Genomic DNA, 72,089 nt, shown 5'->3' on the forward strand with positions numbered 1-72,089 from the left:
TGCGACCGGCAATATTCACAATTAACGGAAGTACACCTTTGGTGTGGGATTTGTCGCCGACAAAACTACTCATGGTGATTCCTGACGGAATAAGCTCGTCATTTGAACGGCGTAAGGCCTTCATGATGTTCAGAGGCATGATATTGACGGTAGCTCCACAATCAACAAAAACTTTAGAAACTGGATACCCCTCGATGTGGGCCGTCACATACAATGGCTTGAAATGGTGAAGCTTGGTCGACGATGAACGAGGGAACAATTCGGCCAAAGCGGCCTTTAGACTATCATCTTTTGTTGTTGACTCGCCTTCAGCAATCGATACAAAATCAACATGGCCGGGTTCCTCGGCAACTACATCTCCATCGAGGAAATTTGGTTGAGCCGTGCTTGATTGAAAATCGGCAGGTAACACATGGACCATACTGATTTCCATATTATCCAGGACTGACGGGCCCATCTGGTCAAGACCCTCCTCATTCGGTTGGTTGGCGACTACGGATTCAGTTGTCGTCAAAGTCGGACAACGAGACTCTTCTGTCCCTTCTTCAATGACGTCAACCGGCGGAGCTGCTTCGGCGACAGGTTGGTTCTGCGTGACCGCCTCAGGTAAGGTTGAGATTGACAATGTACTTGGGATCAGGACCTGAACCTGCTCCTGGTAGTGTAGCCGAGCATCCCTAGTGTCGAGATAAGCATCCAGACGGGCAATACGTGCGATTTCATCGGTCGTAAGGCCGAAGAGAGAAACCGCTGAAAATACTTCAAAGTGATATCGTAAATATTGAAGGTCCTCCAGCGAGAAAGGAAGGTCGGCTGCATTGATATCGGTGTACGGGTCGACTTCAAATCCAAGGACACGAGCTTCTCGGATGTGCTGGAACCTTGCTTTCAATCCTGGATCTGAGGTCTTCTGGATGATCCGCTCAACATCCGGACAAGTCAGGACCAGATCAATGGTGTCCTGGCATGCCTTCGGCAAACCATACAGATTGTTGGCCGAATGTTTTTTATGAAATTCTCGCATATACTCCAAAGACTCCCCAAGGAACGGGGGATGCAAATTCCGTCGAATTTTGACCAAAGGTTCTTGTATAGCCGGCGGGTATAATTTGCTTTCGGCCTCTTGCCTGAAATGTTCAAGACGTGCCTTTATCTCCCCTGGTCGAATGAGAAGTTTGATCCGTTTATCAGCTTCTTCAAACATGGTCTCGACATCTTGATCGACCAGCCGTTTCCCCTGAGCCAACTCTGTCATAATTGCTGGAGGTGGTCGCTTATCATTAGTGGCAGCTGTGTCCTTCGGCCGCCACTTAGGGGCCGAAGTTTCCTGGGCTGCTCGTCGGCGAGCCATGCAATCTATCCGTTGATGCCGGCGTTTCTGAGATTTGGACAACGCGGTGTAGACGCCCTTCGAAGAATGGTATGTATACCAACGTTGATCTCTAGGCTCGGGAGGCTTGAAGGTCTTTTGGCTCCGCGATGATTCTGAACTGCTAGAATTACGCTTATAGTAATCATCGTCATAGAATGAAGCATCAAAATCGAGGCGCCGCCTGACCGGGGGTGTCTCTTCCATCCGTACTTTAGGACCGAGCCTCTCAAAAACCCCGTGATGTTGGCCTTCATTGGCTACCTTTGGCCGAGTTGTGGCCACAAGTTGCGAATAGGGCTTCTCCTCTGGTTCACTGTCGACCTTCGCTCTACATTTCCCGCACAAAACCGCCGCCCCACTATCTTCATCGGTGCTATAATCCATCATAGGTTTGACAATAGCAGGCCCCGTTAAAGCCGTAGGTGGCTTGTTTGAACGAAAATCGGCCATGAACCGTGGCCGACAATTCTGACTCCGCGGGCGTTGCGTCTCAACCACTTCGGCCTTGCCTTTCCCTTTGTCCTTGGGTAGGTACGCGTCGACCATATTTACTGTTGCCGTGGGGAACGGATCAGTATCAACACTCATCCTCTTCTCGGGAAACTTCAGTTTGCCATTATCAATCCAGCTTTGGACGTTATCGCGAAATACAACGCAATTGTTTGTCGTATGTTTGCTCGAATTGTGGTATTTGCAATACACCTTTCCTTTAAGTTCTTCGGCCTTAGGAATGTTATGACCAGGCCGAAGCTTGATGATTCTTGCTGATAACAGTTGGTCAAAAATTGCGTCAGCCTTGGTAATATCAAAAGTATAAACCTTTGACGGTTTCAATGTTCCTTCAGTGGTCGAGCGACTTTTGGCTTCTCTAGAATCAACCTGAGTCAATGCCTTGCAAACGTATGGCTTATCTATCACTATCTCAGCCGCATCCACACTAACGCATTCATCCTCGGTTGATGCATAATTGACAGTAGGGTTCTTGTAAATCGTTCCCCGAGTTGGAGTCTTCGAAGTCTTTTCCTCGCGGAGCAAATAATCATACTGCTCGACATGTTGGGCTAATTCGTACATATCCCGAAAATTTGACCCCAAGAATTTCTTTTTGTATTCGACGTCGAGGCCGTTCAAAGCAAGCCTGACAAATTCGACTTCGGGTAAAGGCACTCGGCACCACTTCCTAGCTGATTTAAACCTAGTAAGATAATCCATTGGTGACTCATCAGATGCCTGAGCCATCCGTGCCAATGAAGAGACTGACATCTCCATCCCCGGCCGATAAAACTGCTCGTGGAACTTCTCGACCAACTCCTCCCAGTTTTGGACGGAATTAAGAGGGAGATTGATGTACCAGGCAAATGCCGAGCCGGTCAATGAAAAATTGAACAGCCGTAACTTGTGGAAATCACTATTAACATCTCCGCATTGCGCGGTGAAACGAGCCACGTGCTCCAACGAAGACAGGGACGATTCACCGGCAAAAAGACTAAAATCTGGGATCTTGAAACCCTTCGGGTATCCAAACGTTTCCACGTAAGCTGGGTACGGATGAATAAACTTGGGAAACTTCGGCCCTTTCTTCATGGCCGAGTCGATCATCCGCTGAACTTCGGTCATATCAACAGGTGTTGCTTCGATCCTCTGGTCGGTTCCGTCTGACCTACTACTCGACCCTCCTCCTTTTTCCAAGTTAATTGGTTTGAGCGGAGCAGGAATAGGCTCTGCCGGTACAATCGGTACCGGGTTGTTTCCTGGTGGACAATGTTGGAGAAGCTCGAAAGGCCTGCTGCCACCAACTTTACTAACCAGCATTTCGAGCAACCTGGTTTGCCGATCATTGGAACTGAGTATCACGTCATGCAGCTTGTCAATGCCTCGACTGAACGTCTGCTCGACTGACCGAGATTGCTCGTCTAGTCGCTTTCGGAGAAACGACCTCGTTGGTGGGTCAGATCCTTCACCACCATCCTCGTCACACTCTTCTACTATCCCTTCATTGAGAACGCATGTGTTTCTGTTAGGGATCTCTGAACCACGGAGTTGACCGCCGAGATTAACTTCTCTCTCTCGACGAGTCGCGCTCGTGAACTCAGGCGTACCAGCGCTAAGGGGATTCTGCGCCTGTGGCACACTCTGTCCTATGCTCTGACTCGGCAAATCGGCTGTCGACTTTCCCATAGCTGTTTTCTTTTTTACCGATCGTGTTTCAATTGGCATGAACTTCGTAGTTTAGCACTGGGTCCCACTGGGCGTGCCAAAATGTTAACCCTAAAAACTACCAAGCCTACGTGGCGCGCAGGCCGAGTAATCTATAAGCTAACTACGTCCTTCGGTGATTGCGGGGCGTGCCAACTCGTCGGCCGAGCTCGGTCGAGGAGTAAATTTGTTGATGTTGCGTTAGGTCGCGCTACTGACTTCTGCGTCTTGCGATTGCGGCCGAGAAAGGAACACGTCTTGGCCTCTTGGGCTCTCGAACCTGAAGACAAGGTTACTATTCTTACGAAGTTCAATATCAAATTCGGCTTTCAATGTGCCGAATGTAATAACTGTAACACCTCACTTTGCCGAGAAGGCTAATGAGATGACCTCGACCAATAAGGGTTCAGAGACCCTTCTCGACCGAGACTTGGATAGGTAATCAACCGTTCTCGCCGCAGTGCTGTTGATGCCAACGGAAGATACTGCGAGACCGATTGATTCTACGGTGACAGAGCTATCTATGCCGACTTAAGATATCACCGGTTGCTTCCACAGTGCTGTTGATGCCAACGGAAAATGTGTCAGCGAAAAAGGAAAAAGAAAATCTCAAAGTTGTTGAGAGAGTTTGCGCAGGGCAGTTTTGTATTGATTTGCAGAGGCCTGGGATGATGTGCAACCTCTTCTATTTATAGCAATGGCTCCCCCCAAGGTCGAGTTAAAAACCTACTCGGACTAGGTTTCCTTTCCCTGATCAGCATCAACTCGACCAGTCCTACCTTCACTAGGACTGTGAACCTAGTCCTTTACCTGAGCCGGATTCGCTTCCGGGTCCTGCCGAGACTCCTTATTGCACTAGGATTCGACCTCTTGCGTTATGACCTAGCCGACCTAGGTTTGGAGGCCCACGTACTGAACGATCCGTGGTATTCTTGTCGCAAGGCCTCCCGGGCCGAGAATGACCCTACACTCGGCCCAAACTGTTATTTTGGGCCCAAACAGAAATACAAGGCCAAAGAGGTTTAAAACTACATATATTTTGCAGAAACAGAAACAGATTGACTTGTGTTCTTTATTTATTGATATAAATGTCCATAGAAACTGTCCAACAGAAGCAAACAGATTCTCATATGCATTATAAGCAGATCAAACTTGGACGAAATCGAAAACAGAACATCAAAGATGAAGCCTTTTCAGTTTTCATTCCTCCATGTGGATTATGCAACGAAGACCTTCCCCTTTAAGCATGTACTCAAATGCCTTGTTGATTTCTGAGAACGGGACTTTGTGGGTGATGAATTTCTCTAGCTCCAGTTCCTGCACCATTAATTTAATTTAATTGTTGAGTGTTCACCAAATTAAAATTTGGGAAAACATGGAAGCAAAACATGAATCAAAATTAGCCTTTTACCTTGTTCATGTACTTCTCCACGACAGAGGGAATGTCCGTTCGAGTCTTGTAGTTTCCGAAGAATGTACCCTTGAGAGTCCTCTCATTCAGAAAGTTAACCGGATGCGTCTTGAAGACGGCATCTTTGTGTGGTACTCCCACAAGAACAGCAACAACCCAACCCTGAAATAGCAGTTTAATTATGTGTTTACTTGTTAATAAATAATATCCCGTTGAAATTTGAAAGAGAGATTTTTTTTGAAAATGGAGGCAGAGAAGAAGCTATAGTATTACATCATGGACACATTCAAATGCAGATATCATGAATTCAACGCTTCCTGTACATTCAATGCTTCTGTCCACTCCTCCATTCGTCAACTCAGCAATCACCTCTTGAACTGGTTTTTTGTGCTCTCTTGGGTTCACGAATTCTGTCACGCCAAACTTTTTTGCTGCAAACAACCAAGTTAAAATTAAGAGAAGTCTCGAGAATATTTGTCAACTCAAAAAAATGATTAATGAACTGAAGAAAAACATATTCCTCCCCATTGTTCTATTTTTGAGAGATTATAGGAATTGTGTTTGTTACCTTCTTCAAATCTGCCCGAATGCAAATCAACACCGATAATTCTTGAAGCGCCAGACAACCTGGCTCCTTCAGCAGCCTAAAAAAAGAAGGATCGACTTAGACACACATTTTTCATCATACATAGACAAGTGAGCAAGCAAGTGAAAGTGACTAAAAGACTCACTGCAAGGCCTACAGCTCCCAATCCGAAAACAGCCACGGTTGATCCCTTTTTCGGTTTTGCAACATTTAGAGTAGCTCCGAGACCTAAACAATACACATTCAAAAAACTAAATAAGAAAATGATATCAATTACACAACTTGTATCCTTGAACAATTTGGCTCTACAGTAATAAACAATTTACCTGTGGAGATTCCACAACTGAGGAGACAGACTTTGTCTAGAGGCGCCGAGGGATTGATCTTGGCAAGGCAGCCAACGTGAACAACAGTGTACTCGCTGAAGGTGGAAGTTCCAACAAAATGGTAGATAGGCTTGCCTTTGATTGAAAATCTTGATTTTCCATCACTGAGCATCACTCCCCTGTCAGTGTTTATCCTGAGGAGGTCACACATGTTGCTCTCTTCTGATTTGCAGTGAGCGCAGTCCTTGCATTCCCCTGTGAACACCGGCAGGACATGATTGCCGGCTTTCAGATCCGTCACGCCCTCACCAACACTCTCCACAATCCTAAAAGTATTAACCAGCAATCCGCATAAGTTATAATTCATGATCAATGATTCAATTGTGCATAGTCTGCCTATGTGTTTTATTAATTTGGTAACAAGATTATAGAAATGTACATACCCTCCTGCCTCATGACCATAAATTCTAGGAAATAAAGGGTTTTGTCCCTGCAATATAGAAAACCCATTTTAGATTTGGTGTTGTAAATATGCGAATCTTGAATCAATAAAATGAAATATGCTTGGGAGTAAAATGAAAAGCAATGATCATTTTTCAAATCCAAATTACGTAAATCATCGGTTATGTCATCGATAGTCGACCGCACTATATCATTAATATTTGATTTTGATTAGTTCTTAATCGAAATTCAAAAATGGTCATTCCCGCGAATTTCTCAAAACAATGTCATACCTTGGCTTCCCAGAAGTAGACATCAGTGTGGCACAAAGAGGTAAAAAGGATCTTTATGCGAACTTCATTTGCTTGTGGTGGTGCCACCTCAACTTCTTCAATCACCAGTGGCTTCCCTGCTTCCCAAGCTACAGCAGCTACACAAACCAGAAATAATAATAGAATTAATAAACCAAAAATTAAATAAGAAACCCTTCAATTAATAAATAATCTCAGAAACAAAAAGGAAATTTACCTCTGCAGCGTATGACCTGACCAGCAGTATTAGACATTCTTGCTTTGAATCCAATAAAAAACTTGATGAAATTGAAATCTTAAAGGCTTTTTGTAGAAATAAAGGCACCTTGTGTGGGTATTTATATATGCATAAGGGCAAGTGGAGGCCGAATTACTTTATTAAATAACTGTTGATTGTCCCAGATTGGACTTTTTAATTTGCAACTATATTATATGATATACCAGACGCAAAACCAAAACCATTCCCTGGTTTTACGTGCTGCAGCTTGATACTAGGAAGGAATGAGCAACGGTTATGACGGACGGGTAATCACGATTATTTACCCATAACCGTTTATGTTTATACCCACATAACTGTTTACCCGTTGGGTAATTGCCTAAATACGGTTATACTCATACCAATAACCATTTATAAACGGTTAACCATACCCATAACCGCATACCCATTTAACTGTAACCGTTTAATACCCATTTACCCTTTTTAACCCGTTTATCTTTTTTTTTTTTTTACCATTATGCATTTTTCACTTGTCTACATGTTTTTTAACAACTTGAAAATTAAAAAAAATTTGCCATAATTTTCTTTTTTATGACATTTAAACATCGTTATAGGTACATTCATCATACATTTCCGTATTTTAATTTTTTAAGTCCTTATACCATTCCAATAATTGAAATAATAGTTTGCGGACGATATTTTTATCTGTTACCAATGAAGGTAATATAATATTTGCTAAGTATTCTTGGGTTACGAAAACTGTTTAGAAGACAATATTCTTGGGTTATTTAACCCATAATGTAAAGTATTAATATAATATATATAATGAGCTACATTATATTATAATTAACTATATAAACCATGCACTATAGTCAATAGCATTGATCTAAGTTTTGTCCGATAGAGAATATGGTTTGTGTTAATTTTACATATATAAAACAAATGGGTAAACGGTTACTCGTTTATAACTGCGGTTAATACCTATAATCACCCATTTAAATTTCACGAATAAATGGTTATATCTATAACCATTTATTTATCTAAACGGTTACCCATAACCATAACTGTGAAGTTTAAATGGGCGGGTAACCGTGGTTACCCATAACCGCAGATATTTTGCCCATCCCTGATACTAGGTACTGTTGGCCAATACTTGGTACAAGACTATACTTCCCTGGCCAATACTTGGTACAAGACTATACTTCCCTGGCCAATACTTGGTATAAGACTATACTCCCCAATTAATTCATTTTCTTTAATTCTTTGGTTAAATATATAATTACTATAGCTTCATGATAACTGCTAATGTTAAGAAGAAACACTTTAAAATCAAATTACAAAAACAATAAAACAGAAGCTAGTGTATTAGCAATGTTAATAATAATTTGATCAATGAGTTTTTTTTTTTGCTTTGAAGCTCAAATTAATATATCAAGTATTATTATTTTCTTTCCACATACATGTTTCAATATTCTAAACACTCATGTTTCTTCTTTTGGTTCTCTCGTAATCTTTCTTAATCAAAAGAGAAGATATAAAGAAAAAATTTCCATTAATACAAGAGGTGGACTGGTGGCATTTGTCATCATTCTTTATTAATAAAATAACTTTGAAACATAGTTACCGACTAAAAACCAGGAAGATTAGTGGTATTGGACCACAATCCCGGGTTTGGCAGGAAATATCAAGAGAAATTAAACAACCAATAAAAAGGAAGATTATACTCCAATGCTCGTAGCATGATATGGATTCACAAAACTCCAAGAGAAAAATAATCCAATTAAATTAGGTCAGTCGTATCATGGAAGAATTTTCCCGAAAAATGCTTAATTATGATTCTAGCTAACTCCAACTTGGCTTCACTTGTATGTGTTTCTCTCCTGAGCGTGACCCCATGCGCATGGTTTTTTCAAATGAATATCGGCCTTTCAGTTTTTATTTTTTTATTTTTTTATTTTTTTAATATAAATGAAAACGAGTGGTTATGATGAATTTTCAGAAAAATAGCTGCAGCAAAGAATGAAGCAACCAAAAGGAAATGAAAAAAAGATGTATGATTTGAGGATTTTGCTACAAGGTCTGCTTGCGTTCTTCATGGCCAGGTGTCAATAACAGGCACAAGAGAATAAAGCTTTTGGATTATCTGCTATCTGGGAGCACAGAAAGAATGAAGAAGAAGAAGAATGGAACAATCACACGCAGAGAACGTAACTCTGCTAGATTCTCAGATCCCGGTGAGAAATCGATGGGATTTTTATGTATCTCACCGTTCGCCGGTGATATGGCGCCGCTGGCGTGGGGCGAAGAGATCGAGGGATACAGGATGCCAAGTAACGTCGTTTATGTGGGTTAACAAGAAATCAGTTTGCATTTGTGCAGTTTCAAAAGTTTAATTCTTATTTTAATCACTGATTTTTATCGTGCTTTAACAAGAAATCAATTATGAAAATGTGCTTTGTGATTTTTCGTAATTGGTTGATTTTAAAAAATCATTACATTTCAGTCATTCTGCATGATCGCGTTAGTATCTTGCGAAGTTCGAGGAGATATTGATGTTAGGAGTATTAAGATCATATGGCTGTGAATTAGACATGTGTCAAGAGATTAAAGAGTTAGTTAAAGTTTGCTATAGTGTAGCTTAGAGTGTAAGCTACCAATGCAAACTATATAAACTTTGTAACTATCATTTGTAACTAACAAGAAAGATAATACATTTATGAAATTCTCTTCTCTCTCTAAACTCCCAATCTTCTCTTCTCCTTCTTCTCTCTTTCTGCATAACTATCTTCATCAACATTCTTCAATAGTTTACATGGTATCATTCGCCTAAAGCATAGCAGCTTGGCGGTCTTTCGATCTTGGTTTCATTCGCTTCCGCTTCTACTATCTTCTCTTTGTGATCTTGTCTGGATTTGTGATCTTTTCTGATAAATTGGGGTATTTCATCTGTATCCCTTCGTCTGGTTTCGTCTTCTCAAAAGTGTGCCCACCAAGTGTTTGTGGTTAGTTCTCTGTCAAGATTCCTATGTAATTGGCAACAATGGTGACCGCTACTCAGTTACAGATTCTACAATCTCCGATTGCGTCTTTGATTTCATCAGTCTCAAACTTGGTAAATGTGAAATTGGATGAAACAAATTACTTGGCTTGGCATTTCTTGATGGAGTTGCTTCTTGAAGGACATAGCATAATTGGTTTTGTTGATGGTTCGATGCCTTGTCCTGCACAGTTTTGTCATGAATCTTCTGGTGATTCTGCTACAAGGGTTCAATCTGATGACTACAAGGTGTGGAAAATGCATGATAAAGCGTTAATGCAATTGATCACTGCAACATTGTCTTCGGCTGCGATTTCTTGTGCCATTGGGAGTACTAGCTCCAAAGAACTGTGGAGTCGCCTTAGAGAACAATTCTCTACAGTCACAAGAACAAATATATTTCAACTTAAATCCGAGCTGCAAACCATAAAAAAAGGTAATGATTCTATCACTGTGTATTGGCAAAAAATTAAAGAAGCATGGGATTTGTTATCTGCTGCTGGTGTATTTTTTGATGATGATGATATAGTGATTCTTACACTAAATGGTCTGCCTACTGAGTTCAACACCATAAGTTCTGTGATTAGGGGCCGTGAAACTGTGATATCATTGAAAGATCTTCGGTCTCAATTGCTTGCTGAAGAAACTCTGGTTGAAACTATTCCTCCATCACCGGTGTTATCTGCACTAATGGCACAAACCAATGGCTTGCCATCCAAGAATCAATCTTTTTCTGGTTCTAGTGGAAATTATGCTAGTTCTAATTCCAATGCATATAAGTCCTTTAATCAAAATGGTAAAGGCCAAAATTGGTTTGGAAACAACTTCAATCCAAAATATGGTACTGGAAAGAATTTTCATTCAAGTCCGGCACCTGGCATTCTTGGTACATCACCACCACAAACACAGAACTATGGCTTTCAGGCTCAAATTTGTCAATTTGTGGGAAAAATAATCATTTGGCATCTACATGTCAATTCAGAAATACCAATGTCTCCCAAGGTTGTCAAATTTGTGGCAAGCATAATCATCTTGCTGACACCTGCAGATATCGAAATACAAGTAGTGCATCAGGCTGTCATGTATGTGGGAATCCATATCATAGTGCAGAAACATGTTTTCAGAAGAATGCAACGTCTCAAATGAGTGCTATGCATGCTTCAATAACCAATGGTACTTACTCTCCATTCTTAGTGTCATCAGCACCATCTCAGCAACAAGTTTGGCTTACTGATTCTGGTGCAAATAATCATATGACATATGAACTGGGAAATCTCTCATTGTCAACTCCATATCCTTCAAATGAGATCATTCAAACAACTAATGATGAATGTTTAGCTATCTCATATATTGGTTCTAGTCTTCTCAGAACTCCAATGCAGCCTATTAGGCTTCATTCTATTCTATATGTGCCAAAACTGTCTCAAAATTTATTATTTGTGCATAAGATCTGTTTGGATAATAACTGTTGGTTGATTTTCGATGTTTTTTCATTTTGGATTCAAGACAAAACCACAGGGAGGATACTCTACAAAGGGTTGTGTCATAATGGATTGTATCCTATCATCTCACCACGGTTTCATCCAGCTATCGATAAAGGAAACATTGCCGCTTTTCTAGGAAAAACAAGTTATAGTCAGTATTTGGCATAAGAGACTAGGTCATCCCTTTAATTCCGTTGTCTCTCAAGTTTTAACTTCCTCTCATGTTCCTTGTGTTGCTGATCAAGATCCTTCTGTGTGTCAAACATGTTTAGAGGGCAAATTTAGTAAACTGCCATTTTCTTCTTCAGGAGACAAATTTGTAAAACCCTTTGACATTGTCCACAGTGATGTATGGGGTCCTGCTCCTTGTGTTTCTCTAGAAGGATTCAAATATTATGTCACATTCATTGATCATTGTACAAAATATTGCTAGATTTTTCCCATATGCAATAAAAGTGATGTTTCCGGTATATTTGTTTCCTTTTACAATTTTATCTTCAATCAGTTTCAAACTTCCATTAAAACTCTCCACAGTGATGGTGGTTGTGAATATATAGGTAAAGCATTTCAAAAGTTTCAATCTGATAAAGGAATAAAGCATCAATTGTCCTACCTTCACACACCAGAACAGAATGGGATAACAAAAAGAAAACACAGACATATCATTGAAACATCCATCACTTTATTACAATCTGCTTCCTTACCATCTTTGTTTTGGTCTTTTGCTTGTCAAACCTCAGTATATTTGATTAATAGGAAGCCATATCCTGTATTGGGAAATAAGTCTCCATTTCAATTGTTGTACAACTCTATACCTGCAATACAACACCTGAAAGTGTTTGGGTGTTCTTGTTACCCTTGGTTGAGGCCATACACTAGTATCAAATTAGATCCCAGAACAACAAATTTTGTATTTTTGGGGTATGCATCCAAGTATAAAGGTTTTCTCTGTTATGATGTTTCTAAAAACAAAATGTATGTTTCTAGACATGTCTTATTTGATGAGACAGAGTTTCCTTATCATTCTCTGGTGTCTAAATCTTACCCTAGTTCTTTTTCACCACTACCATCACATATATCAATCCCAAATCTAGTTCCAAATCAAAGTAATGTTCTTGTGTTTCCACAGTCACCTCAACACTGGACTTTCAGTTCATCATTAGGTTCTATACCATTAGATTCAGATTCTATACCTAGTGTCATGCCAAATACTAGACTACATCAATCTTCAGCAAATCATCCTACAGTCCCAATTGCAGTTTCAAGTTCCAGTACAGACTGTTCTTTTACTGGTCAATTCATTGGTACATCAACAACACAGCCCTTATCCTCTACATTCCATGTGGTACTGAATTCCAACCTGACCAACTGCAAGTGGTTCTCTCTATTCCTCAATTAATTTACATCCAATGCAGACACGATCAAAGAGTGGGATTGTTAAGAAAATTGCTCTACTTGCTGCTATTCATGAAAATAGAGGTGTTGATTTGACTCAAGTGGAACCTGCAACATATAAATTTGCATTGAAATCTCCAGTTTGGTATGATGCTATGAAAGATGAGATCTCAGCTTTCCATAATCAAGGAACATGGTCCTTGGTTCCATTGCCCAAACACAAGAACTTAGTTGGGTGTAAATGGGTGTATAAGATAAAAAAGAAGGCTGATGGTTCAATTGGGAGATATAAGGCACGACTGGTGGCAAAATGATATAGTCAAGAAGAGGGCATCGATTATGGAGAGACCTTTAGTCCTGTTGTTAAATCAACAACAGTCAGACTAATCCTGGCTTTATCAGCACATTTTGGCTGTACTTTGAGACAATTGGATGTGAAAATGCCTTCCTCCATGGAATATTGAAAGAAGAGGTCTATATGACACAACCACCTGGGTTTGTTGATCCAAAGTATGAAGATTATGTTTGCAGGTTACATAAATCACTATATGGTTTAAAACAGACACCACGGGCCTGGAATGAAAGGTTCAGTACTTTTTTACCATCTTTGGGGTTCAAGTCTACATATGCAGATTCATCATTAATTGTGAAAACTATTGATAATTCTGTGGTGATCTTGCTTTTATATGTTGATGACATAATCATCACAGGGAGTGCTACACAAACTATCACTGAAGTTATTCAATCCCTTGCTAAGGAGTTTGAAATAAAAGATTTGGGACCACTTCACTACTTTCTGAGGATTCAAATTGTGCAGAATAAGGATGGCTTGTTTCTTTCCCAAGATAAGTATGTTACTGATCTCTTAACTAAGTCTGATATGCTATTATCCAAACCTTGTGTTACTTCATGTTTGCCATACAATAGACTGCTCATAAATGATGGAAAGCCGTACAATAATCCTTCATTGTACAAGAGCTTGGTTGGTGCCCTACAATACTTGACATTTACTAGACCATACATTGCTTTTGCAGTGCATCAAGTCTGTCGATTTATGCAAAGACTAATGGAATCACTTTTTGTGGCTGTAAAAAGGATCCTCCGGTACTTAAAGGCTACTCGAGGATGTGGTATTCAATATGTCAGAGGCCTTCTTGATATAACTGCATATAGTGATGCAGATTAGGTTGGAGACCCTAATGATCGAAGGTCAACTACTGGAATGGTGGTGTTCTTGGGTTCTAATCCTATTTCATGGATGTCCAAGAAACAAAACACCATATCTAGATCATCAACGGAGGCTGAATATCGGGCATTATCTACTACAGCTGCTGAACTGGATTGGATCAAGTCTCTGCTGCATTTTCTACATATTCCAATTATTGAGAAACCCCTTCTTTTTTGTGACAATCTGTCTGCGATAGCCTTGACTTGCAATCCCATTCAACATTAACGAACAAAACACATTGAGGTTGATGTCCATTTTGTTTGAGAACGGGTAGCAACACAGCAACTACAGGTGCACTTTGTGTCTTCAACTGAGCAGTTTGCAGATATACTTACCAAAGGGCTTTCTGAACCTATTTTCCGGACTCATTGTGCCAATCTTAGGCTCAATTTCTCTGCTCCTGAGCTTGAGGGGGGATGTTAGGAGTATTAAGATCCTATGGCTGTGAATTAGACATGTGTCAAGAGATTAAAGAGTTAGTTAAAGTTTGTTATAGTGTAGCTTAGAGTGTAAGCTACCAATGCAAACTATGTAAACTTTGTAACTATCATTTGTAACTAACAAGAAGGATAATACATTTATGAAATTCTCTTCTCTCTCTAAACTCTCGATCTTCTCTTCTCATTCTTCTCTCTTTCTGCATAACTATCTTCATCAACATTCTTCAATAGTTTACAATTGATTGGCGATCACGTTAGTGTCGTGCCACTTCCACTCGAAGGCTAAAGATAGATCGAGTAGCAAAGGCGCGGAGACAAAATTGCCTTCTAGTTGAGTGTCTAGCAAGATAAGTTTTGTAAGTCCTTTTTGTATTTATTTCTCTTAGTGTTTGTCCTGGCTTGAAAGCTCGAGGATTTTCCCAATTGTGGATTTTGCCTCGTTAAATCCTACATCATGTGTGCACATTTTATTTAATGTTTTAACTGCATATGTGTAAGATAATTTGATATGTGTTGTGAATGTGGAAATTAAATTAAATTTGAATTGGATTTTTTTTTAAGTTGGAACCTGTTCACCCCTGTCTAGGTTTAACTAGTACCCATCCTAGAACTTTCACCCCTCTCTATCCCACATGCATTGGGTGATTACTTTCTCTTTGAAAATGACTTGTTTTTCTCCTTTTAGATTCCACCATCTAGTCCTTGGGCACTTCAAAGTCTTGTTCTTTTTTCTCTCTTGTGATATGTACATCCATCACCAACAAGCGATGTTGATTAGCCAAGCTCTCTTCCGGTATAACTTTGCAATCCTTACAAGTCAAGAACACAGAACATCAAAAGATGAAGTTTTTTCAGTTTTCATTCCTCCATGTGGTTTAGGCAACGTAGACTTTCCCCTTTAAGCATGTACTCAAAAGCCTTGTTGATTTCTGAGAACGGGACTTCGTGGGTGATGGATTTCTCTAGCTCCAGTTCCTGCAACATTATTTAATTATTGAGTGTTCACTTAAAATTTGGGAAAACAGGAATCGAAATCAGCCTTTTACCTTGTTCATGTACTTCTCCACAACAGAGGGAATGTCCGTTCGAGGCTTGTAGTTTCCGTAGAATGTACCCTTGAGAGTCCTCTCAGTTAGAAAGTTAACCAGATGCATCTTGAAGACGGCTTCTTTGTGTGGGACTCCCACAAGAACAGCAACACCCCAACCCTGAAATTAATAGCAGTTTAATTATGTGATTACTTGTTAATAATAAGAGTTAATATCAGTTTACTGAGTTTCATGGTTTTCAACATTTAGTACATAAAGTTTTTTTTCATCCCAAAGTGGTACCTAAAGTTATAATCTTGGGACACTTTCATACATCCGTTAAGGTTGCTGTTAAATCAACCGTTAACTGATGATGTGGCACCCACGTAGACAATGACCGGGAGCCACGTGGATATTTAAAATAATAATAATAATAATAAAATATTTATTAAAAAAAAATCCTAAAAGATACCGATACCTCTCTCTCTCTCTCCCTCCCGTCCGTAATGCCTAGAACCTTAACCCTCGCCTGCTTCAAAGCCCTCCTGTTAGGGTTGAGGTGGTTTTAGAAAAAGCTAGTATGAAAAAAAGTTGGGAGAGTTTTTGGTGTTTGGTAAACACCTCAAACCAACTTTTTTTTCAAAGTTTCTTAGTAGACAAAAGTAGGGCAAATGATAAGAGATGTAGGGGAGGGAACAATTGAAAAAAGATACTTGGCTTCTCAAGGGTATTGTTCAAATACCCTTTATTCATCCATGTCAGATTCTCAATTTAACAGCCTTAATTTGCTTAGATTGCAGACTTATGATTTGGGTGAATCTAAAATTCCTTGTTGGTTACTGAGTTGGTTACTTCTTGCAATAATCTGGAATTTGGAACATTATGCTCCATGTGATTTCAATCACAGGTTTATTTGATTAGTTGCGTTATGGCCAAGCATGAGGTGGCTCCATGTGTACTGTGTATGCTTCCATGTACTACGTATGCTCATTCCTGCTTTCGTGTACATAATGCTTTGATTAGTTATTTCTTGGTTATATTACAATATTATTTGTTCTTGTTTTAATAGATATATATATATATATATATATACAAATCACTAGTTGGTATCGATGACAAAGAATGGGGCATCTTCGTCAAATCCTACAGCTACATGGAATGCCCACAATATATCTATATTTTGTGATGTATGCATCAAGGAGGTTGAGGCCGGACATCGTCTGAGCACTCACTTTAACAAAGATGGATAGGCAAATATTAGAGCTAACTTCAAGGCAGAGACAGGGGTATGCCTAATTACCCGATCAATAAGCAAGTGAAGCTTGTCATTGCTACAATGACTCTTCATAACTACATACAGAGGTATTCTGAATAAGGGTGGGCATGGGCCGGGCCGAGCCCAATTTTGAAGGGACCAGATCAGACCTGGGTTCAAAGGAAACGGGCCGGGGATTACATTTTCTAATATAGGAACCGGACCTTACCCAGCCCAGTTGAAACGGGCCGGTTCGAGCAGGGTCCACTGGTCCCTTTTTTTTTTTTATAATAATAAAATTTGCACAGATTGCAAACTGCACAGATTTGCACAGATTGCAACTGCACAGAGTCACATAGTGCATTTATGCATATTTTGCACAAATTCACCATTATTCACATCCAATCTAAATTCAAAGTCCAACATCCAAGTTCATAAATTAACAATACATCAAAAATAACAATATTACATCGTCCAAGAGAGAAACGAGTTCATAGATTAACAATACATCCAAAATAACAATATTACATCATCCAAAATAACAAGTTCATAGATTAACATCATCCAAAATTCACCATTATGCACAGACTGCATTTATCCAGACAACTGCAAGACAAAAACGATAAAAATGTATGAGTTACTCTTGACCATTTGGGAAATTTACAATAAAACTGTATGATAAATGCTATTTAGGAAATCGAGGTATTATTAATGAGAATAATATCTTTCCTTTATGTAGACAAACTTCTGGAACCACATTAACCCCAAAAACTACAAACTATATCTTTATCAATATCCCTATTTTTCAAAACATTACATAAGCATGTTAAAGTTTATACTTCATAGGTGAAACTGTGAAAGTGTTTCCCGAGAGCAAAAACACGGTTTCCAATCCATAGTTTTCATTTCTTCAGTAGTGGTCACACAGTCTGAACATTACAGCCTGAGCTCGTTTTTGTGTTTGATTTTTTTTAGCTCTGCTTTTATAGGATCATGAACCCTAGATCGATATTGATCACTGTCTTTGCCACTAAGCCTAGCATACAGAATAATAATAATAATAATAATAATAATAATAATAATAATAATAATAATAATAATAATAATAATAATATGAAATTAAAAGGGGAAAAAATCGCAAATATGAATAAATATCTATAAATATTGTCAAACTCAGAGTGGGGCTCCAAAGCTCCATGAAAAATGATTGTGATGCTGATGTAGGCCAAGATTTTGACTAGTTTTTGCATCCAACTCAACTCAAAAGGAATAAGAAATGTATAGACTCACACTATCTAGTATTTAATTTCCTTAAGAACTTAGAAGTTAGAAGGCATCAAAGCTTGCCAAATTGCTGCAAAATTATCAATTCAATCAGCAATCTATTGCAAAGTTAACTATAGTAACCTAGTTCGAAAACCCTAAAATCCCAAATTCCAATTTTAAAACCCTTAAATCCCTATACCCGAAATTCAAATCAATAACAAAACCCTAATTCAAAATTACCTAAATTTTAGAGGAATGATGGTTGGTACCAGTGTCCTCAACGACGGTGATGGATGGGGTGATGGCAGTCGCGACGGCGGGGGTTGCTGTCAAAGAGGAGAGAATCGAAGGCGGGGGTGATGGCCTGAGTTCTCTGGGATGTTATCGAGGAGGATAATGGGTGGTGTCGTTGTGTTCGCTGAGGAAAATCAACGGTTGGTGAGCACTGTGAGGAGGATGACGATTGGAGTCGAGGGAAGAGAGTCGAGTTGTTGAGGGACTGAGAGTCTAAGAGTGAGAGTGAGAGTCGAGACGAGAGAGATAGATAACCTAGGGTAAAAATAAAACTAACGGTTCATATTAGAGATAGTAGCTTATTCATCAATCTGGTCCGTCCATTTCAATTACAAACGGGCCGGTCTGGGTACCCGCGGTTTTTATGCTCCAGGAACCGGCCCGAATCGAAAATCTCAAAAGCTCGCCTCGTTTCTCTTTTTTTAAAATAGGAACCGGCCCGTACCGGCCCCGACCCGCGCTTCCCGTACCCGTTTGCCCACCCCTAATTCTGAACGTGATCGTCATTTTGATGACCCCAGGGACTTTTGTGAAGAGAGCGATAGTAGTGATGATGATGATGAAGAAAACCAAAATTATCAAGTTGAAGGATCATATGAGATAGAGGCATTAAGAAATAGAATAGCGGCAAGTTTGATGAATGCATCTAATTAGACTACTTTCAAGTACATTAACAATATTGTACTAATGAATCCTAGCTATCCAGCCTAAAATATTTCAATTGAAGTAGTCTGTCATACTAATTAATATTTAAGGAAAACTAATAAAAATGGCTTGAAAACTTTGAGTTTTAATGATAAGGACAAAATAAAGGGTAAAGTGAATAGTACCAGGATTGACTTTTTAGTGTAAAAATATGGTTTTTCGTTAAAGTGAACAGTACCAGGAGCTTTTCGTTAAAGTTCCCTAATATTTAAGATAAAGTTTATAAATATTTTTCTTTTAAAATAAAGTATATTTAGTAATTCACCTTTATTTGTTAAGAAAATTAAATTAATAGCACATCTAGTATTATACCCTTTTTAATCATTTCACACATTCACAGTTGTTTTACATAAAAGTTTACCAAACACTATCATACTGCTTTTTTTTTTCTTTCCAAAAGCACTTTTACAAATAAGTTTACCAAACACTCTGCTGCTTTATTTCACAGCTGCTTATTCTCACGGCGTAGCAGAATCAACTTTTTTTCAAAGCACAACAATACCAAACCAGCCCTTATTCCTTCCGTTTTCCTCAACCTCTACTTCCTCTTCCTCCACGAGCCGCTAGCCCTTCTCTTCCGCTACACTTCCTCCCCACCACGCACCGCCACTTTGTCTTCGCCATCACCTTCTCCTCCCTCTCCTGGTCCTGCCGTGAGCCCTACCTCCGCCTCTGCTGCTCCTCCACCTCTACCAGCGCCTTCACGTTTCTCGATCGTGCACCAATTGGTGTGAAAATTACTTGACACACAAATTAAACCCTCTTTTGACAATTGTAGTATAGATGTAAGTAGGGTATCGTTCTAGGCCGGGGATTAGGAGGGATTGCTAATCTATTCTAAATTAATTTAAAAATATTAAACAAGACTCAAGGACACAAAACTAGGCTAAAAACTCTAATAACTCGAAACACACTTAGAATGACTCAAAATAATGAAAACAATCAAATTAAACACTAGGAATTGAAATGGACGAAAATTGAATTAAAAGACTAACAACAATGAAAACTAACTAAATAATATAATTTAATAATGGGGGGTTTGGTTTTGATGAAAAGTAAATTAAACTTAAATAAATTACAGAATTGACAAAAACATGAAATTAAGGTGAAATGATAAGTGACGGATTAGCTAGAGGGTTCTTCTCCACACATGACACATATGCAACCTAAATTGATTTTCAGTTGTTCTTTCAATAAATTGTAAATCTCAACGCCCCAAATTAACCGTGAATTGCACTAATTAACCCTCAGTTTTTCCACAAGTTATTGGGTTGGATGATTGCATACGACAACCCAAAACATTCCCTTGCTTTGGAGCTTCTGTTTTGCTCCCACCAGCTGCCACGGGGCAGCTCTTGTTTCTCTCAGTCCTTCACATTGCACAAACCTTTCCAAGTGCTCACGCTGCCAGATGCCGAGAGGAAGCAGCAACCTCGTGTCCTCTGCTGCAAGAGCAGCCTTTGTTTCTTGTCTTTGCACCGCCAGCTACATGCACCGCAAGGCACCTGCACCGAGGCTCCTTTCTCCTATATTTCTGCGCTGCCAAGGGCAGCCTTCGTCTTTTTCTTCTCGCTGACCTCCCCGTGTCTATCTCCCTGTCCTACCCTGCTTTCCTTTCCGCGTCCGTGTCAGTCTCTTCTCTCTCTCCCTACCTGACCTTCTTCCTGACCTCCACGCTGCCAAAGGCAGCTCTTCCCCCCCCCCCCCAATTTCCTTTCCGCCTTTTTTTCTTATCCCCCCGCTTCAGTCCTCTTTTATTCTTTTTATCTGTCAGTGTGCACTCCACTCTCCACTCAGTCTTCCACTCTTCTTTTATTTTATTTCTTTCCCTCATCTCTCTGACCTCCTGGTCTCTCACTCCCGTCTCATTATTCTTCTTCTATCCCACCTAACTCTGTCCACTTCCTCTTATTTTCTGCCATTCTTTTTGTTCCACTACCTTCCCACTGTCTCCCCACTCCTGCTTCTCTCCCTCACTGACACGCTGCCTAGGGCGGCTCCCTTTTCGTTATTATAGGCCACATACTCGCCAGATTCAATATAAGGGATTTTATCTACACAAAAGCCACAAACAATACCATGATTTTCATCTACTTCAAATACATGCACACATTTACACACCTACTCAAATATAAATGTGAAACAATATACCAACATAAATGCAACCATAGTAACTGAAGCCATTATTATAACAATTCAAATATAATTAGCAGACTCAAGTAACAAATCCAAAACCAATATTCTATCTATTTATTATTTAAAACTCATTTGTGCTATTTTTATTTTCTTTGCATAACAGATCCTATAAACACAAAAATAACGTAAATAGCTCAAAAATATAAGGAACTAACTAAGAAAAGACGAGTGAATTCGAAGTAAAAATATATATAAATATGATCCGATCAAATACCCCCACACTTAACTTTTGCTAGTCCTCGAGCAAAACAAAGGAAACATGAAAAAGTACTAACATGAAAAACATTAGTTTCCCCCTATGTGACCCTCATAGAATTTCATTTGAGAACACAAATCATCAAGAACCATAGCTAGCACCAAACAAGTTAATCCAAGTTTATCTTCCTTATTCAAATATTTGCAGTAATCTTTAAATCATCCTTGAAGTGTAGTGTGTGAGATAGCCATGCTAATGTAATTTCAAGTTTTTATTTTTAAAATCATCATATGCAAACTAGCGACTTTCTCACGGGATATGCACTCAATCACACATGTGTTTAGTTTTAATGTGTTTCGCTCAAAGAAACAAATGTGAAATTTCTACCATAAGCTTGCATAAAGATCACTTCTCCACAGTCATAATTGCAAAACTTAAATCAAGAGGACTTTTATTGGATGTAATGAGGCTTAGGGATAGGGTTATTGAAACGAAAGAATAGGAAAACACAAATTCCAAGCTACATTGCAAGTAATTCTTTTCTTTAGATTTACAAGAACTCAAGCTCTCCAACGATTCTTCTGACATCTCCAACCACACTCTTAAACTGAAACTTTAAAAACTTTTTATTTTCTTTGTATACAATCTTCTTTTTTTTTTTTTTTTTTTTTTTTAACACATAACTAAATACAAACATGAAATACCCCCACACTTATTCTTTTGCCAAACACCTTCAAAATACTTCACAAACGTTTCTCATAAGACATTCTCGCATTGCTCACTAGCTTGCTTGGAAAGGGTAAGGAAAAATGTTTCAGGTATAAGGGTAGACATATCTGGTGATAAGAAATAAAAGGCTCAACATACACGGCTCAAATTGGCAATCTAATGATATCATTTTTCTTTGGGAAACATGGTTATTTGGGCCATGGTGGTAAACCTAATGCCTCTATCATTTCCAAGTTCATGCAATCAATGACAAACATTTCGAAAGATCGTTACGCAAGTTCTAGAGATGTATCTCACATAAGTTCATCACACATGAAAGAATAGGAGTGTATGAAAAATGCACACACTTTCAATAGGCTCAAAGAACTCACATAGGATGTATATGGTCACTAAATTCACATATGAAGCTTTAAGTCATGCTTTAGTTTCACACCAACAAGGCTATGTGCATTTGGTTTTTCAAAGATGATCAAACATGTACAAAACTAACAAGAGAATTAGGAATTTCACAAAACACATGTTAACTAAGTTCTTGATGATCATGGTTCAAATTTGATCTAATTATATCATTGGGTTGGGAAACTAACAAAAATCTAATTCAAAACAATAAGGGAAACAAGACAATATTTTTGGATTTTTAAATTTTCCGATTTTTTTTTTATTTTTTATTTTTATTATTATTATTATTATTTTTTTATTTTTAAAGAAAACAAAACTAATTAAGAAAACAAAAAGCAACAACACAGAAACAAATGAAACCAGTTTGTAGTTGAAGGTACAAAAAAATTTCAATTTGGTCATTTTTTATACTCTTTACCCCCAAACTTAAACTGGACATTGTCCCCAATGTCAGAAAACACTATAATGCAAATAAAAATAAAATAAATAAATAATAAGAAACAAAATAAAACAATTGGACTGAAAACTTCCCTAATTTGCAGTAAAACCAAGCGATGACCCCCCCAAGCTAAAATTCTGCAATCAACTTCAAGGGTGGAAAGAACCAAAAGTTCCTGCAAAGAAAAGAAATCATTCAGTTAAGTAACGCAAGAAAATGTAAAAAAAAAAAAAAAAAAAAAAAAATTTGCAAATGAAAAATTGAAAATCACGATAAAAGACAATGAATAGAACTAATAAGTGATCATTGGTCGTGCTTGTTGACTTTCCACAGCTTTCCTCTTGAACGGGGTGACACTTAGCTTATTACTTGCAAGTGATGATTTGATAATATTGTACGGCGAAGCTTTGCTCTTTGGTGATGTTGCAGTTCCTTATTTGTTCTCCAAGCAGATGTGGCAGCTTCTCTAGTTCTTCAGCTCGGACTCCTTGTGCTGGGTTGATTGTACGAGCTGCATTCTTCTCTGCTTGTTTCCTCTGCATGGCGGGCAGGCACGAGGGAGAGGTGTTGGTCTGTTTCTTTCTTCAATCTTTCCAAGTGCCCACCTCTTGCTCTCTTTCTCCTTGTCCCTAGCTGAATTGTCTCCACATGCTTCGAGGTATCATTTTCACTTCCCTTACTGTCCCCCAGGCAGATGTGGTAGACGAAGAGAAAGCATAAAATGATGAAGATGAGTACTCGAGAGCAAGGCTAGGTAAGCAATCAGGAAGGGGTTCCAGGCAGTTGGCTCCAGATCGGAAGATTGATACCAAATGCTGGCTGATTGCTCTCTTTCTCCTTGTCGTAAAACAAAGACAAGGAAAAGGACAGGGAGAAAGCATGATATGAGATACTCTTGCTTTCAACCTTCATGATATGAAATACTTTTGCTCTGGATGGGTTGTTTGCAGGGGTATCCCAGGGAATGAGAAATACAGAGTGACTTGAGAGGGTTCTTTGGGAATGCATTCTCGGAGATGAAGAAGTGCTGAGAGGGTGTGCCTTTGCTGTGGAAGGCGAAGGTAGATACTTATGGGACTTTTCTTCACAACCGGAACTATTCCCTCACTCATTGTCGGCAGCCGGTGGATGGATGAATAGTACTAATTACGCGCTTTCTGACAAAGATGCCCGTAATTTTCGCAAAGAAGATTCCTCATTGATATCTGGAATCGGCGCTTCGAGCTCTGAGCATCGTCGATTGTAGAGGTAGCATGTGACACGTGCGGATAAATCTGGAAAAGAAGATTTGCCCGTGGGTTGAAGCCCAGCTTTTGAGAAAGCTAGCGTGTCTTTGACTGTTGAATTTCCCTCTTCGATTTCTGAATTGGTGCTTCGACAAACTGCCCGAGATTTTCGCAAAGCAATTTGCGTGTGACAAGTGACGACACGTCTGGACAAATTGATCTTTTGAAATCCGGGGTTCGGCTCGTGGTTTCTGAGCAAGCCCAGCCTTTAAGAAATGAAACGCCTCTTTTGAGAAAAGAATCCGGCTTTTGAGAAAGGAAACTCCTCTTTTGAGAAAAGAATCAGGCGTTTGAGAAAGGAGCCCCGACTCTTCGATTTGCGAGATGACGCTTCTCTGAGGAGCGCCTCTTTGATTTCTTCTTTTTATAGAGGCGTTAATTTTGTTCCACAACACACTTGAGCTCTCTCCTGTAAACACTCTCTTCTTGCACTTCCAAAATCTTAATCAGTCCGACTCTCTTCTTTCTTCACCACCTCTAAAAAATGTCTGGCCCTTCCGATCGTCGTTTTGACTTGAACATTGGTGAAGAGGCAGCTCCGCCTTCACCAGACAACATATGGCGCCCATCCTTCATATCCCCTACCGGTCCCCTTACCGTGGGGGATTCGGTGATGAAAAATGCCATGACCGCTGCGGTGGTGGCCCGGAACCTTGTCACCCCCAGAGATAACAGATTGCTCGCTAGACGGTCTGATGAATTGGCGGTTAAGGAGTCTCTGGCTCTTAGCGTGCAGTGTGCGGGTTCTGTGTCCAACATGGCCCAACGCCTATTTGCTCGAACCCGTCACGTTGAATCATTGGTGGCTGAAATACAGAGTCTCAAAGAGGAGATTAGAGGACTCAAGCATGAAAATAAACAATTGCACAAGCTTGCACACAATTATGCCACAAACATGAAGAGGAAAATTGACCAGCTGCAGGAAAATGATGGTCAGATTTTACTTGATCACCGAAGGTTTGTGGGTTTGTTCCAACCGCATCTTCCTTCGTCTTCTGGGGCGGCACCGCGTAGTGAAGCTCCAACTGATCAACCTCCGATACCTCCTCCTTCCGTGGCCCCGCCGACTGCTGAAGCTCCGCCGACTACTGAAGCATCACCTGACCAATGAATGCTATTAGTTTACACATCATTGTAAAATATTTTTACTTTTATGTTTTTTTTTATTTATTTATTTTTTTTTTAAGTGTTTTTTTTTTAAGTGTTTTTATTTTATTTTATTTTATTATTTTATTATTTTATTTTATTTTATTAAATATGTAAATTAATGTAAAAAGACTTTGTTTAACCTGCCCCCACACTTAAACTAAATAACAAAAACTCACAGAAATCAACCAAATAACACAACTAACTAAACAAAACAAAATGAAAGCGGTAAAGATAAGGGTGTAAGAATTCAAATCTGATTTGGTTAGCGATTCCAAAGTCTCCCTTCGTTGAATGCTTGGGTTGCCTCCCAAGAAGCGCTTGATTTAACGTCTTTAGCGGGACGAATCTTTCCTTTAAATTCCCCTCGGCTCCAAAGCATGGAATTTATCTTTTAATGGGAGGTGATACTTGAAATGATTCGGCAATGGTTTAAATTCAAGAGTGGGTGCCTGAATCATCAAAATCAGAAACATGTTAGTATAAATTAAAATTAAAATTGGAGAAGATGGCTTACTTTCTTTTTCCGACACAAACTCAATGACAAACACCACATTTTTGAACATTTCCGGGACTTTGAACTTGGCCAGGTTTACTATGATGGTTGTGGCTTGTCCCGTGTCATCAAACTCAACTGCTTTGGGCTTGATTGTCTCATGCACAGCCTCTTGGATGTATTCTTGATATGCTTCAACCACTTCATTCTCTTGAATCCCTTTTCTTGGTGTGCAAGGTTCTTTGAACGTTTCAATACCATCGGGAACTTGTTTTGGTGCACCAAGAATTGGGATATCACTTTGCACCTTTGGAAGAGCTTCCACAATGTCTTTTTCACTCTCTTTGATATTTGGAATAAAAAACCTACAAGGAAAAATGACATTTGGTGGAATAATGTTAGAATGAAGTGGATTTAAAACTTCCTCACCTGAGTTGGATGACATAGGGATTTGAGGAGCTTGCAGCAAGAATTCTTCTAAACTGCCCAGGTCGTCCTCCTCCTCTTCTGCTTGCAGCAGCAATTCATCCATGTTCAGGCTGTGTTTGGATAGTTCTAGGACTGCTTCATCCTTCATGTCACCTTCCAAAGTGATAGCATCGTGGATTTCAAAATCTTCCTTCAAATTTTCAACAGTTGGGCTGGAGAGTTCACTTTGCTCTTGAATTTGTACCATGAATTCCATAATCTCTCCCATTTGACTCTTCAATTTATCCAACTTCTTGTCTTGATTTTGTGAGCCCTGCACCAAAGAATTTAATTCATTAAGAATTTGATTATAATTTATTGACGAACCTGAGTTTGATTGAGCATATTGCATAGGTTTTGAATAGAAATCCTCCTCTTGCTGCCAATATCCCTCTTGTTGGAATTGTTGAGGTTCCCCCCACATATAATTTGAATGATCTCTCCAAGCCGAATTGTAAGCGTTGGAAAACATGTTGCTGCTTGGTTGATCATAGCCTTGATAACCCCAAGCATCTTCATTGGCAGAAAATTGAGGACTTTGATATCCTTGCCCATAGGGCACATCAAGTGTAGGGACACTTGGCATTGTGGTCCGTTCGGCATTATGAGTCAATTGAGCAGTGAGCTGTGCCAATTGAGCTTGAATGGTCGCAATTGCCATGTCTTGCTCCATTTGTACCTAAAATCAAAGAAAGAAAAATAAATCAAATATCAAAAGTAAAATACACAAACACCAATATAAACATAAACAAAAACAAAAATAAAGGGATTAGCAAAGTTGCTAATCCCCGGCAACGGCGCAAAACATTTGGTGTGAAAATTACTTGACACACAAATTAAACCCTCTTTTGACAATTGTAGTATAGATGTAAGTAGGGTATCGTTCTAGGCCGGGGATTAGGAGGGATTGCTAATCTATTCTAAATTAATTTAAAAATATTAAACAAGACTCAAGGACACAAAACTAGGCTAAAAACTCTAATAACTCGAAACACACTTAGAATGACTCAAAATAATGAAAACAATCAAATTAAACACTAGGAATTGAAATGGACGAAAATTGAATTAAAAGACTAACAACAATGAAAACTAACTAAATAATATAATTTAATAATGGGGGGTTTGGTTTTGATGAAAAGTAAATTAAACTTAAATAAATTACAGAATTGACAAAAACATGAAATTAAGGTGAAATGATAAGTGACGGATTAGCTAGAGGGTTCTTCTCCACACATGACACATATGCAACCTAAATTGATTTTCAGTTGTTCTTTCAATAAATTGTAAATCTCAACGCCCCAAATTAACCGTGAATTGCACTAATTAACCCTCAGTTTTTCCACAAGTTATTGGGTTGGATGATTGCATACGACAACCCAAAACATTCCCTTGCTTTGGAGCTTCTGTTTTGCTCCCACCAGCTGCCACGGGGCAGCTCTTGTTTCTCTCAGTCCTTCACATTGCACAAACCTTTCCAAGTGCTCACGCTGCCAGATGCCGAGAGGAAGCAGCAACCTCGTGTCCTCTGCTGCAAGAGCAGCCTTTGTTTCTTGTCTTTGCACCGCCAGCTACATGCACCGCAAGGCACCTGCACCGAGGCTCCTTTCTCCTATATTTCTGCGCTGCCAAGGGTAGCCTTCGTCTTTTTCTTCTCGCTGACCTCCCCGTGTCTATCTCCCTGTCCTACCCTGCTTTCCTTTCCGCGTCCGTGTCAGTCTCTTCTCTCTCTCCCTACCTGACCTTCTTCCTGACCTCCACGCTGCCAAAGGCAGCTCTTCCCCCCCCCCCCCAATTTCCTTTCCGCCTTTTTTTCTTATCCCCCCGCGTCAGTCCTCTTTTATTCTTTTTATCTGTCAGTGTGCACTCCACTCTCCACTCAGTCTTCCACTCTTCTTTTATTTTATTTCTTTCCCTCATCTCTCTGACCTCCTGGTCTCTCACTCCCGTCTCATTATTCTTCTTCTATCCCACCTAACTCTGTCCACTTCCTCTTATTTTCTGCCATTCTTTTTGTTCCACTACCTTCCCACTGTCTCCCCACTCCTGCTTCTCTCCCTCACTGACACGCTGCCTAGGGCGGCTCCCTTTTCGTTATTATAGGCCACATACTCGCCAGATTCAATATAAGGGATTTTATCTACACAAAAGCCACAAACAATACCATGATTTTCATCTACTTCAAATACATGCACACATTTACACACCTACTCAAATATAAATGTGAAACAATATACCAACATAAATGCAACCATAGTAACTGAAGCCATTATTATAACAATTCAAATATAATTAGCAGACTCAAGTAACAAATCCAAAACCAATATTCTATCTATTTATTATTTAAAACTCATTTGTGCTATTTTTATTTTCTTTGCATAACAGATCCTATAAACACAAAAATAACGTAAATAGCTCAAAAATATAAGGAACTAACTAAGAAAAGACGAGTGAATTCGAAGTAAAAATATATATAAATATGATCCGATCACCAATCGACCCCTCCAACGAGAAGTTCGTCACTCCGATTGTCGTCTTCGATGATACCTCTTGCTTTATGTACACTTTCAAGGGAGGGCTTCGTTCCACGATCCGCGTGGCATGCATGGTTAAGGAGGTCGTTGATCGCGGCGAGCTGGATGTGAGGTGGTTCGTGTTCGGCGATGACAACATGGTGTTCTTCGTGAAGAATCTGGTGAGGATGCTGTCAAAGTACGATCACGATCAGTGGTTTTACGTCGAGAGCAATATAGTTGCAGTTGCGGTCGCAGGGAGAGTGACGATGATTGAAGAAGAAGGTGATGAGGGTTAGATTGGAGGGTGGCTGGCGATGAGGGTTGATTGCAGTAAGTGTGGCTGGGGATTGAAATGATGGGATTGGATTGGAGGGTATGTTTTAGGCAAGGTATTAAATATCGGTAATATCGGAAATATCGGTAGTCCAAAAACACGGAAATATCGATGGAAATATCGGGATAATATCGATATCGATAAAAATTACATAGAAACCACGGAAATTGTAAGAAAAACTTGGAAATTTTTATTGAAACTTTGCAGGATGTTTATTTAGTCAATTATCTATTAGTTTATCACAAAAAATTGGAAGGAAATGCATTGCATGATGGATTTAACATTATCAAGTTGATTATATAGCGAGCTGACAAACATTGTGAGTGTAGAAAATATGTAGTAATTAATGAAAGAAGTCTAAACACACCATAATCATTTATATATAATGAATTAGTACAATATTTGACACTTTATACATTGCATGGTAAGATACATGAGTGACTTAGTACCACATAGAGTTCCTATGAGGTTCAAATTTTTCACTATCTTCATCATCTCTATGTGTAGAGTGAGTGTATTGTGAAGAGTAGTTATCAAATGATAAATCCCCAAAATAGTTTTGCATGTAATTATTAACATGCCACCCATATGGATCCGAGATTGGTTGACGTTGTCCATAAGCAAAATCATTTGAAGATTGAGTCTCGGATTGTTTCCATGAGTCGCTCGATTCCATCCCAACAGGAATGAGATATGAAGGGTAGGGAAATGGTTGGTTATGAGTATTACCTAATATTAATAAATAATAATCCAATTTGATAATAAAATAATAAATAACAATTTTTTTTGGAAGTAGAAGATTTTGATTCAGAAATAGTAAAACTGGCAGTATGAAACCACTCCACACGGTTTTGAACTTTGGTAGTATGAAACCACTCCACCTTTTTGTCTTGTCAATGTCTTTTTCACACACACACACACACCTTTTTTCTCACACACGCAACACACACACACACACGCAGACCCTCAGTCTATCCTTCTCCCTCAGTCTCTCCACCCTCAGTCTATCCTTCTCCCTCAGTCTCTCCTTGTTTCTTCTTCAGTTCTCCCCCCATCTCTTCTCTGCAACTCACCTTCCCAGAGCCTATCCTTCTCCCTCAGTCTCTCCACCCTCAGTCTCTCGATCGATCCTTCTCCATCCTTTTCCCTCAGTCTCTCCTTGTTTCTTCTTCGGTTCTCCCCCCTATCTCTTCTCTGCAACTCACCTTCTCCCTCAGTCTCTCCTTGTTTCTTCTTTGGTTCTCCCCCCCCCATTTCTTCTTCGGCTGCTGTTGCGATGACGACGGAGGATCCTCGGCGATATTATGACTAATATCGCGATAATATCGCTAATATCGCGATATTATCGCGATATTATTACGATAATTAAGTGTAAACGTTGAAAATATCGCTATGTAAAAATAACGATATTATCGGCGATATTTCGTCGATAATATCGATATTTAATACCTTGGTTTTAGGGATTCTTTTTTTTTAATATTTTTTAATTATTATTATTATTATTTATTAATTTTTAATTTTTAATTTTTTTAATATTCACGTGGCGTCCAGTCATTGTCCACGTAAGCGCTATGTCATCAGTTAACAATTGATTTAACAGCAACCTTAACGAATGTATGAAAGTGTCCCAAGATTATGACTTTAGGTACCACTCTGGGATGAAAAAAACTTCATGTACTAAATGTTGAAAACCATGAAACTTCAAGTAGTAAACTGAGATTAACCCTAATAATAAGATAACGTTGAAATTTGAAAAGAGAGAATTTAGAAAATGGAGGCAGTGAAGACGCTATAGTATTACATCATGGACACATTCAAATGCAGATATCATGGCTTCAACACTTCCTGTACATTCAATGCTTCTGTCCACTCCTCCTTTCGTCAGATCAGCAATCACCTCTTGAACTGGTTTTTTGTGCTTTTTTGGGTTCACGAATTCCGTCACACCAAACTTTTTCGCTGCAAACAACCAAGTTCAAATTGAGAGAGGTCTCGAGAATATTTGTCAACGCAAAACAAAAGATAAATGAGAGATTATAGAATTGTGTATTTTACCTTCTTCAAATTTGCTCGAATTCAAATCAACACCGATAATTCTTGAAGCACCAGACAACCTGGCTCCTTCGGCAGCCTAAAAACAGGAGGATCGACTTAGACAAGCATGTTTCATCATGCATATACAAGTGAGCAAGCATGTGAAAGTGACTAAGAGACTCACTGCAAGGCCTACAGCTCCCAATCCGAAAACAGCCACGGTTGATCCCCTTTTCGGTTTTGCAACATTTAGAGTAGCTCCGAGACCTAAACAACACACATTCAAAAAATACATAAGAAAATGATGTCAGTTACAAAACTCGTATCTGTTTGAACAATTTGGCTCTATGCTAATAAACAATTTACCTGTGGAGATTCCACAACTGAGGAGACAGACTTTGTCTAGAGGCACCGAGGGATTGATCTTGGCAACGCAGCCAACATGAACAACAGTGTACTCACTGAAGGTGGATGTCCCAACAAAGTGGAAGATAGGCTTCCCTTTGATTGAAAATCTTGATTTGCCATCACCGAGCATCACTCCCCTGTCAGTGTTTATCCTGAGGAGGTCACACATGTTGCTCTCTTCTGATTTGCAGTGAGCGCAGTCCTTGCATTCCCCCATGAATACCGGCAGGACATGGTCGCCAGCTTTCAGATCCGTCACGCCCTCACCAACACTCTCCACAATCCTAAAAGTATTTGATAAACCATAAGTTGGTTGTTTGCTATGACTCTTCCACTACAGAGTTGGTTCTTTGCTATGACTCTTCCACTACAGATGCTGCTGCTAAGAGTTGGGAATATACTCTTGTATTATCTCCTATATTTCGGGATTTATATAGACTAGTTGGTTGTAATCAGTTTGACTTGTAACTCTCTGATGTAATTCATTCCTATAAATACAAACACACAACCTCTCTCAGATTTAACTGAGTTGAGCATCATTAGTTCTTTTGTCCTTTATACTCTTATGCGTGCCTAACTCTCTTTCAGTATTAACCAGCAATCCGCATAAATTTTAATTCACGATCAATGATTCAGTTGCACATCGTTTGCCTATATGTTCTATTAATTTAGTAACAAGATGATAGAAATGTACATACCCTCTTGCCTCATGATATCGCCGATATTTTCGTTTTTTTTAGTTACCGATATTTTATTAGGTATCCAATGAGTTTTCGTCAAAATATCGCGATATTATCTAAATATTGCGATATGAAATCCAAAAATAACTTAAAATTGTTTAAAAAGTCTCAGTTTTGAAACTAGAGGGATTCGAACCCCTCCCATTTAACTCCTTAACGCCTTAACCACCATATCACTTATGTTGTTGCGATAATATGCCAAAATATTTATATATATGGTTTTGTTTTGAATTCTTTTTACAAGAAACAAATTTGCACATATTCCAAATTTTTTGTGGTATTATATTTTAAATTGTGTCAATTAATTACTTAGTCAATGGCATGTGATTTTTAATTTTTCTATTTTTTATTTGGTGACTTACATGGTAGGGTTGGAAAAAATTCCCGAAAATCCCAAACCGAAAAATCCCAAACCAAAACCATCCTGAAGTTTGGGAATCCCATCTTGAAAAATACCGAAATTTTCGATATGGGATTGGTTTCCAAATCCCATTTGTTTGGTAATCCCGAAAAATACCGAAGTATTCGGTTTCCTATTGACTTTTGGGTTTTGGTTCTTGAAAACCATTGCCATGGTTGCTGACTACTTTTCACAATACACTTACTCTACACATAGAGATGATGACGATAGTGAAAAATTTGAACCTCATAGGAACTCTATGTGGTACTAAGTCACTCATGTATCTTACCGTACAATGTATAAAGTGTAAAATATTGTACTAATTCATTATATATAAATGATTATGGTGTGTTTAGACTTCTTTAATTAATTACTACATATTTTCTACACTCACAATGTTTGTCAGCTCGCTATATAATCAACTTGATAATGTTAAATCCATCATGCAATGCATTTCCTTCCAATTTTTTGTGATAAACTAATAGATAATTGACTAAATAAACATTCTGCAAAGTTTCAATAAAAATTTCCAAGTTTTTCTTACAATTTCCTTGGTTTCCATGTAATTTTTATCGATATCGATATTATCCCGATATTTCCATCGATATTTCCGTGTTTTCGAACTACCGATATTTCCGATATTACCAATATTTTCTTCCTTGCTCATGACCATAAATTCTGGGAAATAAAGGGTTTTGTCCCTGCAATATAGAAAATCCATTTTAGATTAGGTGTTGTAAATATGTGAATCTTGAATCAATAAAATGAAATATGCTTAGAGTTAGACAAAAAAGAGCAATGGACCATTTTTCAAATCCAAATTACTGAAATGATCAGTTTTTGTTATATTGTCGATATTTGATTTTGATCAGTTCAATAATTGAAATTCAGAAACAATTATTCTAACGAATTTCTCAAAACAATTTCATACCTTGGCTTCCCAGAAGTAGACATCAGTGTGGCACAAAGAGGTAAAAAGGATCTTCAAGCGAACTTCATTTGCTTGTGGGGGTGCCACCTCAACTTCTTCAACCACCAGTGGCTTCCCTGCTTCCCAAGCTACAGCAGCTACACAAACCAGAAATAATAATAGAATTAATAAACCAAAAATTAATTAAGAAATTTACTTAATAAACAATCTCAGAAACAAAAAGGAAATTTACCTCTGCAGCGTATGACCTGACCAGCAGTATCATACATTCTTGCTTTGAATCCAATAAAAACTTGATGAAACTGAGACTCTTAAAGCTCTTTGTAACAACAGTTTGAAGTGTTTAATTTTTTGGCGTGGTGAGAAGTAAAGTCAACGTGTGGATATTTTCATATGGATAAGTGCAAGTGGAGACCGAGGAGAAACCAAAACCATTCCTTGATTTCAATTGATAGGAGTTTAGTCCCTGGTTCTATATGCTGCAGCTTGCTACTAGGTACCGTTGGCCAATACTTGGTATAAGACTATACTCTCCAATTAATTCATTTTCTTTTCTTGCCGTTTTTTGAGAATTCGTGGGTTTTGTGCAAAATTTATAAACGGCCCTTCCATAAGATGGCTTTTCAAAAAAAATAAAGGACAATTTATTAATGGTAAAAAACAACAACTTAAGTCAAAACACACTTTAGGACTAACTAGTTGTAATTCAGTTTAGGCTTTTTAACTAAAATGGTTATGAGATTCGTATAACTCCTCACCTTGGTCCTTGAGATTTGAAATAAATATAAGTGGTTCCTAAGTTTGTCCATCATAAATCATTTTGACCATTCTGTGAAAAATTATGTTAAATAAAGACCAAAATAATAAAAATACCCTCACTTTAATAAACAATGGTTCAAAATGATTTGACAAAAATTTGAGGGTATTTTTGTCATTATCCTTATTTAATGGAGATTTTTCGTAAAATGACCAAAATGATTGATGGTGGACAAACTCAATACCACCTCTATCGATTTCAAATCTCAAGGACCAAAGTGAGGAGTTATGTCAATTTCAGAGACCATTTTGGCTAAAAACTCTTAATTTTACAAATGTTATTAAATATTAATTATAAAAAGCTACAAACATAACATTCACTATATAATCAAAAGCAATTCAATCTTAAACAACCAAACAAGTTTAAAAAAAAAAAAAAACTTCAAAAAATCTAAATTTAAATTATCACTTGAATATATAGCATTATTATGTAAATAAATTGAAAAAAAAATCGTTTTTTAGGATGTTGTTATTGGCACTCCAAAATCTTATTATGCACTCCAAATTTTTATATTTACATTGAAAATTATTACACTTATAAGGAGTGCACAATGAGATTTTATACTGCTAATAAAAGCAATTTTTTTAGGGAATTCTTTTGAAATGTTATATGAACTTCTACACATTTTTCAATTTGTTATATGAACTAACATTTTAAGCAATTTGTCATTCCAACTTTCCAAAGTTATTAATTTGTCATCTAATCATAACTTCGTTAAGTTTTCCGTCCAAAATAAATCACGTGCTTTGCAATGACTTGTGTTTGGGTTATTTCAGACATTTCAACATAAAAAATATCATCCTAACTTTATCCTAGATTGGAGGGTCCCCAATGACTATATTTTTTAGTCATCTTCACTTCGAACACCGCGAGTGCATGTCGTTCTCCTTTTCCGAATAGCAAATCCTTAGATCCTCATATATCAGATCAACCCATTTTTTTTGCATTTTTTGAGAAATCCTAGAATTATTTTTGTCGAATGCAACTTATTAGAATGGGGTAAGATGTTGAAATGTTTGAAATAACCCTAGACATAGGTTATGTACCTTGCACATGACTATGATTATATTATAGGGTTCATAAAATATTAATATTAACATGCACTCAGTTATAATACGTGAATTAGTAACATTGCAATTTGCAGTGCCAAGTATAACCGTGGCTCAAATTGTTTTCGCTTTTTACTTGCACATGGAAGTACCTTTCTTGATTTTAATTGGTGTTAGAGAATTACCTATTAGTCGACCATATGGCTGTTATAATTTTTTAAAATACTACAAATTAAACAGTCAGTTTATGAAATACAAGGCCAAAGAGGTTTAAAACTACATATATTTTGCAGAAACAGCAACAGATTGACTTGTGTTCTTTATTTATTGACATAAATGTCCATAGAAACTGTCCAACAGAAGCAAACAGATTCTCATATGCATTATAAGCAGATCAAACTTGGACGAAATCGAAAACAGAACATCAAAGATGAAGCCTTTTCAGTTTTCATTCCTCCATGTGGATTATGCAACGAAGACCTTCCCCTTTAAGCATGCACTCAAATGCCTTGTTGATTTCTGAGAATGGGACTTTGTGGGTGATGAATTTTTCTAGCTCCAATTCCTGCAACATTAATTTAATTATTCAGTGATCACTTAATTAACTAATGAATTAAAATTTGGCAAAACATGTAAACGAAATATGAATCAAAGTTAGCCTTCTACCTTGTTCATGTACTTCTCCACGACAGAGGGAATATCAGTTCAAGGCTTGTAGTTTCCGAAGAATGTACCCTTGAGGGTGCTCTTGTTCAGAAAGTTAACCTGATGCGTCTTGAAGACGGCTACTTTGTGTGGTACTCCCACAAGAACAGCAACACCCCAACCCTGAAATTGCAGTCTATATTTGTTAATAATAAGATCACGTTGAAATTTGAAAGAGAGATTTTAGAAAACGGAGGCAGTGAAGAAGCTATAGTATTACATCATGGACACATTCAAATGCTGATATCATGGCTTCAACATTTCCTGTACATTCAATGCTTCTGTCCACTCCTCCATTCGTCAGCTCAGCAATCACCTCTTGAACTGGTTTTTGTGCTCTTTTGGGTTCACAAATTCCGTTACACCAAACTTTTTCGCTGCAAACAACCAAGTTAAAATTGAGAGTCTCGAGAATATTTGTAAACGCAAAAAAATGATACATGAGCTGAAGAAAAACATAGCTCTATGCATCGTTGTCCTTTTTGAGAGATTATAGGAATTGTGTATGTTACCTTCTTCAAATCTGCTCGAATGCAAATCAACACCGATTATTCTTGAAGCACCAGACAACCTGGCTCCTCGGCAGCCTAGAAACAGAAGGATTGACTTAGACACGCATTTTTCATCATATATACAAGTGAGCAAGCAAGTGGTGACTAAGAGACTCACTGCAAGGCCTACAGTTCCCAATCCGAAAACAGCGACTGTTGATCCCTTTTTCGGCTTTGCAACATTTAGAGTAGCTCCGAGACCTAAACGTGTTCAAAAAATAAATAAGAAAATGATATCAATTACACAACTAGTATCTGTTGAACAATTTGGCTCTATAGTAATAAACAATTTACCTGTGGAGATTCCACAACTGAGGACACAGACTTTGTCTAGAGGTGCCGAGGGATTGATCTTGGCAAGGCAGCCAACATGAACAACAGTGTACTCACTGAAGGTGGAAGTCCCAACAAAGTGGTAGATAGGCTTGCCTTTGATTGAAAATCTTGATTTGCCATCACTGAGCATCACTCCCCTGTCAGTGTTTATCCTAGGGAGGTCACACATGTTGCTCTGTTCTGATTTGCAGTGAGCGCAATCCTTGCATTCCCCTGTGAACACCGGCAGCACATGATCACCAGCTTTCAGATCCGTCACACCCTCACCAACACTCTCCACAATCCTAAAAGTATCAACCAGAAATCCACATAAGTTTTAATTCATGATCAATGATTCAATTGTACTTTGTTTGCCTACATGCTCTATTAATTCAGTAACAAGATGATAGAAATGTACATACCCTCCTGCCTCATGACCATAAATCCTAGGAAATAAAGGGTTTTGTCCCTGCAATATAGAAAACCCATATTATATTTGGTGTTCTAAATATGTGAATAATCATTGAACTGAAATATGCTTAGGAGTGAAAAGAAAAGCAATGGATCATTTTTCGAATCCAAATTACAGAAATGATCAATTTTCGTTATATCGGCGATATTTGATCGCGCTATGCCACTAATATTTGATTTTAATCAATGAAATAATTGAAATTCAGAAATGTTCAGTTCGACGAATTTCTAAGAATAATGTCATACCTTGGCTTCCCAGAAGTAGACATCAGTGTGGCACAAAAGAGGTAAAAAGGATCTTCAAGCGAACTTCATTTGCTTGTGGTGGTGCCACCTCAACTTCTTCGATCACCAGTGGCTTCCCTGCTTCCCAAGCTACAGCAGCTACACAAACCAGAAATAATAATGGAATTAATAAACCAAAAATTAAATAAGAAACCCCTCACTTAATAAATAATCTCAGGAAAAAAAAAAAAAAAAAAAAAACCTTACCTCTGCAGCGTATGACCTGAGCAGTATTAGACATTCTTGCTTAGAATCCAATGAAAACTTGATGAAATTGAAATCTTAAAGCTTTTTGAAAGAACAGTTTGAAGTGTTTAATTTATTGTGGTGAGAAATGAAGGCCCCTTGTGTGGGTATTTATATATGCATAAGGTCAAGTGGAGGCCGAATTACTTTATTAAATAATGTTGATTGTCCCAGATTGGACTTTTTAATTTGCAACTATATTATACGATATACCAGGCGCAAAACCAAAACCATTCCTTGATTTCAATGGTAGGTACTGTTGGCCAATACTTGGTACAACTACTGTACTCCCCTGGCCAATACTTGGTATAAGACTATACTCCCCAATTAATTCATTTTCTTTGATTCTTTTGTTAAATATATAATTACTATTACTTCATGATAACTGCTAATGTTAAGAAGAAACACTTCAAAAATTGAACTATAAAGACAATAAACGAAAAGGTAGTGAACTAGCAACGTTAATATATAGGTCTGTAATAATAATTTAATAAATAAGTTTTTATCCTCAAACCGTCCTCTAAATGTGTTCGACAAAAAAAAGAGTTTTGAGGAACTTTCCTTGAATAAATATTTTATGTGTTTTGTTTTGAAGCTTGATGAGTCAATATTATATTATATATTTTATCCTATTTTCAGTATAATTTGGTAATTATTTTGGTAGAATTTTGATACTTTATTTTATATTTTCAATGTAGGACATTCGACTTTCTCTGGAGCAAAACATGATCAATTGGACGAAATTTGGAGTGATTCAAATTGGAGGACGTTCGTGTGTCTCTTGGCTTGTTCGTGTCAAAATTTGGGATTTTTTTACTAAGCAGTTATTTTCTGGCGATTTATTAAAGAAGCAGTGCGCATTGTTGAAAAGTGACGTTTCTGGGCTTAAACTGTGTTTTTGGAGCCCAAGATGACTTTTCATGGCCTTCTGAAGAAATGTTCATAATAGTCCAAGCTTTAAATCCAGTTGTATTGGGCCAGTTTTGGAGCTGATTTGGGTCCAAAACGTGGCTGTACATAATTATTCATTCAATCCATGTGGAAAACGACATTGCTTGAACCAATACACTATAATAACCTTGTACTCTTGCAAGTATTTTTAAGTGTTTTTATCCCTACTTTTGCAGGTGATAAAAATCCTATCAAGAAATTGACGATGTTGCCAGGAATTGTTTTAAATAACTTATGTTTATCAACTCTTAATTAATTGTTTTTTTTGTATATGTATATATTTTTAATTTACTTGATTTTAATTTTTTTTAAGGTAATAATTTGTTGGTTTTAAGTGCATTGCAATAATGGATTGGTTTGGAGCCTCACAAGAAGCACCTACAGTCTATGCTCTTTGCAATTTGAATACGCATGATATTATGTATTGTCCTCCGCGGCAATTTTTTCCAGAGTTTGTGTAGCACCGTATCAATATGAAGAACAATTTTCAAAGACCTAGGTGCACTTCCTACTCAAATTTTTACAATCCATCATGACCACTGCATCAAAATTCTATGTGGGTAAGCAATCAACAGACTTTTGAGCAGCTCAATGGGTCACAGAAACCTTCTTGGGAAGACCAGATCACTAAATTGGAGGAGTCCACTAGGTTGAATATGGAGAGCAGCACCTAAAAGATGCATAATATAATAAATTCAATCGACAATCTAGCGCAGCAAATTGGGCAGCTCACATATCAATTGGTGGAACAAGAAAACGATTTCAATTCCAATGTCCATAATCAACCAATTGCAAACCCGCATGGTTCAAAGGAGTGCTTGGCAGATCAAACATTGAGATGGGAAAAAACCAACGATACTTGGATGGAAGAATATGAAATAGAAGAGCCATCAGCCGGTGACACATGCCCAATGGTGGAAACAGCGCCAACTGACCTTGAACTTTCCCCTGAATCTGTTATTACCCAAGTTATTGAGCCACCTATGCTTTTTTTCCAAAGGCTGCAGCAGACCACAATAGATCAGCACACTCAAGATTCTATGCAGACACATGCAAAAGTGCACGTTAATCTGCCGCTACGGGATGCAACTGAGAAAGCTCTAATGCAATCACTAAATTTCAATTTATCTGAGGCTGCAAAGCAACCAACAAAGCTGCATGAAGGCATTGAAATTGACATGTTCGAAGTGGTTGTTCATACAAATTCAAAATCTGATCCAACACATGACCAGCTGGTAGGATTAAAAGCACACCACAAAGTAGCCCACAATAATCCTATTGATTTTCCTTATTAACACTAAAATTTGTCGATTGTAGCATATGAAAATAAGGGTCTTTCCCGCAGAAGATTGTTTTATCCAAATACTTAAAATGTCACAAAAACAGGGTGGCTGTCTCCACTGACCAGCCACCGAACAATAATTATTAGACTAACTTACACTTATCCAAATGCAACGAAATTTTATACACATAAACTAGACACACCAAGCTATGCTCACACAAATTTTTGGGATTTTTGGAGTTGATTAGCTATTTAAATTAAATCGGATAAAACAGGACCTCAACAAGTTTTAAATAATACCAATAGATTTTAATTCACAAGTTAAGAAAACGAGTTAGGGGAAATGCTATCCACCACCAAATAATCATGCAAGCATGTTATGTTTCATTCAAATCCCTTTTATTTCCGGATGAAGATGCTCAAGTTGGCTCAATGTTAGAACACAACCTATTACTCTCTTTTACGTAGTATGTTAAGAGAATGACGTTTTCAACTTAACGTAATCCCTAGCATGCAATCTAGAATGGTGTGTTCATAGATTTAACAAGTAGAAATCATTAAGAACGAAAAGAGTTTGAGTCATCACAAGGCATGGTAAGTACTGGCATTGTCTTACTTATCCTAGAAATTGGTTCACATGTTAATCGCAATTAACAAGTACTACTCTAGAACATATGCAGGTCCTCATTCAACAAGGGCAGGCATACATATATTCATAGCATTTGAATCCTAAATATGCTTACTAAGTATGCATCCATAGAAAACATATAAAGAATTCATCACTGACATAAGTAGTAAACCAATTTTCATCCATTCATAAAATCAATTCAATGAAATGTCATAACAAACTTGCAATCATATTCGGGGCTTCAAAACAGCCCCTAACTACTAAAAATTAGTTACACATTATTTTCAAATTAAACCAAAAGTAAAACATGGGTTTGAGAAGATAAAACCAAGAAAAATAGAGTGAAGCCTCTTCTTCTCTCCTTCTGCGCCCTCTGCTTCTGTGCTTCTGCTCCCGTCAGTCTCTCCCTTTTCCGCTCCTTTCTATTTCTTCAGTCTGTCATCTCTTTTATTCTTCAGTTCTCCTCTCTTTTATTCTTCAGTTCTCCTCTCTTTTTTATTTTCTGTTTTCCTTTCTCTGCTTTTTCTGTCCGTGTCTTCCCCACTTCTTTGCCGTGTATTATTTCCCCTTTTTCCTTGCTGCTGTGCTATCCTTCTGTCAGTCCACTCTCCCTGCTTTCTTTTCTTTTATTCTTTCTGTCCCGTGTGCCATCCTCTCTGTCTACTTCTTTATGCCGTGTCCTTTCCTTTAACAAAAGGCAGCCATTTCAATTCACACTTCCTAGTGCTCCACTTCATAGTGCTCCACCTTCTAGTGCTCCACCTTTTATTCTTTTATTTGTTTTTCTATTTCCTTTTCTCCATTTTGCTTGAAATTGAACCTAAAACAAAATTAACTGCACATTAACACAAGGTAAGGTAAAATGCCACAATTTTAACACAAAAACATCACAAAGACTTTAGAAATGGATGGTATAAATGCATGAAATATATGAGTGATCACCAGCACGTGACAAATACCAGATTTCGATACGGGGCAAATAGCTAAAGATAAAATAATTTTTGCTGCTGCAACAGACAGTGCACCTGCACAGCCAATCAAACTCAAAGAAATTCAAGATGAGTCCTACCAACAGGATAAGTTCTACATGGGAATGAAAAAAAAGTGTAATGGCAGTCCTATTCTTTGTCAAGAAATTCGGCCAGTGCAAGAATTGTGGGTGTTAAATACAAGATTTAAGTCAGTTCAACGGAGATGCAAGCCTTGCTTGAAGGGACTCTATTTGATTACAAGAATTCATTCACATAGAAGAGCAGACATTAAGGACTCAACCACAACATTTAAATACACGGTCAATAAACATCAAGTCACTCATTACCTAATATTGCCCGATGATGCTATTAAAGATTGGTTGACTGAGTAACTCAGAAGAGTGTAGAAACTACTCCTTTTATCGTCGAATCAGGAAGGAAGAAGTGGTTGTAGCTTTGAAGAAGATGAAGCATAGAAAAGCAGTGGGCCCAGACGATATACCGATTGAAGTGTGGAAAGCCTTGGGAGAGACAGGTATAGCATGACTCACTGACCTTTTCAATAGGATTTTGAAAACGAAGAAGATGCCAAACGAGTGGCGAAAGAGCACCTTGGTACCTATTTACAAGAATAAGGGCGACGTACAAAATTGCATGAACTATAGGGGTATTAAGCTAATGAGTCATACAATGAAGCTCTGGGAGAGAGTCATTGAGCATAGATTGAGGCAAGAGACACGGGTTTCGAACAACCAATTCGGGTTCATACCAGGGCGCTCAACCATGGAGGCAATCTATCTCTTACGAAGATTGATGGAAAGATATAGAGATGGGAAAAAGGATTTACACATGGTCTTTATAGATTTGGAAAAAGCGTATGATAGGGTCCCAAGAGACATTCTTTAGAGGATTTTAGAGAAGAAAGGAGTACGAGTAGCATATATCCAAGCTATAAAGGATATGTATAAATGAGCAAAGACTACCGTAAGAACTCATAAAGGACAAACCGAAAGCTTCCCCATAACTGTAGGATTACATCAAGGCTCATCCTTAAGTCCTTACCTTTTTGCATTGGTAATGGATGAGTTAACAGGACATATTCAAGATGATATTCCTTGGTGTATGCTTTTCGCAGACGATATAGTGTTGATAGATGAAACTCAGGAAGGGGTAAATGCGAAGCTTAACCTTTGGAGAGAAGTGTTGGAATCTAAAGGTCTTCGTCTAAGCCGATTAAAGACAGAATATATGGAGTGCAAGTTCAGTGCAAATGGAGGCCAAAATGAGTTAGGGGTGAGGATCGGAGATCAGGAAATACCAAAGAGCGACCGTTTTCGCTACCTAGGATCTATCTTGCAAAAGAACGGAGAATTAGATGGAGATCTCAACCATAGAATACAAGCTGGATGGATGAAGTGGAAGAGTGCATCCGACGTGTTGTGTGATCGTCGTATGCCACTGAAGCTTAAGGGAAAATTCTATAGGACGGCAATAAGGTCGGTGATGCTGTATAGCACAGAATGTTGGGCGGTGAAGCATCAACACGTACACAAAATGGGTGTAGCGGAGATGAGGATGCTTCGTTGGATGTGTGGGCATACGAGAAAGGATAAGATTAGGAATGAGGATATCCGAGGTAAAGTAGGAGTAGCCAAAATGGAAGGAAAGCTGAGAGAAAATCGGTTACAGTGGTTTGGACATGTGCAAAGAAGGCCTACTGACGCTCCGGTTAGAAGATGCGACTACGAGACAGAGGTTCAGGGCCGAAGAGGTAGAGGAAGACCTAGGAAAACTTTGGAAGAGACTCTAAGAAAAGACTTAGAGTACTTGGATCTAACAGAGGACATGACACAGGATCGAGCACAATGGCGTTCTAAGATTCATATAGCCGACCCCACTCAGTGACTTGGATTTTTTCAAGTCTCCAATCGAGAAGTTTTCCCCACTCTGGAAATAAGAGAACACTACCTCAACCTACATGCTCCACTCACAAAGCTTCAACATACAAACTTCAACAAAAGAAAGAACTTAGCGAAGAAGGCTTTGGTGTATTTAACACAATACGTTGAAATGAAACAAAGCTTATTTATTGATATCTCCAATAAGTTACAAATAGGTACATATACATGAGTCAAAATAAACAAACAAAAGGGAGCATTCACAAAGGTTGCTTAGGAGAAGCCTCAGCAGTCGGTAGAGCCCCAGAAAGAGAAGGCACCGGAGGGGGATCATTCGGAGCCTCAGTACTGGACAACACCCTAGAAGGAGGAGGCATCAGAGGTTGATCATTTGGAGCTTCATTACGCGGTACAGCCCAGAAGACGAAGGCAATAAATGCCTTTGGAACAAACCCACAAACCTCTAATGGTCATGTAAAATCTGACCATCAGATTCCTTCATCTGGTCAAGCTTCCTCTTCATGTTTGTAGCATAATCATGTGCGAGTCGGTGCAACTGTTTATTCTCATGCTTGAGCCCTCTAATCTCCTGTTTGAGACTCATCACTTCAGCTGCCAATGATTCAACTTGGCGGGTTCGAACAAATAGGCGTTGGGCCATTTTAGACACAGAACCTGCACACTGAACACTGAGAGCCAGAGAATCCTTAACAGCCAACTCATCAGACCGTTTGGAAAGTAGTCTGTTATCTTTGGGAGTGAGAAGGTTCCTGGCCACCACCGCAGCGGTCATATCATTCTTCATCACGGAATCCCCAACGGTAAGAGGACTAGTAGGGGATAAGAAGGATGGGCGCCATATGTTGTCTGGAGAAGGCGTGGCTGCCTCTTCAACAAGGTTCAAGTCAAAACGAAGGTGTTGAAGAGAGAAGAGGTCGGATAAATCAAGATCTTAGAAATGCAAGAAGGGAACTTCTACTGGTGGAGATTCAAGTGTGCTTTGGAACTTAATATCAGCCTCTATAAAAATCTGCACTCGATGGAGCTTCAGAAATCGAAGAGACGCCTGCTCAGAAATCGAAAAGGCGTTTGCTTTCTCAAAAGCTGGGCTGCTCAGAGACCACGAGGGCCGATCTCAGGAAACGAAGAGGCGTTTGCTTTCTCAAAAGCTGGGCTACTCAAAGACCACGAAGGTCGATAGCAGAAATCGAAGAGGCGCTTGCTTTCTCAAAAGCTGGGCTGCTCATAGACCACGAGGGCCGATCTCAGAAATCGAAGAGGCACCTGCTTTTTCAGCATTGTCAACACCTGTCACAGGCACACTCAACTTTGCGAAAATTACGGGCATTCTGTCGAAGATTTCTGGTGAAGTAGAAAGCACGTGAATGTTACTGTTCAATCATCCACTTTCCACACGCAACATCAGCTCACGGGTACCACAGATAACTTTGCCAAAAATCTCTAACAAAGTTTAGACACGTGAAGCTTGCAGCTCCCATTACATCGCTATGACCAAGAAGGGTAAAATAATAGCAAAGAAACAACACTAACAAAGTTTAGACACATAAATTTTAAAGGTCTAGCTACCATATTATTACCCCCAAGGGTAAATGAACAGGACCACTGCTGGATAATTGGAAAGTCCCTGTGTGTCAACCTCTGTGCTCCGTGGCAAGGTAGACTAGCAAACAGGCCTAACCTTTACTCACATTCGAGAAAACACTCCCAACAAGATTGCTTGCTTCAAGATCGAAGAGGCACCGTTCTTCGAATCTCGAGAGCCAGACTCCCAACATGATTACTTTCTCAAAAAGCGACGAGACACCGCTCTCATAATCTCGAGAGCCAGACTCCTAGCAGGATTGCTTTCTCAAACATCGAAGAGGCACCATTCTCTAAATCTCGAGAGACAGATCTCCGACAGGATTGCTTGTTCGAAAACCGAAAAGGCACCGCTTTCTCAACTTCGAGAGCCCCTTAGATAAAGCTTGTCTATAATCCTCACACCGCTTTCTCAACTTCGAGATCCAGATCTTCTTGGATAAAGCTTGTCTGTAATCTTCACACGTAACATCAGCTTTCCAGATACCACAGACCACTTTTTCAAAGTGCTCTGATAGAGTTAAAACAAGTGAAGTTGGCAGCTCCCACTACCGTGCTATGACCAAGCAAGGTAAAGGAATAACATTACTCCTTGTTGTTAGGGAGACTCCTATATATGTCGACCTCCATCCTCAACGGACAGGCAGACCTGCAAAAATGTTCAACCCTTCCTTATATCTGACAGGGCACTCCCAACGAAGCCTCTCGAAATACTCAGCTTTCTTTCCCCCCGAGAATACCTCTGCAAACAAGCTACACCAGAGCAAGAATATCTCATATCATCAGGGTTAAAAGCAAGAGTATCCCATATCATGCTTTTTCCCTGTCTTTTCCTTTGGCCTTATTCTTACCTGCAAGACAAGGAGAAAGATAGCAATCAGTCAGCACTTGGAATCAAGCTTCCAGTCCGGAACTGACTGCCTGGAACCCCTTACCTGATTACTTACCTGACATTGCTCTCGAGTACTCATCTTCAACATCTTATGCTTCCCGAGAAGATACCACATCTGCTTGAGGAACAAATAGGGCAAGTGAGAAGGATACAAGGAAGCATGTGGAGACAAGCGCAACAAAACACGTGCCGATACATCCACTACTTTGTCAACAGCAAAAGTATCCCATATCAGCAGGGTCGAACGTACTCTAGATTTGATGGACTTATTTTGACCCTCAAATTCTTCAGTCGACCTTATACTCTGGCGAAAACCAGAAAACCCTCCAGCCCAATTCAAGAATAAGCCTATGGAAAGTTACTTCTTCAAAAGCAAAAGTATCTCATATCACCTTTTCTCCTTTTCTTTTCTTTATCCTTCATGCTGCCTGCAAGATAAGGAGAATGATAACAATCAGCCAGAACTCGAAATCAAACTTCTGATCTGGGACTGATTGCTTGGAACTCTGATTGCTTACCTTGTGATTGGTTGGAACTCTGATTGCTTACCTTGTCTATCACCTCTTTCAGCAGATCCCCTAGCTCGGCGACTTGGGAGACTCCTACTACATGGTTTGTATCGCGCTTGACCAAGTCTAAAACTACAAGTAAGCATCAAGTGAAATTGATACATTACCTTGTGCATCTCCACCAGTTAAAGATACCACCCCTGGAGGGAGGAATAGTATTTCCAAAAAAGATGCCACATTTACCTATGAGACAGATAAGGCAAGTGAAGACGATACCACACTTCGGTACTTAAAAATTTCGTGATTACGAGATCATTCTCCCATAATATTTCCTAATGTCATTTGTACTAAATCATTCACTTGTACTCACTAAAGGAGAGCATGAACCTATGTACTGTGTAAACCCTTCACAATTAATGAGAACTCCTTTACTCCGTGGACGTAGCCAATCTGGGTGAACCACGTATATCTTGTGTTTGCTTCCTATCTCTATCCATTTACATATTTATCCACACTAATGACCGGAGCAATCTAGCGAAGATCACAAACTTAATATTTAAGATGATATTCTTTGGTGTATGTTTTTCGCAAACGATATAGTGTTGATAGATGAAACGCAGGAAGGGGTAAACGCGAAGCTTAACCTTTGGAGAGAAGTGTTGGAATATAAAGGTCTTCGCCTAAGCCGATCAAAGACAGAATATATGGAGTGCAAGTTCTGTGCAAACGGAGGCCAAAATGAGTTAGGGGTGAGGATCGGAGATTAGGAAATACCAAAGAGCGACCGTTTTCGCTACCTAAGATCTATCTTGCAAAAGAATGGAGAATTTGATGGAGATCTCACCCATATAATACAAGCTGGATGGATGAAGTGGAAAAGTGCATCCGGCGTGTTGTGTGACCGTCGTAGGCCACTGAAGCTCAAGGGAAAATTTTATAGGACGGCAATAAGGCCGGCGATGCTGTATGGCACAAAATGTTTGGCGGTGAAGCATCAACACGTAGGTGTAGTGGAGATGAGGATGCTTAGTTGGATGTGAAGGCACACGAGAAATGATAAGATTAGGAATAAGGATATCCGAGGTAAAGTAGGAGTAGCCGAAATTAAAGGAAAGAAGAGAGAAAATCGGTTACGGTGGTTTGGACATGTGCAAAGAAGGCCTACTGACGCTCCGATTCGAAGATGTGACTACGGGACAGAGGTTCAGGGTCGAAGGGGTAAAGAAAGACCTAGGAAAACTTTGGAAGAGACCTTAAGAAAAAACTTAGAGTACTTGGATCTAACGGAGGACATGACACAAAACTGAGCGCAATGGCGTTCTAGGATTCATATAGCCAACCCCACTTAGTGGGAAAAAGCTTTGTTGTTGTTGTTTTCTTTTTATGTCGTTTATTTTATTTTCCTGTTTTTATTCCTAATTACAAAAATCAAAAATCATAAAATTGAAAGAAAAAAAATTGCAATTTTTAATTCTTGTTATTTTTCTTTACTTATCTAATTAGGTTTTTGATTTTTGATTGCAGGCTGCATTCGGAACTGATTCGGTCTAATTTCAACTACTCGTGGATTCATACATTCCTCCATTCATCTCAGTATGCATTGAACCATCCATTCATCACAACAAAATTCATCATCACATTCATAAGAATTTAAGAATATTCATGGGAGTCAAATTCAATACAAATGCAAGCACAGCATACAGAATGAGCACATATAAGGTCCAGGGATACTCACAGTGGGGATGCTGAGAATACCGCTATGCTAATGGACCCCTTTCACTCTCTCACTCTCCCACTCTCTCACACTTCATTCAAAAATATAATTACATTGAAGTTTGGGGGTGGGGATCCAAGCAGTACAGAGAAGAACAATCATCAGGACCATCCATATGCACATATTTTTGCTCAACATACATCAATGGAGACATGCACAAACACAGAGGACAATTGTGAGCAAGCGAAAATCATATTCATACATGACGCACAAATAAGAGGAAGGGATACATATCTATACCTTTACGTTCTAGATCAGAAAGACTCCAGACATTTACCGTGGTTTGCTATGATGGATCGGCATTCTGCAGCTCCTACACTGGGAGCACATATGCATTATATAATTTTCATTCATTTGTCCCTACTCTAAGCATTTGAGACAAAATCGAAGGGAGTTGGGGATACAAATTACCCGTGAATGTGTCGGAATCAGAGATGGATGTGATATGCGGTGTCATCTTTGCAGCTGCTAGTATTGCTGCTCAAGGGTGCTGGATTTCTGAAGGCAGCAAGATAATGAAGGAGGACATTGCAGAAGAGTGGTAGTCTGTAGATGCACTTGGATTCCTTATTCAGAGATTAAGTTTGGGGGTATAGTGCGGCTCTGGGGTATGGTTTGGGATTTTGAGAGAGAAATGGCTCTAGGCTCGAGGATGAGAAAAGAAGAATCTAGAGAGAGAAGCTCTCTGAAGCCGCTTGAGAGAGAAATGAGAAATGGGAGCACGGCGCTAGGGTATTCTAAATGGACAAGGATTGTCTACTCTCCTTGTTGCCATGCCCTCCTGTTTTGTGTGGTCACGGTTAAGCCACGTTAATATTTTATATTATTTTTTTATAAAGATAATAAGACAAAATGAATAGTTATGTAAAATCTTGACGTGACTTAACCGTGACCACACAAACAGGAAGGTATGTGAGGGCACGGAAACAAGGAGTGCAGACAATCCTTGTCCATTCTAAATAGCTAAATGAGCATCCGAGTAAGCTTAAACAACCTGGCTGGGACGTTTTGGGTTTGGGCTTGGTAATCACATGGGTTGTTTCATCTTTTGCTGGAATAAGCCACATCATGGCCCCCAGTCAAATCAGGCTCAAATTTAGGCTACATTTGCTCCTAGTTCAGCCGTGCAACAACTTCATTTTCAAGCCCAGGTAATATCTTTCTTTTTCTTTGGTTTTCACAAAGCGTAATGAGTCATGCATGTTTATATTTGATCTAAATGTCACAGACGGATTGCATGTTTGATATACGTTCTAGCTTGAATGCCACAAGTAGAATATGCATAAGGAAAACCTAACCTTCAAAGTTGCATGCGTAATTCATAAGTAATTGGTAAAACTACATAGAATTGTTAAGGGGACGACAGAACCCTAGGCTTTTACAATTTGGTTTTCAAAACGTTTTCTTTTGTATTTACTTTGTTAATTTCTTTAATCATTTTAATTAATTTCGTTTTTATTATTTTTAAATTCAAATCAACCTCTTCCAATCCTTGTTTTCAAATAATTCATTAAAATTTGGTATTTATATAAATTATTCATTCAATCCTTGCGGAAAACAACTTACTTGAGCCGTTATACTACAATAATCTTGTACTCTTGCAAATATTTTTAAGTGTTTTTATCCCTACTTTTGCAGGTGGTAAAAATCATATCAAAGCTCAAACTAATTTGTAAAGTATTATTATTTTCTTTCCACATACATCTTTCAATATTCTACTCCTCATCTTTCTTCTTTTAGTTCTCTCTTGTAATATTTCTTAATCAAAAGAGAAGATAAAAAGAAAAAAAAAACTAATTATAGAAGAGGAGGACTGGTGGCATTTGTCATCTTTCTTTGTTAATAAAATAACTTTGAAAACATAGTTACCGACCAAAAAAACAGGAGGATTAGTGGTATTGGACCACAATCCCGGGTTTGGCAGGAAATATCATAAGAGATTAAACAACCAATAAAAAGGGAGATTCAACTTCAATGCTCGTCGCATGATCTGGATTCACAAAATTACAAAAACAAATAGCAAGGTTTTGTGTGTTTTACCACCTATGTATTCTTCCGTTTGTTTTGAGACTCGCATTCGCTACTTATGCTGACTAGACGAGATGATTTCATCAACTGCATCTACATTTGCCTTTTAGATATGATGCGCCATCTACTTGAGTATTTACACACTCAAAGGGGGAGTGTTGTGATATACATTCTATATTATTACATATGTGATTGTGTAAATACTAAATAGAGATAAATTATAGGTATCCTTCGGGATCTTGAAGATCTTTCCTATTAAAATTTGTATTACTAGGAGAGCAAAGTTTCTCCCATCTTTATTACTATAAATAAAGGCTCAAGGCATGCTAAGATTCCATTCGAAGTAAGGTGACAGGATTCGATGTTGTACCATCTTCAACTCTTCTCTGGATCCGGAGTTTTTGAAGAGAATGTCCCATCCTTCAATATCATGATTGGGTTGACTAGCAGTAACTTTAACTGTCCTAAAGTAGCGAAATTTCTTGTTGTATAAGTGGTGACTTGCATGAAGTAAAACAAGAAAACCCTTTTTCTGCCTACCTTGCAGTGAATGAATGAGCCCCATGCCTCTTATCCCACTTTTGGAAAGGCACAAATAATTCCTCAAAGGCATAGATAATTCATCAAGCCTATTCTCCATCTCTTGCTCTATATGTTGTGCCCCTATCTCTCCCTCAGGGAGGACAAAAACCTACCCCTCATAAAACAAGAAAAACAAAATACAAGAAAAGATGGGGAAATACACCTTAACCCTCTTGAAAAAGAAAATACAAGAAGGGGACAAGACCTCGACCCTCTTGAAAAAAGAAAATACAATAAAAAGAGGAGGTGGACATAGGCCCAAACCTCTCTAAAATAAAATCTAAAAGTTAAGAACTTGCAAAACAAGCTGCAAAATAAAAAAGGAAAATCCAAAAAAATCAGGTAAAAAGAAAACCACATCAAGAAAGGGAGACAAACATGTAGGCTGGCGTACCCAAGAAATCTAATTGTAGAAAAGGAAGAATCTCTACAAGAGGAGCAGCATGCCAAACAAGTGAAGATGAAAGAAGCCCTAAATTGGCCAATTTATCAGCAACTGCATTCCCTTCTCGAAATGTATGAGAGTAACGAAATACCATGTTTTGCAATTGGGAAATAGAGTTCTTCCAACGAGTTTGGTGCGACCAAGGAGGAGAAAATGAACCATAAGTAAAGTAAGATATCACGCTAGAAGAGTCACTTTCAAGCCATAAATGTTGCCAACCCTGCACGTGAGCCAACTCCACAGCAAGAATGATAGAATGAAGTTCTACATAGAAAGAAGTACGATGCCCCAAGCTCAATGTGAAACCACCAAGAAAATACTGTAGAATCTCGAAATACCCCACCACAAGCCGCAAGACCCGGAGGCCATCTGTATTCACTTTGACCCAAGAAAATTGAGGGGGATGCCAAAGAACAGAAACTGTAGAAGGAGCTTTACAGGACTCAGCCGCGATTCCGAGAGAGATTAAAAGTTACTTATCCAAAATACCAGGACATGACCAGGAGTGAATTAATAACGTTCATTCAATTATAATACATGAATTAATAATATCACAATTTGTAGTGCCAAGTGTAACGGTGGCTCAAATTGTTTTACTTGCACCCGGAAGTACCATTCTTGACTTTAATTGGTGTTAGAGAATTTCCTATTAGTCGACCATATGGCTGTTCTAGATTTTCAAAATATTACAAATTAAACAATCAGTTTATGACTTACAAGGCCAAAGAGGTTGAAAACTATATATATTTTGCATTTCCACAAACAGAAACTGATTGACTTGTATTCTTTATTTATTGATATACATGTACGGTCATAGAAACTGTCCAAACAGAAGCAAACAGATTCTCATATGCATTACAAACATATCAAACTGGAGAAAACAAAGAAAACCGAAAGACGAAATCGAAAATTTAGAATTTAAGAACACAGAACATCAAAAGATGAAGCTTTTTTAGTTTTCATTCCTCCATGCGGATTATGCAACGAAGACCTTCCCCTTTAAGCATGTACTCAAATGCCTTGTTGATTTCTGAGAACGGGACTTTGTGGGTGATGAATTTCTCTAGCTCCAGTTCCTGCAACATTAATTTAATTGTTGAGTGTTCACATAACTGACAAATTAAAATTTGGGAAAACATGGAAGCAAAACATGAATCAAAATTAGCCTTTTACCTTGTTCATGTACTTCTCCACGACAGAGGGAATGTCCGTTCGAGTCTTGTAGTTTCCGAAGAATGTACCCTTGAGAGTCCTCTCATTCAGAAAGTTAACCGGATGCGTCTTGAAGACGGCATCTTTGTGTGGTACTCCCACAAGAACAGCAACACCCCAACCCTGAAATAGCAGTTTAATTATGTGTTTACTTGTTAATAAATAATATCCCGTTGAAATTTGAAAGAGAGATTTTTTAGAAAATGGAGGCAGAGAAGAAGCTATAGTATTACATCATGGACACATTCAAATGCAGATATCATGGCTTCAGTGCTTCCTGTACATTCAATGCTTCTGTCCACTCCTCCATTCGTCAACTCAGCAATCACCTCTTGAACTGGTTTTTCGTGCTCTTTTGGGTTCACGAATTCTGTCACGCCAAACTTTTTTGCTGCAAACAACCAAGTTAAAATTAAGAGAGGTCTTGAGAATATTTGTCAACTCAAAAAAATGATTACTGAACTGAAGAAAAACATATTCCTCTCCATTGTTCTCTTTTTGAGAGATTATAGGAATTGCGTATGTTACCTTCTTCAAATCTGCCCGAATGCAAATCAACACCGATAATTCTTGAAGCGCCAGACAACCTGGCTCCTTCAGCAGCCTAAAAACAAAAGGATCGACTTAGAAACACATTTTTCATCATACATATAGAAGTGAGCAAGCAAGTGAAAGTGACTGAAAGACTCACTGCAAGGCCTACAGCTCCCAATCCGAAAACAGCCACGGTTGATCCCTTTTTTGGTTTTGCAACATTTAGAGTAGCTCCGAGACCTAAACAACACACATTCAAAAAAAATAAATAAGAAAATGAAATCAATTACACAACTTGTATCCTTGAACAATTTGGCTCTACAGTAATAAACAATTTACCTGTGGAGATTCCACAACTGAGGAGACAGACTTTGTCTAGAGGCGCCGAGGGATTGATCTTGGCAAGGCAGCCAACGTGAACAACAGTGTACTCGCTGAAGGTGGAAGTCCCAACAAAATGGTAGATAGGCTTGCCTTTGATTGAAAATCTTGATTTTCCATCACTGAGCATCACTCCCCTGTCAGTGTTTATCCTGAGGAGGTCACACATGTTGCTCTCTTCTGATTTGCAGTGAGCGCAGTCCTTGCATTCCCCTGTGAACACCGGCAGGACATGATCGCCGGCTTTCAGATCCGTCACGCCCTCACCAACACTCTCCACAATCCTAAAAGTATTAACCAGCAATCCACATGAGTTATAATTCATGATCAAGTATTCAATTGTACATAGTCCTATGTGTTTTATTAATTTAGTAACAAGATGATAGAAATGTACATACCCTCCTGCCTCATGACCATAAATTCTAGGAAATAAAGGGTTTTGTCCCTGCAACATAGAAAACCCATTTTAGATTTGGTGTTGTAAATATGTGAATTTCGAATCAATAAAATGAAATATGCTTAGGAGTAAAATGAAAAGCAATGATCATTTTTCAAATCCAAATTACTTAAATGATCAGTTATGTCATCGATATTCAACCGCACCATATCGTCAATTTTTTATTTTGATTAGTTCTTAATTGAAATTCAAAAATGGTCATTCCAACGAATTTCTCAAAACAATGTCATACCTTGGCTTCCCAGAAGTGGACATCAGTGTGGCACAAAGAGGTAAAAAGGATCTTTATGCGAACTTCATTTGCTTGTGGTGGTGCCACCTCAATTTCTTCAATCACTAGTGGCTTCCCTGCTTCCCAAGCTACAGCAGCTACACAAACCAGACATAATAATAGAATTAATAAACCAAAAATTAAATAAGAAACCCTTCACTTAATAAATAATCTCAGAAACAAAAAGGAAATTTACCTCTGCAGCGTATGACCTGACCAGCAGTATTAGACATTCTTGCTTAGAATCCAATAAAAACTTGATGAAATTGAAATCTCAAAGCTTTTTGGAAGAACAGTTTGAACTGTTTAATTTTTTGTGGTGAGAAATAAAGGCACCTTGTGTGGGTATTTATATATGCATAAGGGCAAGTGGAGGCCGAATTACTTTATTAAAGAACTGTTGATTGTCCCAAATTAGACTTTTTAATTTGCAACTACATTATATGAGACGCAAAACCAAATCCATTCCCCGGTTTTACGTGCTGCAGCTTGATACTAGGTACTGTTGGCCAATACTTGGAACAAGACTATACTTCCGTGGCCAATACTTGGTATAAGACTATACTCCCCAATTAATTCATTTTCTTTAATGTTTTGGTTAAATATATATATATACTATAGCTTCATGATAACTGCTAATGTTTAGAAGAAACACTTTAAAATCGAATTACAAAAGCAATAAAAAAAAAAGCTAGTGTATTAGCTAGCAATGTTAGTAATAATAGAAACTTCATTTTAATCCTTGAAAAAAATGATTTTTATACTATAACCTTGTGTAAGATTAAAATTCAATTTTAGTCCCTAGTACATTTAGGTCAGGTTTGGGGGGGAGGTGATTAATAAAAAAGCTGGGGTGAAAAAAAGCTGGTAGCAATTTTGGTGTTTGGTAAACTTTGAAAAACAGCTTTATTTCAAAGCTAAGGGTGAAAAAAAGCCCAAAACCTGAAGCTGAGTAGAAGCTGCAAATAGCAGCTTCCAAAAACAGCTTATTTTGAAAACACGGATGAACAGTAGTACGTTTAATGAAATTTTCAATAACCCAAAATTGCCCCTCCTTTCCCTCTCGCCTTCACTCTCGCCTCAGAGCTCTCGCATACCCGACCTTCAACTCTCGCCTCAGAGCTCTCGCATACCCGACAACCACTCTCTCGTCCTCTCGTCCTCTCGTTCCAAAAACCAGCGATCTCTTGTTCTCCAGGTTTCTCCAGGTTCCTTTGGTAAGCTTCTCTTGTAAAAGTTTGTTATTAATTTGTTTGGATTTTTCAATTTGGGGATGGGAGATTGAGAGGGAAAGAGGGGTGGGAAGAGCAAAGGGATGAGGGTATGGGTGTCGGGAAAAACAATTGGGGATGGAGGGTGGGGAAAAATGAAATGGGGAAGGTGATATGATTTGTGGAAAAAATTAATCGGGAAAAAATTAATTGGGGAAAAAATTAGGGTTTGTGGAGGAAACAAGAAAATTTGAGAGAGAAGTTTGATTACTTCTCTATTCATTTTTTTAGAAGGTCTGCTTCTGATTTGGGTTTAGGTAAGGGATAATTTCTTATAAAGCTTTGCTCTGCTTCTAATCTGTGAACTGTGCTTCTGATTTGGAAAACTTTCGTTTTTGCTCCAGTTATTCTCGTCATATCTTCTCTATTTCAAGTTCCTGCCTTTGCAATTAAAAAGGTAAAACCTTACTTTTACTTGTATATATGCATATTGATTTTCTCCCGAAAGTTGGAAAATTAATCATGTTTTCTTTATGATGGTATATATTTGTACGTAGTCGTATATGTGTACCTGGGATCGCATATATATATTTGTACGTAGTCGTATTTGTAGTTGGGATCGCATACAAAATGTTCCCCTTTATCTAGTTGAGAAAATTGTTCCCTGGGATCGCATACATATATATATACTTCTGTTGTTGAGACAGTTTCCAGGCCTGTTCTCTGCTCCAAAATGTTCCCCTTTATCTAGTTGAGAAAATTGTAGTACGATTTATTCGTTAACAATTATGTTTAGGATTAGAATGACTGGTTCTTGTTTTTTTCCCACTGGCCGGTCATGTTAAATACCTAAAAGTAGTGGAGTTTGAATTATATACTTATAATATGCTTATAGAAAGGTCTAATTTTCCATCTTTTGAGATCATTCTTTTATATAAGAAACAAAATCTTAATGAAACCAAAATTAACAGAATACAATGTGATGACCAGTTGTGGGCAATTTGTTCACCTGCTATATGGTATTGTGTCCTCCTCCCGCTGTCTCTCACTCTTTCGCTCTCTTGCTCTCCCTGGAGGGAGGGAGGGAGGGAGGGAGGGAGGGAGGGAGAATGATTCTCTTTGTATCTTTATGGCACCAAGCTTTCGTTGACCTTTTGTCTTTTTTTGCTCTAATTTGTTTTGTTTGTTTTGTTTTAATTTTCTGCACTATCCCAATTATTTGGCTTTCTGATTTGGCTTCATGTTTTCAGCCCACGGAGTTTTCAATCCCTGTGCTCCTTTATTGCCCGTCATTGCAACTCCTTTGAGATCTCTCTCGCTGAGCAGTTCGTGTCCAATCCAACCAATCGTGCGCGCTCTCACTCCCTCTCAGACCTGTGAGATTTCTCTCTCGTTTTCTCCATATGTTTACGCTGATTTTTTTAGTTGATTCTCTGTAATTTGTTTGTTAATTGTTGAATTGGCTGCTCATTTTATTTTTTTTCGTGTTTGTTTACTGAGAAATTGATGAAATTAGGATGGAAATTGGAAAGTCATTTTTTTGTGTGTTTGTTTCTTTCTGTTCAGCCAACAAGTATGGTAAAACGGTCAGGTAGTAGTCAAGCCTTTGTCATGATATCATCTCCCGGACTTTCGTAGGGGTGCCGAACCAACGGGTCATAAAGAGGTATTCAACTACATACATTCTTCTCTTAGGAGCATCATTGAACGAACTTTTGGGGTATGGAAGAAAAGATGGGCAATTTTAAGGGACATGCCTAATTACCCGTTCAATAAGCAAGTGAAGATTGTCATTGCTACAATGGCTCTTCATAACTACATACGGAGGTATTCTGAACGTGATCGTCATTTTGATGACCCCAGAGACTTTTGTGAAGAGAGCGATAGTAGTGATGATGATGATGATGAATATCAAAATTATCAAGTTGAAGGATCACATGAAATAGAGGCATTAAGAAATAGAATAGCAACAAGTTTGATGAATGCATCTAATTAGACTACTTTCAAGTACACTAACAATATTGTACTAATGAATCCTAGCTATTCAGTCTAAAATATTTCAATTGAAGTAGTTTGTCATACTAATTAATATTTAATATAAAGTTTATAAATAATTTTCTTCTAAAAATAAAGTATATTTAAGTAATTAACTTTTATTTGTTAAGAAAATTAAATTAATAGCACATTTAGTATTATACCCTTTTTGGTCATTTCACACAGTCACAGCTGTTTCACATAAAAGTTTACCAAACACTATCATACTACTTTTTTTTCCAAAAGCACTTTTAAAAAAAAGTTTACCAAACACTCTGCTGCTTATTCTCACAGCCGCTTATTCTCACAGCACAGCCGCTTATTCTCACAGCAGCTTTTTTTCAAAGCACAGCAATACCAAACCAGCCCTTAATCATCTCATTTATTAGTTATATTTTGATGTTTTATTTATCTATTTATTTTATTTTAATGTATTAATTACATTTAAATTTAAATTTTATTTCATTCATCATAATATATTTCAATGTCTACATTTAGGCAACTAATTTTTTATAATATATATTCTGATAGCAATTTTGTATGTTCTTCATTTAGGTACATTAATACATTTGAATATTTCGGTATATCCATCGATACAAACATATAGGTACATTAATTCAATATAATGCATTTCGGTACGTATATTTTGTTACACCCATTTGAGTATTGACTTTTAGGTACATTAATTCAATATATTATATTTCAGTACATACATTTCGGTACGTACATTTTGGTATTGATATTTAGGTACATTAATTCAATATAATACATTTCGGTACATATATTAAGGTTCATTATAATATATTTCGGTACAATCATGTAGGTAAAAATATTTTGGTATAAAAAAATCAATTTTATATATTTCGGCACAGTCATATCTGTACACTTATGTATTTATATATTTTTGTATCACAAATTTCTTTTAATATTTTCTAATTTATGTTCATTTAAAATTAAATAACTAAATATGTGCATATTAATAAAATTAAAATTTAATGTGGAGAGATTAAATAAAAATACACATTAAATAACAAAAATTGAATATAAATTTTGATAAAAGCACACCTCAAGGGATTAAATTGAATATGTAATCTAGCACAAGGTTTTTATTTTTATTTTAATCTTTTGCAAGGACTAATGTTCAAAAACCCCTAATAATAATTTGATCAATGAGTTTTTTTTCCCTCAAAACAGTCCTTTAAATGTATTCGACAAAAAAAAAAAGAGTTTTGAGGAACATTCCTTGAATAAATCTTGTATGTGTTTTTCTTTGAAACTCAAATTAATTTATTAAGTATTATTATTTTCTTTCCACATATATGTTTCAATATTCTAAACACTCATGTTTCTTCTTTTGGTTCTCGCGTAATCTTTCTTAATCAAACGATAAGATATAAAGATAAAATTACCATTAATACAAGAGGAGGATTGGTGGCATTTGTCATCATTCTTTATCAATAAAATAACTTTGAAACATAGTTACCGACTTAAAATCAGAAGAAATTTTTTATTATGACGGGAACACAAGTGGTACACCACGTGTTTTAATAGAAGTGGTGAGAAATTTAATTTTTTAAGTTATTAACTTTTTAACACACATATCCCACAATTTGTATAATTACACGTGATGTACCATCCTATGTACCGATCACATTAAAAAAAATCCCTCCAAAACTATTGGACCACAATCCCGGGTTTGGCAGGAAATATCAAAAGAAATTGAAAAACCAATAAAAAGGGAGATTATACTCCAATGCTCGTAGCATGAATGATGACTGGATTCACAAAACTCCAAGAGAAAAATAATCCAATTAAATTAGGTGAGTCGTATCATGGAAGAATTTTCCCGAAAAATGCTTAATTATGATGCTAGCTAGCTCCAACTTGGCTTCACTTGTATGTGTAGCATGACCCCATGAAGGTGGTTTTTTTTTTTAAATCAATATCAGCCTTTCAGTTTTTTTTTTTTTTAATATAAATTAAAACGAGTTTTTATGATGAATTTTCAGAAAAATAGCTGCAGCAAAGAATGAAGCAACCCAAAGGAAATGAAAAAAAGATGTATGATTTGAGGATTTTACTACAAGGTCTGCTTGCGTTCTTCATGGCCAGGTGTCAATAACAGGCACAAGAGAATAAAGCTATTGGATTATCTGCTATCTGGGAGCACAGAAAGAATGAAGAAGAAGAAGAAGAATGGAAAAATCACACGCAGAGAACGTAACTCTGCTAGATTCTCAGATCCCGGTGAGAAATCGATGGGATTTTTATGTATCTCACCGTTCTCCGGTGATATTGTGCCGCTGGCGTGGGACGAAGAGATCGAGGGATACAGGATGCCAAGTAACGTCGTTTATGTGGGTTCTCTGTAGAGGATGCCAAGCAACTATTTTTCTGAAACTTCATCGCAGCCACTCCTTTTCATTCTAAAAATATGAAAGAACGAGATTCATTTAAAAAACTGATGGCGCAATCCATGCGCAGGAGAGGAAAACTGGTTATATCCTTTTTAATATTTGATAGGATGAATTTCTTGATAAAAAAAAGGTGGTGGCGTAGTGCTATTTACACACCATATTTTACTTTTCACACACATTTCTAATTTTTGATTGTCGGATCGAATAAATTTAAAAGGATTAAAGGACATACGAACTTTAGTGAGGGGAATACAAATTTTAGAGCTCAGTGTAGGCATAAATACTCTTAGGCCAAAAATTTTTGTGGTTCTTGTGGTGACAGTGCACTTTTAATATCATCCTAGTGGTGAAAAAGTTATTAAGCAAACTTCTATGGTCATCTCCGTAGGCAATTAAGGTCCAAATCCTAACTTTCATTACTCTTCATTAAAAGGGCACACGTGAATTTAGAAGTTATGTTCGTCCTTTCATGAGAAGAATGGTAAAAGATATTTGGTTTCCTAAAACAAGGTCTCTATTTATCAAATATAGCCAAAAATTAACTCCAAATTTCAAAAATGTCACTTTTTATAAAAACTTTCAAATATATCTAAAATTTCACTTAAATAGACACAAATACCCTCAAATTTAACAATTAAATAAATTAAAGGTTTTGTAGCTACTGTCTCCCCAAGCTCGGGTCCAACTTCACCTTAACTTCTACACTCCACCACCACAACCCTATCCCCTTTGACCCCCTTATCACCGACATTGAGCGCTGCCATGGTTACCGCAAGTGGGAGCATTGGATTTTCAATCATGCCTTCAACACCTTTTTTCTTACTAATATCATTTTTAGTTTTAAATATAAAAATAGTTTTTAAAGTTAATTCACATATCGTCATATGATTGTATTTGTGAGACCCACGTGGCGCTACATCATCACACTAACAGAGCAATTGACAAATTTGTCACAAAAAAAAAACTAAAATGATCACGATGGACAAATTCAAAGAAAGACTAAAATTATTCATGATAGACAAATTCAAGAACACTACTATTGGTTATCATTAATTATTAAGGACCATATTAAGGAGTTATGTCAATGTCACAAATCATTTTGGCTAAAAAAACCTTTAATTTGTTTGATTGTTAAATTTGAGGGTATTTGTGTCTATTTAGGTGGAATTTTAGATATATTTGAAAGATGTTACAAAAAGTGACATTTTTGAAAGAGTAAATTGTAGCAATGGTCCCTCAACTTTAATGAAATTGGAGCAATGGTCCCTCAACTAAAAATCCATTACCATTGGTCCCTCAACTTATCAAAATGTGTAGCTATAGTCATTTTCATCAATTTTGTCAAAATAAGTTATGTTGGAATAACCATTTATATAATTAGGGTCCCTCAACTCATCAAAGTGTGTAATTATGGTCATTTTTGTCAACTACGTCAAAATTTTTGTCAAAACAAGTTATGTTGGAATGACCATTGCTACAATTGAGTTAAAGTTAAGAGACCATTTCTCTAGTTGAATTAAAGTTGAGGGACCAATGGTAATGAATTTTTAGTTGAGGGACCATAGCTGCACGTTTTGATGAGTTGAGAGACCAATGGTAATGAATTTTTAGTTGAGGGACCATTGCTCCAATTGAGTTAAAGTTAAGGGATCATAGCTACAATTTACTCTTTTTGAAATTAAGGGTTAATTTTTTGCTATATTTGATAAATATTCCTATAGCTAGTGGGTTAAAAGATTATTGAGTTAATACATTTTTAATGATGGAATCTGACTTTTGTTTCAGCATATTAAAATTGGAAATATAATTGTCAATTTTATCACGTCCACCCTAATTTTTTTTATCAATTGTGTTACTCTAATAACTTGTCAAATATGCTCTAACAAAAAATAAAAAATAACGCGTCAAATATGTTGGTTTTGGAGAAAGTGGTTTTATCTTTCCCAATAGGGAGAGAGTGGTTTTAGAGGACTGTTACATAGTTCAATCTTGTTTTAGTGATGAAATAATTTTTTTTTTCTTACAATTTCAGTGTTGATTTTGGATTTTGTCTAAATTTGCCAGCCAACGATTGACTATGCAATTTTTTTCTTGAAAAGGAACTTAAGATTATAATTCTGAAATCTTATCCATAAGAATCAGATACGTGAGATATTAGATAGTCATATCAACATACTTTTACTCTTGTATTTTTTTTTCTTTTCTTTTTTGTCAAACCTCGTGTCTTTTTTCTTAAATCAACAAGGAGTGAGAAAAATGGACTTGAAATACAAGAAATGAATTGCAACTGTTGCAACAAGGGGTTTATGTTGTGCACATGGTTTCACAAAACCTCCTTTTAATCTTTCATGATTGATTTATTCCATACTAAAAATAACATGAATTCAGAATTCTTACTTCTCAATGAATTCTTACTTGTGGTTAATACTACCTCTCATCCGATGGTTACAAAAAAACTTTGTGCAACGAAATAAGTTTTGTTGTGCAAAGTATGATTTTGTCACTCAAAATCTTGTGTGGCAAAATTTTTGTCACGCAGGGTTCGTTGCACAAAGCTCGTGAAGATAGGGTTTGCACAACGAAAATTAGTCTTCATTGCGTGAAGGTACTTTGCTTGACGAAATATTTAGCAATTTAAAATATAAATAAAAAAGGAAATAATTTTATTGTGCAATTTAAAATATAAATAAATAGTGTTTGGGCAACGAAATGTTAATTCGTCTCGCAAAGAAAATAACAAAAAAATAAAGAAAATAATTTAGTTCAACAATATAAAATATAAAATTAAATAAATAGGGTTTAAGCGACGAAATGTTGATTCACCGTACAAAAAAAATTAATAAAAATAAAGAAAATAATTTAGTTTAACAGTATAAAAGGTAAAATTAAATAATAAATAAATAAATTGGGTTTAGATGACGAAATACTTGGATTTCGTCGTGCAAAATTTAAAAAAAATAATAATAAAGTATGAAAATAATTTTATTTTACAATTTAAAATATAAAATTACATAAAAAAGAAAATAAATTGGATTTAGGTGACAAAATATTTGGATTTTGTCGTGCAAAGGTTTTAAAAAATAATTTTTTTATAAATACATTGAGCGACAATTTTTAAAATTTCATCGTACAAAGTGGATTTGCGCGACGATGTGTGTTTTGTCACTCAAAATTTAGTCGCGCAAGGGATTTTTTTTTAACTAGTCCAAAGTATGCTAATATTCTGACTATTACCATGGTTGTTTATTAGCCTAATCCAAAGTATGCTATAATATTCTTACTGTTACCAATTTGGTTGATCCCACATGTTTAGTCAATGCTCAAAAGCGTGATGAATGGCGAACATCAAAGTTTGGATCATGGAGAAACGTTCAGTCATGTGATAATTCGCTTAGTTTAGTTTGTTGCAGTTCATTTTGCATGGCCATGGCATAAATGGCGAAGCTAGAATAACGTTTATGGTGGGCAACTAAGCAATGACAGATGTAGGCCATCATAGAATTCCAAAAAGAGTGCTTGCAATGCCAATTTTTTTTTCAATTTTAAGTGAGACATTTTAAAGTGTACATCCTCACCCTTTCTGCCATTTTAATTGTATCTTTAGGGTCAATATTGTTGTATTGAAGATTAATAGATAAGTTATATATGCATAGGGTTAGGAGGTCAAATTTATTAGACGTTTGAGATGAGGGATTCTTCTTCGTGAGCTGCCGGAATCAACTCTACAACTAAACTTTGTATCCGCCTTCTCGTGGTTTTGAATGAGGAGTGAGTAATATAATTTGTGGTGATGCTGAGTTGAATATCATTTGCCGTAGTGTAATTTGATTTCATATTGAACGACGAAGACATGTGCGATTTAAGATAGGCTGATTCCTGCTCAAACTACCACTTTTAAGGCCCGAAGCTTGAGGGGAACGTGCCCCCTCTGGCCCTAAATATAATTCGCCTCTGCATGAAACAATTGAACTTGCAAAGCTTTCACTTAAAAATTTAATGGATGAAGTTTATATGAAGCATAGCATCCACAGGGTTTATTGACCCCCAGCGCCAATCATATATTTTCAAGCCTTGCCGGTCACCTTTAGGCTTTAACACAAACACGTCGGGTTATTTTGGTTCCCATACTTTTCTAATCACCTCGAGCATTTGGGCTTCGAGGCTTCTAGAGTAATTATTCTCTATTTACATTTCAGACTCCGCATTTGTCTGCTTATTTATGTCGATGATATACGTAGTACTTGCAATAGTGTTCTAACATCATCAACAAGTTAATTCAGGAAATAGCCATTTATTTTCGATAATGATTTTCGAACTTTACTTTTTGGGCATGAAGGTCAAAACATATTGTTATGAATGAGCTCCCCCTTGTCTCAATCCAAATACATATTGGACCTTTTGTAAAAGACAAATGATGGATTGCAAAGACCAGTTTCTACTATCTTCCAGTGTACGAAAAAACCAAGTCTTTAATTATGGAGAAATGTTAAGACAACTCTTTTAAATGGAATTCTCAGACTTTTTGACACTTCACAGTTTAACGGTAATTGATTTGCCAACATTATAAAATATTCTATAAAAAATATGAGGTGGCAGAGAGTCCCCCTTTACCATTTCTTAGGGTGAATTGTACGTTGCCAGATATTACTGTGTGTTGAAATGTTGTTGGAGTCCCTTCTCAATCAAGTACGACAATTCATACATAAGGCTGCCATCACACATTGGATTGATGTCCGTCGTGTTCCGCGCTAATTAAAATCAAACTCATGACCATGGTCTTGAAAATAAACATAGTCCCTCCTTACAATTTATATGCTGATGCAGATTGTGGATGTTTTATTGGTGATGCCACAATACTTGGTTTAGATTTTGAGGGTAATCCGGATGGTAAACACTTACACTTGCATGTAAAGAGCCAAATAATTAAAAACTGTAGTGAGGTATTGTGAGTAATGTGAAATCTCATCCCTGGATTTCACTATTTAAAATTACGTATTTTGTATTCGTATTCGTAGTTTCAACGCTTATATATTTGTGGCGTATAAGTAAAATGACGAAAACGGCCTTAATGAACTAAACATAATTTTCGCGGACGTATTTGATCCTTTCATAATTTTTCAGATTTCTTTACATATTTGGATAGTACATGTCGATACGAATGCATGACCACAAATGGATTGCAATTTGGAGCTATAACGAATGAGTTATTAACGTTTAAAGTCGGGACATTTTAGTAAATTTAACCTTCATTTCTAGAAGGCTCTAGCAAATCTGGAGCAGTGAGGAAGTGACACGTGGACGGCTAAGATGCAAAGAAAAGAAGAGAAAGAAGAGAGGAAGGAACTGCTTCCAATTGGGCCTGGAAGCTTCTGATTTTTTTCTCTTTTGATGGGTGTTCTCTATTGGATTGACCACTCTGCTCTCAAGCATAGAGTACTTCAACTGCTGGTATATCAATCCACAAGTCTGTCTAACTTATTTGCTCTTAGTAGGGATTACGCCTAAAAATTTTCGAATCACTGGTCCTATCGGTCTCCCAATTATCGATTCTTATAAACACCCAGTCTTGTGAATTCTTATGGATTAGTGTCCACTCATTCAGTATTATAATTTCTCATTTATATATTGGAAAGGATGAATGCTCATATGTGCTTTTGACGAATTGGCATGTGTGTATATAACTGTATTCATATGCTTTAATTTTTACTATTTACTTGGATGAAAAATATATGTAAGAGGCTATTTCCTGGATTTTAGTTATGTGTATATATACAAGGTTTTGAACATTACAAGGCTAAAGTAGTAATTAAAATTCTTATTACTTTCAATTCTTTTATGGGTGTGTTGATCAAATATCACGTCCTTAGGTTTGGGTTAAAAGGTCAATTCTTGCTAATTGTTGAGTAGGATATAAATAGAGGTTAGAAACATGATTTATGGATTGTGTGGAAGTGTTCTGAAGTTCTAATTTGAATTAAATGAGTATGGGTTCTAAAATTGCATAAAACTTAACTATGTTTTCAAGTAGCTTACTTTAGTTCTTGTTTTCCCGGGCTTTGTGATTTTGTTTGGTCCAATTTTATGTATTTTAAAACTAGGCATGTCCATGATTAAACTCATCTGATTTCACTAAATTCCATTGAGTTTTGAATCTTTTGATTGATCAAAACCAAGTCCAAAGTTGAGTTGCAAAGCTGCCAGACAACAGCAAGTTCTGCATTTCCAGTTTTGGGACCCCACTTTATATCTAGCATAAGTTTCAATTTAGAGCTCTGTTTCCTACAAATCTTATATGGTTTTTAAAAGTACATAAAACGAGCTTCAAAACTCTTTTAAGTTTGTACCATTTGGTCTAGTTTTGAGTGTTTAAAAGTGAGCGTTAACTTGGTGATCAAAACAGTTATTTCTACAGCTTTTGTGGAGAGGTGAGTGTTGTTACCTTACTCAACTCTTCCGCAAATTTCTTTTAAATTACCATTGCCTTATATCAGTGTTGTTATTTGAATTATAAGTTGTACTAAAATAATGTCTCTGCTAGGCATGTTTATAATTTGTAATTAGTCATTTCATTGCTTAGTAATATCCATGATTGTTGTGTGTTACCATTTGTTCATGCTTTTATAAATTGGATTGGGTTCGGGTGTTCCTAGAAACTTTGGAGGGTGTGAGTTAACAAAACTAGCTGATACGTGGAATCATAAATCATAGGGGTTGAAGTAGGGGTAGGTTGTGTGTTGTTCTAACTGCACCATGTAGTAGTAGTACATGGATGGTCCTGCATGGTGAATCCGCGATAGGGGACCATATGTATTTCAACGGTGATCATGCTTGGTATATCCATGATGGGTGATCACTGCCTGCACAATTAGACTATGTTTATGGTTCTGCTTGGTTTATCCACAATGGGGGACCATATGCATTCTAGGAGTGATCATGTTTGGTATATTCGCGATAGGTGATCACTACCTGGAGTTAGGATGTGGTCCTACTTGGTATATCCACGATGGGGGACCATACGTATTGAGGGGTGATCATGCTTGATATATCCGCGATGGGTGATCATTGCCTGCAGGATAAGATTATGCTTATGGTTTTGCTTGGTATACCCACGATGGAGGGACCATAGGCATTCTAGAGGTGATGAGGATTAGTTGTACTTGGTACATTTCGATAGGCGATCATATTTTAGTTGGATATCATTTGATTATATAATGTGAATCTATTGAAATGTGATTAGTGATCGATGTTTATTAGTTGTGATTTGACTTGTGTATTGATGATATTTGTGAAATGTGATTTGAAGTGCTTGTTGAATTGTTGGATGAAAAGTAATTTGACGCATATTTGAAATGTGATTTGATTTGCATGATTGGTATGATGTGATGGAATTTGAGGGCTAGTAGTGGACCGTTAACCCATTGTCATGGGGTTTGTTGCTTCGAAGCTTGTTTCATAACCCATTTCATTGTTTCATTCCTTGCTTCGTTGACCCGTTCTAAATTTAGTACTTGTGCTTTGTTTCATTTCGTTAGGCCTTTGCAAATTGAGCACTTGGTTCATGTTTTGTTTCTTCGAGCTATTGATATGTTCCTTGGCTTTCCGCTCGGTTCCGTTGAGTGATCTAGAACTAGGTATCTGCTGAGGTTCCGTTGACGTCTAGATTTCGTTGAGAGGTCCGGAATCCCTCGTGCTCTGTGATTCTTTTGAGTAGTTCGTAATCGTATCCTGTCTTGTATTTCATTGAGTGGTCAGATCCATTGTACTTTGCGATTTCGTTGAGTGGTCCGGAATCGTATTCACTCGGATTCCGTTGAGAGGTCTAGACTCCCTTTTACTCTGCGATTTCGTTAAGTGGTCCGGAATCGTATCCTGGTTTGGATTTCGTTGAGTGGTCCGGAATCCCGTTTGGTATTTTGGTTCAGTTGAGTGGTTCGAAACCTGATGTTGTTGGATTTCGTTGAGTGGTTCGAAATCCCATTCTTCAAAGATATAGGCTTCGGCCGAACTGTGTCGCTCTAACCCTGCATTTTGGTGCGTTGTAAATGTTATTGATTGATATGACTTTGGAATAGTGTTGGAAAGCATATGTGTGCGAATGGCATAATTGTGTGCATTGCAAGATCACAATTGTTGTTTGGCTTATGGTTGATGTGTAGTGTGGTACGCTATATTTTCTGCTAGAAGTGTTTTACGGAAAGTTTAGAGTTAATAAATGAAGAACTACGAATGACTTGATCCCTGTTTAGGGTACGTAAACAGACTATCGAGGATGTTAGATGCAGCTATAAAGCATATGAAAAATTACTATGCGACTCGATTCTTGAGTTGTGCTTTGCCCATATTTCGGAGGCAAGGTATGTTAGATACGGATTTTTTAAGATGTTACGTGTTGATTATGGACATATGTTGGGATTGGGCCGTGACAAGTAAATTGCATGTATTTTTAAAACTGAAGCATATATGTGATGTAGCTGTAGAAAATAAAATGATTGATTTTTCGTTTTTATTGTCTAGGAACGAAATTTTTTTGTTACTGTTTGACAAATGTTTTTGTCTGCATAGACTATCTTCTCGGTACTCTCTCTCATACTCAATTCGTCCAAAAAAGAAAACAGAGTCAATTGGTGATGTTAGAGCACGGGGTCAAGCAAAGAGCCAAACTGAGAAAAACAGGAGCGGGTGCAGACGGAGCATGCTCAGGTGAGTGCTTGCCTTTTGGAGAGAGCCCACATCCGGCCATTAGTCATTTCATTGTCAAGTCTGAAACAACCAAATGCGACAAAACCATTGCCGCCTATTTACAGACACTGCAATCCCCTTCACTCTCCCATTCCTTTTACACATGCATGACCCCAACAACTACAACACCCCCCCCCCCCCCCCCCCCACCGCAAAAAAAAAAGAACCCCCAACCCTAACTAAGCCGAGTGATCTTTTTCTTTCATTTGTTTTAGAGTGAATGAAATATCCATACTTGTGGTGTTAATATATTTTCTTCAAACTCTATATGTTGTGTTGAGATATTTTCTAACGATTCATGATGTGCACAATTAAAGAAATATCAATTTCTTTAATGCATTTTCATTTGAAGAAAAACTTTCCAGGAAAGGGTTTATTCTTCATTGATGAGGTACAATGGTTATATAAAAGTTAGAGGAGGAGGATCACAATCCTCGCGTCCAATAATCTAATATGTTGGGTGGACTATTTCATCAATAGAAAAACGAACACTAACTTTAGTCTCCCTTTCATAATGAATCCTTTATAATCTTCACTTAATAAAAATTAATGTTGTAGATTACAAAGAGAAGAAAATTAGCCAAATGACGATTCATATGAAGATGACTTTCTTTGTAGAAGCTCTCATTTTTAACCAATTTTAAATTAATATCTTTGTTAGAAAGCTAGCTAGGTAACTTTTTTCGCAGAAAGCTTGGAAACTTTATACAAGAAATAGGCATCTTTAAGCAGATGAAAATTGAAAAGGTACATATATACAGTGAGGTGAGATCCAGCGTGTTATCCAATTGGTGATATAGATATTTATTTGTCAAAACTTTCCACAAAGGCCATTTACATACTGTTTAGAAATAAACAAGAGTGAGGCCATATCATTGGATTTGAAGATTGCAGATTCTCAATGATCTTGAGCCTCATGAATCCTGATAAAAGGCAAAAAGAGTTGTTTTCTTGCAATGGGTTGGGGTTCGAGTCCGGTTGGCCATCCAACAAGGCGAGTTTCTCCATATACAGATACTGTAAATCTCTTTTTAACTTCTATCAGCCATGCATTTTTACCATTTTAATATCATTCAACAACCTCAAGACTAAAGACCGTAGAAAACGCAACTTAATAATCATAAAGGACCACCCCCCCCCCCTCCCCCTCCTCTCTTACGATTAACATATGTTCACCTTCATTATAAATGAAACTCTTCGTTGTCTTTATTATCATCTAAAGATTATACTTGGAAATTGTATGTGGAAGTTCCGAGTTTGGATATTGTTAAAATGTTTTGGACATGTAAAAATTTTATATTATAACCCCACCGGTTATAACCCCACTGGGGATGTAAACACCACTTTATGTCAGATCCCAGCACGTTGTGGAGCCAAAAATAATATATAAAATCATGAAAATGACACATGGACTTTTACCCACAAGATATGATAATGCCCTCATTAAATTGGAGCGGCCCACATTCCTTCCATGCGCAGTTCAACTCTCAAGAAAACCTGAGCTGCTAACTACAACTTCTCCAGGCTCATGTCTATGGCAATGAGAAAAGTCAAAGGTATTAAAGATATGACAAATAACCAAGTCCTATCTTTAAAGTTTTCCTTATTGAAGACCAACTCAATGAAGTAAGGAATCACCATCAAATCAAATCAAGGATTAGACGAGCTAATTCCAAAACATTATTAATTAAATAATAGGATTAAGTACCTAAAACTCCATAACATTTTAGTGTCATTCCAAATTGGTCTCAACTTTTTTAAACATTCCAAACAAGTACCCAACTTATTAAAACTGTCACATCCGTTAAACCCTAGTTAATTTTTCAAACATAAATTATATTCAAAACCTGCCAACTAGGTATATATATCATGGACAATATTAATATTAGTTGCCTCAAAATCTAAATTTCAAACATAGATTATATAATATGAAACCCAATGATCAAACCTGTGTTGAATTGAAAAGAAAATGGACTCAAATTGAAATTACATCATGAGGGCAATCTCTTAACAAAGAAGTGGGTTAAGAATTCAAATAGGGTTTCAAGGAGCTTGTTTCTACTCATATGATTTCTTCATTCGCCGATTCTCGACTCGTAAAGCTTCTAGTTCTTTTTTGTGGGCGATGTAGATGGTGATGGCTGCATCATGGTAATCTATACCATTTCAATAACCTCTATGACCTTCTTCTCGATGTTGGCAACTTAAGTGGTAGGGTGAAGTTAGTGGCAGGTTTGGAGGTGATGGCCTTATGGGGGTGGTAGTAACCGTTAGTTGGTGGACACATGGCATGGCACCCTATACATGTGGCCAACTATCCTCATTCTCCACTAAATTTTGTTAGGCTTTTGCTACATAATTAACCCCTAAAACTCTCTCTTCTAGAGAAACTAACTTAGCCCAACCCACCCCCCCCCCCGGTGCCGCAACTACTTTGGTCTTTTGAAGAAAGGTGTTTAATTATTTTGTAGGTACAAATTCGTTAAGACCAAAGACCACGATTTTTTGCTATCACACATGCCTTTACTGCAAACTTTCTTTGTTTTATTTTATTTTTTTAAAATTATTTGCTACAAACGGTTAGTTTTCCTAAGTAGATATTTGAAACTGAAAAAGTGGAATATCAAGCCATTCTCAGTTTAGAAACCTTTTGCAAGATACCAAAACCCTAACCAACCTCGAAGCCCTAAACACTCGCACCACACAACATGCACACAATCGTTTCAATTAATTACAATCTAAAATTGTTTCAACTTGATCGTATATGTCCTCCAAATACCTTGCACTAAGAGAGCTGAGAGCCAAAGCCTTAAGACTAATAATCTCCTAAGGGTGTGTGCGTTTGTCTTCAATAGGTTTTACTGGACTGGACTAGACTAAGAACTAGTGTAGTCCCATGTTTGTATCCGCGGAGACTAACTTTAATGGATTGGATTTTACTTGCGTTGACTAAAGGCCCCGCTAGACGGTCTTAACAAGACTCCCAAAAATCCTGGAACCTTTCGCATCCTTTACATCTCCGACTGACCACTCTCATCGCATCCTCGTCATCTCTAACCACTCCCACCCTGTCCTCGTCATCTCCAACTGCGTCATTTCTTTCTCCCTCTAACTCGATCATCGTC

General features: G+C 37.6%; 3 protein-coding genes and 1 pseudogene across 3 annotated transcripts; all 4 read right to left on the bottom strand.

Moving 5' to 3' along the window:
* Positions 1-4,624: 4,624 nt before the first annotated feature.
* LOC114819103 (alcohol dehydrogenase-like) lies at positions 4,625-6,958 on the bottom strand. The gene is made up of 9 exons (XM_029109083.2): positions 6,861-6,958; positions 6,626-6,762; positions 6,335-6,381; positions 5,892-6,217; positions 5,711-5,793; positions 5,548-5,623; positions 5,253-5,410; positions 4,980-5,141; positions 4,625-4,885 (listed from the first exon to the last, which is right to left on the bottom strand). Exons 1-9 carry the CDS (start codon positions 6,895-6,897, stop codon positions 4,769-4,771), a joined length of 1,143 nt encoding a protein of 380 aa, XP_028964916.1. The 5' UTR covers positions 6,898-6,958; the 3' UTR covers positions 4,625-4,768.
* An 8,344-nt stretch (positions 6,959-15,302) lies between these two features.
* On the bottom strand, positions 15,303-34,106 carry LOC114827344 (alcohol dehydrogenase-like). Its single transcript, XM_029109084.2, has 9 exons — positions 33,940-34,106; positions 33,708-33,844; positions 33,422-33,477; positions 31,595-31,920; positions 31,413-31,495; positions 31,250-31,325; positions 30,996-31,153; positions 15,491-15,652; positions 15,303-15,419 (listed from the first exon to the last, which is right to left on the bottom strand). Exons 1-9 carry the CDS (start codon positions 33,974-33,976, stop codon positions 15,303-15,305), a joined length of 1,152 nt encoding a protein of 383 aa, XP_028964917.1. The 5' UTR covers positions 33,977-34,106.
* Positions 34,107-35,889: 1,783 nt separating this feature from the next.
* LOC103428549 (alcohol dehydrogenase-like) lies at positions 35,890-38,229 on the bottom strand (annotated as a pseudogene).
* Positions 38,230-52,478: 14,249 nt separating this feature from the next.
* On the bottom strand, positions 52,479-54,890 carry LOC103428551 (alcohol dehydrogenase). Its single transcript, NM_001328893.1, is given in 9 exon segments — positions 52,479-52,784; positions 52,882-53,043; positions 53,154-53,311; positions 53,449-53,524; positions 53,612-53,694; positions 53,794-54,119; positions 54,234-54,280; positions 54,525-54,661; positions 54,760-54,890. Coding segments are annotated over 9 exon segments (1,143 nt in total). The 5' UTR covers positions 54,797-54,890; the 3' UTR covers positions 52,479-52,667.
* Between the last annotated feature and the right edge of the window lie 17,199 nt (positions 54,891-72,089).

Source organism: Malus domestica, chromosome 10, assembly GCF_042453785.1.
Source record: "Malus domestica chromosome 10, GDT2T_hap1".
Taxonomy (NCBI): Eukaryota; Viridiplantae; Streptophyta; class Magnoliopsida; order Rosales; family Rosaceae; genus Malus; species Malus domestica.

What these genes read in the sequence shown, in the direction of transcription:
- LOC114819103 (XM_029109083.2), bottom strand. Translation starts at nt 6,897, where the DNA reads ATGTCTAATACTGCTGGTCAGGTCATACGCTGCAGAG. An exon ending in TATGGTCATGAGGCAGGAGG is followed by an intron (nt 6,218 to 6,334) that starts GTATGTACATTT and finishes TAATACTTTTAG; the next exon opens with GATTGTGGAGAGTGTTGGTG. An exon ending in TGGGAGCTGTAGGCCTTGCA is followed by an intron (nt 5,624 to 5,710) that starts GTGAGTCTTTTA and finishes TTCTTTTTTTAG; the next exon opens with GCTGCTGAAGGAGCCAGGTT.
- LOC114827344 (XM_029109084.2), bottom strand. Translation starts at nt 33,976, where the DNA reads ATGTATGATACTGCTGGTCAGGTCATACGCTGCAGAG. An exon ending in TGGGAGCTGTAGGCCTTGCA is followed by an intron (nt 31,326 to 31,412) that starts GTGAGTCTCTTA and finishes TCCTGTTTTTAG; the next exon opens with GCTGCCGAAGGAGCCAGGTT. An exon ending in TTCGAGCAAATTTGAAGAAG is followed by an intron (nt 31,154 to 31,249) that starts GTAAAATACACA and finishes GGTTGTTTGCAG; the next exon opens with CGAAAAAGTTTGGTGTGACG.